Source organism: Phaenicophaeus curvirostris, chromosome 1 (genome assembly GCF_032191515.1).
Source record: "Phaenicophaeus curvirostris isolate KB17595 chromosome 1, BPBGC_Pcur_1.0, whole genome shotgun sequence".
NCBI lineage: Eukaryota > Metazoa > Chordata > Aves > Cuculiformes > Cuculidae > Phaenicophaeus > Phaenicophaeus curvirostris.
In genome coordinates this window covers 49,845,788-49,917,876 of record NC_091392.1, presented here as the reverse complement: position 1 = coordinate 49,917,876, position 72,089 = coordinate 49,845,788, and the positions used below count along the sequence as shown (strand labels likewise).

The 72,089-nt window shown below is 38.4% G+C and overlaps 1 protein-coding gene across 8 annotated transcripts; it reads left to right on the top strand.

Moving 5' to 3' along the window:
* The first annotated feature begins 12,060 nt into the window (after positions 1-12,060).
* On the top strand, positions 12,061-70,809 carry OSBPL8 (oxysterol binding protein like 8). Of its 8 annotated transcripts, none has more exons than XM_069857794.1 (24): positions 12,061-12,079; positions 13,972-14,077; positions 19,436-19,469; positions 24,023-24,157; positions 42,898-42,968; positions 47,002-47,082; positions 47,946-48,047; positions 49,266-49,469; positions 54,016-54,100; positions 55,225-55,396; positions 58,647-58,881; positions 60,257-60,441; positions 61,196-61,277; positions 61,856-61,954; positions 62,379-62,475; positions 62,826-62,924; positions 63,231-63,328; positions 64,588-64,677; positions 65,221-65,357; positions 65,978-66,163; positions 67,846-67,933; positions 68,328-68,430; positions 69,045-69,150; positions 69,407-70,809. In XM_069857794.1, exons 2-24 carry the CDS (start codon positions 14,036-14,038, stop codon positions 69,540-69,542), a joined length of 2,667 nt encoding a protein of 888 aa, XP_069713895.1. In that variant the 5' UTR covers positions 12,061-12,079; positions 13,972-14,035; the 3' UTR covers positions 69,543-70,809. The 8 variants fall into 8 exon arrangements, with proteins under 8 accessions (XP_069713895.1, XP_069713876.1, XP_069713885.1 ...); XM_069857775.1 differs by having other exon boundaries at positions 24,020-24,157; XM_069857784.1 differs by having other exon boundaries at positions 12,063-12,079; positions 19,433-19,469.
* Positions 70,810-72,089: the final 1,280 nt, after the last annotated feature.

Genomic DNA, 72,089 nt, shown 5'->3' with positions numbered 1-72,089 from the left:
TAACAGATCTTTGAAGGTGTCTAAGGAGTCAGTTGTGCTTTGTGGAAGGGTTTATTATTTTTTTTTAATTGGATGCAGTCTGCCATTCTCCAGTCCCAAAGTGGATAGACTGCTTAACATTTTAATTGGTTTTCAAACATTATTCAGCTTTCATGTTCAAGGCCAAAGACAGGGTTATGAAGGTTAATTATACTTATCAACATTTGGAAGCAGTCAGTTCTCATTGTATGTGAAGTGTTCGCACAGTGCTTTTCTTCTAGGGAAGGAGGAGGATGGGAACTGGCTTATTACTTCATTATGTAACTAGAAAGCTGAATTTTATGAAGTTAATAGCATTCCTGGAGTTACTAGGTCTTAATTTCATATTTCATGCCTGTTGCAGACAATTTGGTTGTGGAAAAACTTAAGTTAGGAATGTCACATACTTTCTAGAAGCTATTATAGGAGCGTAAAACATGACATTGCATTAAGAACTATTGGCTTACAGTATTTTTTTCCTCAGGTTGTGATCATTAGAAGGAGAGGACAGCTCATCCTTCTCTGAATTCTGTTGAGGGCTGCAAAATGATTACTTAATAGAAAGATTATGCATGCCTACATGTTTTTGACTTAAAGAGGCTCCGCACACTCGTGTTCATTGAAATCAGTATTGCATGTGTGTTTGCTTGATAATTTTGGGAAAAAAAGCCCCAAACCAACAAACTTCTATGTTCATTACAAGACTTCTTGGAAAAAAACAGAGTTTTTAAAAGTTAAAGCCCGTAGTTGCAAGTACGGCACACCTGCTAAAGTTTGGTGAGTTTGTATCTGTGACCACTGGTTTTGGACACTGGGTCTGGGCACTCGGTTAATAATGGATTGAAAACACAGGACACAGGATTTCTTCAGTTGCCCCTTTTAGCATAGCACACGGTAGTGCTAGTTATTCCTGCAGCTACTCCTGCAGGAAATCTAAGTGGGTACATTCAGTTTTCTTCCTGCTGACATCTCGTTGTAGTGTGTGAAAATGAGTGTCAGAGATGGGATGTGCCCCAGGAAGCAGACTCTTGGCTATGAGTACTTTGGAACATGCATTTCTGTTCAGTTATAGCTCTGAGGCCTGAGCTATTGCTGCCTAGCTTTGTTTACACTGTGAAGCATGGAAATGAGTGTTGTGTTATTTTCCCAAATGCTAGACTTCGAAATATATGCGTAAGCTGCCTTCAAGGGAATAAATTGTGTAACATGATACTTGGAGGTGTAGTTAACTACCATGGCAGAGATACAGGGTATTGAATTGCTTTATGCTAATATTATCTTGGTAGTTAAGCTAATGTTATCTTGGTATTGTGTGTGATTTTAAATTTGAAAGTAAATGATAAAATGCTATTAAACTGATAACTCTTGTCAGTTTTGGCGATAATATTGGAATAAGGTAATGCTGTGAATGGAATGATGTAGGGTTGTGACATGTAGTTTTTGTCTCTTCAAAAACAAATATTTTCTGTCTCAGAAGTATTATTTCCCTTATTTATTGTAAAACACTAACTGTATTTGCTGGAGCTCAGAAGCATTACATCCTTCTTGCTGGGCATTTGTTTCTATCTTCAGTCTGTTCCTGGGCTCCCAAACTGTCTCTCACAACCTGTAGCTATTCTGACTTCCCTTAACTAACTGAGTATTGAGGGGATGGATAGAGGATGGTGGGGAAGCAGGATTTGGAACTTCATATCACGCAGTCCTAGGGGACTGCACAGCCAAGAGGATGGTGTTCACCTTAAATCACATGCTCCACTATCTGATGGCACCGTTAACCAAATTTATGGGAAAGAGAATTCTCAGTACTTGAGTAGGCAGGGTGCAAGGGCAGGAGGAGGGGCTTTGTTCATTCAATATTCATTTGGCCCTGAATGGAATAATTTGTTGCCCAGGATGCTAAGATTTTTTTTTTCCTCTTTCTTTTCTGAGGCATTTCAGAGAACTTCAAGAAAGTGTCAAAAGTTTATTTTCCTGGCTGTGCTGTATGAAGTGACCTTAAACCACTCCCTCGTTGTCAAGTGACAGAACCCTGCTGTCCCAACTGTGACACTCTTTTTCATTTCTGCTTGAATGAATTTAGTATCATCTGTATTGGTCCCTGAAGCAGAACATTAAATGTACCCTGATAATGTGTGATTCTTGCTACAGAGGATCTTAGTGTTACCTCCTAGCACTGGGAGCAAAAAGCCTTCTTCTTTTCAGAAATGGGATAGCTTTGTGTACAAGTACGTTTAACTCTTGCGCCTTAGGGCTGGCCTCTTACCTGTGAAAGGCTGGGCTTCTATTTTCAGCCCTGGCAAATTTTTTTTTTTTATATTAATTGCTTGTTTATTGTTGCAAATAGTGTGAGCAGCTGCCTAACTTGTGTTAGGCAGCGATATTGAGCTGATTTCTGAGGACTGAATTTGCAGGTAAGTTGTCACTTGATGATGCTTGTATCTTTTCCATTGCTGAAAAATGTTGTGGCAGGGTAGGTGTTTCTCATCACCCGAGGAAGTGTCACTGCGAGCACATAATTTGTTGGATGGAAATGGGTGGGGAAATGATGTCTACTGCTAGGTCACTTGACAAGTCTGCAGTGTGACAATATTTCACAGTTATTGTGGATCAGGTTATATTATCTCAATGCTGTTGGGTCATCCTCTTAAACTAAAAGCTGCGTGAGATTCTTGCAGCAGTTCCAAGTCGAAGTTGATCTGCAATTGCATTTGCTGTTAAGAGCACTAGTCCTTATTAAACCTGTACAAAGGCTATTTGAAATATTTGTTGGTGACTTATAAAACTCCACAAAATAATAATAATAACAACAAAAAAACGCCATAAAAGTCCACTTGTTCCCTCAGTATCCTCAAAAACCTCATGAACAAAAACGAAGCAAACCCAAACACCCCCTCCCCAAACTCTATGAAAGACCCTGAACTGCAAACACGCATAATAACACTGACACCTGAAACCTCAGAAGTTGGGTCCCTCAGGTCGTTTTTGTTACACAAGCAGTAAAGTGAAAAAAACCCCTAAACTTGGCATAAACAATGGAAATCTAAATTAGACTTTCTAAATCTTTTTAATAAACCATGATGTGTAAGCTAGATACTATCACTGCCCGTTTGAACCTGCTGCTACTTTAAGTTAGAATTTCTAGGGTTTTTCCTATTGCAGTAGGCTTCTCTGACCTTTTGTTCTTAAATTCTCATACAGATATCCTGTATCTTGAAATTGTGGAAACTACCTTCTAGTGCTAGCCAAAAGAAATCCAAATAGAGGCCATCTCTTTTGTCATCAATTCTATTTTAATATGAAGAAAAGACACTGCTGCCAAGATAAGAAAATGAAATTGTATGTGAGAATAAACATTAGGTTCCTGTTGAAATATCCACCATGCTTAACCCTGCAGAAAGGCCATTTAATAAAAACCTCTCAAACACAGTCAACTGTGGTGCAGCTAAGCACAGCTCGACTGAGACCTGCTTGTCTGTGTTAAGTCTTCTTTCATGCTTTTAATGTTGGAATTGCGTTGATTTTTCAATTTTATTTGTCTTGGGTTAGGGTAGAAATTGGGATAGTTACTTTCTTAGCTGTGTCTCTGTGAAATGAGTTCATGGTTTTCGCTGGCAGAACCCTGAGGGGTAGTCTTAGCTCTTACTTTGGTGAGGCTAAGCTACTGGCATATAGAAAATGTTTCTATACTGGTAGGTCTTTGGGAGCTCTGGGTGAGGAAGGATGGTCTGTTTTATTCAATTTGCATAAGTGCTATTCCTCAACAGTGCTTGAAAACTGTTAGGCCTTTAGAAGCTTGTTAGCTCAGTACTATTTTTAAATGAATGCGGTTAGATGGCATCATGCTTGGAATTTGAATCATTTTGTTCTTCTTGGGCAGGTCCTAGTGAGTCACCTGTCATATTTTGAGATTGGTTTTTTCCAATGTACGGAACCACCTGCCCTTGCTCTTATGAAACTTAAGGTGCCCTTTCAACAGGAAAATTGGAAAGAGCTTCTAGGGGTGTTTCACCTCTTTAAAATGTGTTAGCCTTCCTTTTCAGTTCTGGGCAGTAGCAAAATGCACAGTACAAAGATAGTTGCACAGTACAAAGATAGTTGCTTTCATGGTGTTCAGATTAAAATTGCAAATTTTTTTGTCAATTCTTAGTAAGCTAGATGTTTTATAATGACTTTCCGACCAGCTACTATTCTGGAATTGTGATGAGCTGGAATCTTGCTTGTGTTTGCTTAAGTTAGCTCAGAGAGAAGTGGTATAGGAAATGGCAATGAACTGTCTGCATGGTAATGCCAATCTGTCTGAGCAGAGTCACTACAGCTTTTGAGATACAGCAACTTTACAGTAGTTTGAGCTAACTTTTCACTTTTATTTGCAGTAGGTAAAGAGTACTCATCTAGTCACATACAGTTCATCTAGCGGTTGGTAATTAATTGATCTGCAACAGTATGATTACTTGTGATCATTGATATATAATCTCAAAATAGCTCTCTGAAACTTTATTACTTGTGAATTCAATTGTATTCTTTACCTCCAGTGATGTAATCCTCTAAACGTCTTTGTTATAAAGCAATCACAGATACAGAAGTATTTTAAGTCTCGCGTGCCGGTAGTTTTCTGCATAATTTGAATTATTAAAGTAGACTTTTATCATCCCCTTATTGAAGCTTTTTCAGTGCATTGAATTAGTTCTTACATGTTGAAAGTGTTTCTCATAGGCTTTAAATAGTAAGTGTGCTTTTTTTTTTTCCTTTTTAATGCTTTGACTATGTATTTGACGCTAATTTCTATCAAGGGGAAAAGAGAAAAATTTTCCTTTTAGGAAAAGAAAGGTTGAATTTTGTTTTGGAAAATTCCATGCAGAGAAAATTCAGATCTATCTTGTGTCTCAGGGAAGCAGGTGATTCCTCTTTGACATTAGAAACGGAAGGACTTGTTCTGCCACCTATCCATCTTGTCTGTGGAAATACCTCTGCTGACTTGCCTTACTTTTTTTCATTTCAGGAAAAACCTTTAACAACATTGCATTTCCTTTTGCCTTGGCTTGACTCCTTTTGCTTCCTGCAGTAGTTTCCAGTCAGTGTTGGGTGAGTCTGTATCTAGACACATTCCATGCTTACGCAGGCTGCTACAGTTGGAACAAAGGTGGATTATGAGGTGATCCTCAGCTGTTCTTTACCACGGCAGAAAGGCAAGTGCAAAGTCCCACGGCCTAGCTTGGTTTAAATGATCTATGTTTTCAGAGGGTGTAAAATAACTTGTAGCAGTGAGATTTCCCTTTGAAGGAAGAGAGTTAGGGAGCACCCCTGCAGACAGTCTTGCGGACAGGTCTAAAAGGCAGCCGCTGCAGCCAGGGGAAGAGGAGACAAGGACCAGGTGTGGAGGACTAGTAATCTCTTAAACTGTTTCAGTTGTGCCTGGGGGAGCCATGTGGCACTGCAACTTCACACAGCTGCCAAAAGGAGAGATAAGAAACTACAGGGAGCACCAGCTGGCCTTTCATCACAGGGCAGAACAACAATTATGGTTTGTTTTTTTTTTTTTACTCTGAGATATTAATAGAAGCATCTGGGCTTCTCTAGAGCAGACCTCTGGATGAACATGAATTGACTACATATATGGGGGAAGTGCGTGTACGTGAGGCTGTTAGTAGTACCTTTACAGTTGTGAAAGAAAACTTCTAATGCTGTTAGAAGAAAGGCAAAATTCCCTGACCTGAGATTATTAAAATTGTCATGCTGCTTTCTTAAAAGTGTTTTTAGCTCATCCTCTTTGGGCAGGAAAAATGCAAGGCCAAGGAAGCAGCAAATGTGCCCTTAAGTCACAGGGTGGAGTTTTGAAAGGAAAACAGCGGGCAGTGTGTCCAATCACTTAGTTTGAGTGCATCTTTTTTTCTCTTCATACAAAGGCTGTCACTGACCAATTTAACCTTGGTTTGGCATCCACGTGGTTATTTTGCTGGTTGGTACTGCAGCATCTTGAAACGTAAAAATAAAATGCTACATTTGGTGGTGTGAGGTTTGATTGATTCCTCTTTCCCTACTTCATGACAACAAAGCAAAAAAGAAAAAACTCTTCTGAATGTTTTATGGAGTTTCATAGGATCTCTCTGGTTCAAGCTTAAATGAAAAAAAAAATTAATTAATGATTTATTGCCTCTCTTGTTCTGATGTTCAAAAGTTAGCCTGAACGCTAGGTAAAATTGGCTTGTGGAAGCAAAGCAGATAAAGCTTCAGGTAACTAGACACATAGAAAATAGAGGAATTTTTATCATTAAGACTCCCTTGAATCACAGGAGCAGTCTACATATTTTTATATGTATCATGGAGACTAGTAAAGTTTCAGAAGTTTTGAAGTGCATTTCAGTGGCCAGAGGCCTCCAGAACACTTGAAAATTGAGGTTTTTGAGAGGATGTTGTGCTTTAGTACCTGGAGGTTACTTTTACAACTTCTATATTCCTTCATTTTTATCAGGACAAGTTTGCCTGTGGGACACCCGTTTAAAGAAGAAATTATTAAAGTTGCAGTGGATATTCAGAAGTTTGCTGCCCTTTTCTTGGCCTTCATTGCCATCTATCACTCTCAAGATAGCCAAGCCACCCGAGCTTCTAGTTTCCAAGCTTTTTCTAGATGAGAGATGTTTTCAGGTCTTGTTCTTTGGTGCTTCAACTTTTCTGGTTTTTTGGTTTTTTTTTTCTTTGGTGGGGGGGGAATGGTTTTGTTTGTTCTTGGTTTTTCCTCTTCTGCAAACAGCAATACAGAAACAGAGGAAACAGCTTTCTTTGCACATGGGCTGTTTATTCAGGAAATGAGAAGGCAGGTGATGAAACTCAGGGTGGAGGAAAGTGTTTCGTAAGGGTGTATTTGGTGGCTGATAGCATTAAGTGACCATGGGATACTTAGGGGATGTACACAAGGCAGTTGTGAAGTCTGTTGTGGTTGTAGCTGTAGCAGACTTTTGAGCATTCAAACACTGCAATTCAGGGTTAACATAACCATGCTGTTTGTCATCTGTGACTTGCCCTATATTATTACTGGGTCTGCCAAGGTCTCCGGTTTGGCCTGACTTCACAGAAGAAGGAATTGAACCTAGAGATTTACTCTGCTCTCTAATTTCTTTTCTAGAACTGCAGAACAAAACCTCTTCCTAGTTGTTCAAAGTTGTTGTTAGTGTGTTTAAGATGCTTGGTTTGAGAGTTAATGAGTATTTGTGATTTTGTTGTTTACCAGAACTTTTGCTGCATTGTTTGTCCCTGTTAGTGTCACTCCATTTTTACAAATAACTCGGCTTCAATTCCTGCTTTCTTGGAACACGGTCCTTGGCATGCAGTGACATTGTCATGTGCAAAAAGCTGGCCTGATCTGTAACTTCTTAATGAAATGTACTTGGTGTGTGGACTCATGGCTGAGAGATACAGTTTGTGGCCTCAGACTACAACTGCGGAGCTGTGCTTCCTCTGGTGCACTGGATTTGGAGAGCCTTGAAAGTCAGGCATGTACCTTGATTACTTTCTGTGCTACTGCGGTTCCTCTGCTGCATGGAGCAAAATGAAAGTGCCTTCACCCAGTCATACAATTGCTGAATGACATTTAGATTATTTGAGAGCCTTGGTTTGATCATCTAGTTAGAGTTAGGGTTTAGATTTCCTTTAATCTGTTAAAACCGATCCTATTACTGTTGGCTCTCAATTTGTATGAAACCCGATCCTTACTTTTTTTAGCACTTAGCTTTCTCAAGAGTATTATCTTAAACTTCCTTATGGACTCCACTGAACACTGAACACACTGATAACCTCACCTGAGAACTGCTTGTCTAGAGGTCACCTGGTGATCCTGGCAGACAGCAAGTTGAACATGAGCTAGCAACGTGCCCTTTCCACAAAGAAGGTGAATGGTATCCTTGAATGCATTAGACAAAGCATTGCCAGCAGGTCGAGGGTAGTGATCCTTCCCCTCTGCTCAACACTGGAGAGACTGCACCTTGAGTGCTGAGTCCAGCTCGGGGCTCCCTAGTGCACGACAGATGTGGACATACTGGAAAGAACCCAGTGCAGGGCCACTAAGATCATTAAGAGGCTGGGTCATCTCTTATATGAGGAGAGGCTGAAAGAACTAAGGCTGTTCAACCTGGAGAAGAGAAGGCTCAGAGGGATTTCATTAATGTGTGTTAATAGCTCAAAGCGGGGTGTAAAGGTGTTGGAGCCAGACTCATTCCAGTGGTGCCCAGTGAGAGGACAAGAGGCTGTGGGCAGAAACTGCAACACGGGGTATTCCCTCTCAACATCAGGTAACACTTTTTTTACTGTGAGTGTGACCAAACACTGGCAGAGGTTGCCCAGAGAGGTTGTGTAGTCTTCACCCTTGGCAATACTCCAAAGCTGCCTACATGTCCTCCCATAAAAATGGGGGGACTGACAAGGGGACCTCCAGAGGTCCCTTCCTACCTCAACTGTTCTGTGATTTCCTGTGGAACAGCATTTGTCTGGTATTGTTTTGACTGCTTTGCAGCAAGGACCTAGGTGAATTTTTGCCCTTCTGGATTCCAATATCAACAACTAGATTTTCTTTCTCCTAGTGTACCTCACCTGTGTGTGTTGCCATTTGATCTTTGAAGTCAATGTATTATGCCTGAGCCATCTTAAAAGTAGTTTACAACATACTCTTTATCTGTTACCCATCTTGGGCAATTCAAGTGCGCTAACTTACTTTAGGGCTTAAGGAAAGAAGGCTGGCATCCAGCAGAGCTTAGCAGGTCAGTTTGGGAGGACAGGGACCTGGAGAATGTTTCCCCTTCGGGAAGGTCGGATCAGCATTCAGTAACTAACCATTTCACCATGCACTCAGTGCAGCCTGTTAGCAGTTCACAGGTGAGGCTGCATCATGCCTGTAAAGTATGATGCTGGAGTATAAGAGGGTACTCTGGTGCTATAACAGATCACAAAACAGTATCACAATGCAAATGCCATATCTAATGACCACAGGTGATAGTACTTACAGAGAAAGCTAAAACCTGCCTATATAATACAGTATGCAGGTGTTCAAGTAACTTGGTCCATCTACTAAACCGAAAATGTGTTGGATTCAGTGGTCATCTCTCTCACTTTTGCTTTGTAGCTGCGCCTTGGCTGAAATTCAGGAACTTGTCATGGGAGGAGCAGTTTTTCTTAATGTTAGAAACTTACTTCCAATAAGTTATTACTACCATCAAGCCACGTTTAAACTCTCTAATATGTCTGGAACAAATTACATATTTGAGGAGCCTTGCTTATACTGGAGGATAAAAGGGCTTGCCTTTCCAAATAACCCCCTTTTTTCAATTAAATGAACATATCCATCCAGTAAACACTCATAAAAACTGATTACCGTATGGAATTCATAAGGCAGTATGGAACATGGCCAAATCCACTTGTCTATAAAGGTGTGCTGCCACGGACTTCTACCACAGCCAAAGCATCTGGCTTTTGCTACTTTTGCTCTGTGACCCCATGCAGCTGTACCTCAGAGAATATCATGTAACATTATAGAATCACAGAATCATTTAGGTTGGAAAAGACCTCTAAGATCAAGTTCAACCATAAACCTACACTGCCAAGTCCACCACTGAACCATATCCCTAAATGCCACACCTAGAGGTCATTTAAATACCTCCAGGGATGGTGATTCAAGCTGCAGGTCCTTTAACTACTTCCAGGGATGGTGACTCAACCTCTTCCCCAGTCAAACTGTTCCAATGCTTGACAGCCCCTTTTGTTGAATAATTTTTTTCCAGTCTCAGCCTCCCCAGACAACTTGAAGGTGTTTCCTCTTGTCCTATTGCTTGTTACTTGAGAAGTGACCAGCACTTACCTTGCTACAACCTCCTTTTGGATAGTTGGAGACAGCAATAAGGTCTCCACTCAGCCGCCTTTTCTCCAGACTAAACAACCCCAGTTCCCTCAGCCCCTCCTCATAAATTTCTTCTCTAGACCTGACACTAGCTTTTTTGCCCTTCTCTGGGTGCACTCCAGCAGCTTCATGCACTTGCAGTGAGGGGCCCCAAAACACAGTATCTGAGGAGCGGTCTCACCAGTGCTGAGTACAGAGGGACAATCACATCCCTTGTCCTGCTGGCCACACTGCTTGTGATACAAGCCAGGGTTCTGATGGCCGCCTTGGCCACCTGGGCATATTGCTGGCTGTTGACCAACGCTCTCGGGTCCTTTTCCAACAGGTAGCTTTCCAGCTACTCTTCCCCAAGCCTGGATGTTTGCATGGGGTTGTTGTGACCCAAATGCGGGACCCAAGGCAGATTCTTACAGCTTTTGAGATTTTTTTTTTTTTAAACAGTGGAAGTCATGTAAAACATTTGAGTATGCATATGTATCGATAGTTGGATAAAATCCTGTTCACAAAGCGTAGGAGCTTTCGTTAATGCTTGCTGTCCGTTCTTTGTATCAGAGAACCATGCAGGATTCTCCTGTTCTTAAGGTGCAGCTAACTGAAAACCAGACTTACAAATACTACCAATGGCTGAAGCAATCTGCTAAAATAAATTAAGATGAAATACAGGTATTAACAGGATGGGTTGTCCATCATGTGACAAGTAGAACACATTTTCCTTTTGCTTTAAATACATGCTTCTGAACTAATCACCCTTGATCCTCTTTGCAGCTGGAGAGAAATACATTATTTTATGGCATGATTTTTCTGATTGGTACAGCTGCTTCAAAATGAGCAATACCTTTGTCCATGAAAGAAATATAGGTGATTAGCTGGGATGCCATAATACAATTAATTTCAAATAACTTCAGTTTGTGTGTACCCTTTTTGAAATTAAAACTCTTGAGAGTTGTGATTGGCAAGTAGGAACATCTGTAAATTAAAGCCCCAAACCAACCAACTGTATAGGACCAACAAATTGGAAACACTTGTGAATGTGGAGAAAGCAGCAAAGGCATGTCATAAATGACATCCAGAAACTAAAAAGATGGTTTAAATTTGGGGTTGTGTGTTCAAATCTGATGGTTGGGTTAGCTGAAGTAGCAAAGAGCTCATTTACTTGTGGAAGTATCCCTCATAATAACTTGGCTGCATTTACAAATAAATAAATGCCCCTTCCCTACATTGATTGATAAGTTGTTTCAAAGCCTTAGAGCTCAGTTGTTTGGAAGCATTCTGTAATTTTCAAAATAAATATTTTCTCCAAGTTCATACTTGTTTGCCTTTTTGGCATTATTGTTTCACTGAGAGATCCCCTTTCCCTCCTTGGTATTTATTTTGGCTTATTTCAGAAACAGTGTTGTTCACTTTCAGCCTTCCTTTTGCCAAGAAAAATAAGCCAGGCTGGCTGGCTGCTCACAAGCCAAACAATGTGGGGGAAGGTAGCTTTTAACCATTTCTGCGCTTGCCTTGCTCTGCAAATCTCTTCAAATGTGAGCAGGCAGAATTTTCTCCCTGCCTTTCTTAGATGACTTCTCTGCAGTCTTCAGGACCCAGCTGGATTATGAGCTTCCCTGAGGACCATGGACAACTATGACTGATAAGGGATGTTAGGATACCTATCTGATGACACTGCTCTTGAGACTGAGATAATGCAGGAAGGAGTGGCTGTGGTCACATGAACAGAGGAGCAGAATACACCGAGAGTGTTGACAATAAAAATTATGAGTTGAAAAATGCCTGTTAAAAATAGAGATGGGCCAAAAACTGGTTTAGGGTGAACGTTCCTGTGTCAGGAAGGGTCTGTTTATTTGGATAACTGAGCATAGTTGCAAGTTTGTGTAACTAAAAAAGTTGACTAACTGCTTTATATATCAGTGCATACATCTGTTTGCTATGACACTCTTTCTTCATCCTGTTTAAAAGAGTTTAGTGTTTCCGTAAATTGAATATGTATGCAGCCTGGTGTTGCTGAATTGCTTGCTAATAATAGAACCTAAAATGGGTGTGTGTGGGAGAGGTGATGAGGAGCAGCCTCCAAGAGATGTTACCCAGTTCTGCATCCCCGCACCAGTGTGTGGAAGTTGTGCATTGCCGTACCTGCTGCCTTAGGAAACAGAGCTTCTGGGGTGAATTCCTCTTTCTGTGGTAATGCCAACGTTCATTTTATTAACGCTAATTAATCACTTGTAGTCATCTCCCTTTAGATGTCTGCTGTTTCTAATATGCATGAAAGCATCTAGCTGTATGCTTCCCAGTTACATGCCACCTCAGTAATTATGTGGGTACATAAGCGAGGTCCTTCCCTATGCTTTGAACTGAGTCATGGGGAACTGAAAACTTCGCAGTTTCTTCAGTGCGTAGTCTTTTTGTTAAGCTTATAATTAATGCTTCCTTTTGTGTTTTAGTGTCATACATTAAGGTAACTTGCTGTTATGTGTTAATACTCTGTTATTCCTAAGAGATTTTTAATTCTGATGTGCTTTACATAGCACAAAAAAAAAAGATAATAAAAAAATTGAAAACAGTAGAATGAATGATTGGTCTTCATAGTGAGTTTTGTTTTAATATGTATATTTTCTGAGGCAGGCTTTGTACCACAAGATCTTGTTGTATGCTCTCCTAGTCCTCTCCTTGCTCTTCTCTGCTTCTCCTTCACCCAGGATGCTCCTCAGTCTCCCTGAAGAGTCTTCGTGATGCCTCCTCCCACCTCACCCTTCTGCTCTCAGTTTCTTGAGCTGAATCCATCTATTCCCCAGGCACAGTAAGCCAACACTGTAGCTTAAATGAAGCCACCATTTCCATGCTACCCCTGCTCTTACACAAGTGTTGGTTTAGCAATCTGGCTTGTAACTCAATTTCTTCCTGCTCCTTCACCCCACCCAAGACAGAAAGAGAGAAATAAAATGTCCGTGGGCTAATTCTCTGGTCAAGCACTTGCCCTGGCTGAAAGGAAGGGCAGTGTGAGCATGGCTTTGTGGAGGGTGACACCCCAGGGCTTTCTCCCTGTGGGGTACTGGCTTTACTGTTTTAAATAGGCCAACTTATTGCGCTTGAGTCTCCTTGTATCTTTTGCCGATGAGACCCTTGCAGAGAGAAGCGGAGCCATGGGCTGTAGATGGGCATCTCTGCAGGCATCCTGACCTGATCTGCTTCCCTCCTCAAATCAATGAAATGAATTACTGGTTAAGGCATGGTTTTTCCACTAAGTTTTACCTGTTTCCAGACCATTTCCTTGTCTCACCACTGACTTGAAATGCGTGAATACTAAGGTTTCATAGAATCATAGAATGATTTGGGTCGGAAGGGACCTTAAAGATCATCTAGTTCCAACTCCTCTGCTGCAGGCAGGGATACCTTCTGCTAGACCAGGTTTCTCAAAGCCTTGTCCAGCCTTATCTTGAACACGTCCAGAGATGGGGCAGCCATGACTTCTCTGGACAACCTCTTCCATTGCCTCATCAGGTTTATTGTAGCTTTTGTTCTCTAGCAAAAGAAGCAAATAGGGAACGTGTAGAGAACAAGGTGTTGTTTTCTGGCTGTGTGTGGCGATGCCTGAGTGCCTGCTCTGTCACAGAAGGGTGCTGGCTTGCACAAATGGTATAATTTCTGTCTCTTCCACAAAGCAAAATGTGGCTGTTTCTGGAGTTACGTTGGCAAGCCCTAAACTCTTTCTGCTCTAGAACAGCTTTTACATAGCCAAACAGCTTATGTATATGTTCCTGTGGGGCAGGAGCAGTGTGCTGCTGAGGACTCTCGCACAAAGGGAAACAAAGGATGAATCCTGTGAATTTCTTCCTGGTTAAAAGTAGACGGTTGCCTCTGAGTAGCTTTTGCTTTAACAATTTTATCTGAAGCCGTTCTCTCCCTTCATTCCTAAAAAGCTGATTTTTATGGATTGTGTGTTTTGCAAGGAACCATAATATACGCTGTTTACAATAGGTGGCTATTTACCTTTTTAAATCAGAGGGGAGAGTGTGGCGCTCTTACAATTTTCAGCCATTAGAAGTGAATTGTTGTGGTTTTGTTTCCCCATGCAGGATCTGCAGTAACAGGATGGAAGAGCTGTAACTGACAGAGACACGGACGACACGCCCTTTCAGCATGGAGACCGTTCTGGTTGATGGGGAAGTTGATCGAAATTCAGTGAGTAACTTAAATGTGGCTTTGTGTAATCATTTGAATGGGAAAATACTTCTGTATGGAGTGAGGATTAAACAGCTTGAATCTATTCTGGTTTAGTTTGAATTGATACTTTTCTGGGGAGCGCATCTGGAATATCATGTAGTATCACTCATCATTTGCTAGATACCCACGGCAGGATGGCTGGATGTCAAGAAACATTTGGTTCTTGGCTTTGATCCTTGATGTCTCTGAGTCCCAAATGAAAAAGATGTTCCTCTCAGTCTTACTAGTTGGCACTTTACTAGTTAGTGACTATGAACAGAAGAAAAGAATAATATATTTATTGATGGAATCAGGAGCACAAAAGGCAGGGGGAGTGATAATTATATGTTGAGTGATTTCAGGTGTTAAGAGTTAACAATCTGTGCTAAATATAAATTTTCTGAAGTAGTGAAAATACCAGCTCTTTCTTTCTAAGCACAGTTTAAAACCAAGAAGGGCTAGTGGCTACTATGATATGTAATCATCATCATGACATTGAAATTATTTAAGAATCTAATTTTTCCAATAACTATGTTATATGGAAATGCTCTGATAGCTGAAGCAAGAGATGTTTTTAGTTTCCAAAGCTTCTTTCTAATAGGAGGCACTGCTTCCTAGAGTAAAAAATCGGATATTTTTCCTATAACTGAAGTGAAGCTCAAGCTTAATGCTTCATTAATGACAAACTTTTTGTGACGGAGCTATTAATCTAATCAAGTGGTTTATTGCTGTTTTGAGTGATGAATTTGGAGACAAGCTATTTTACAGTGCATTAAATAAGTTCTTGGCTTATTTCTGTAATAAACATATTCATTGATTTGTGGTAGGGCCAATGCATCTGTGTCCCAGGCATAACATACTATGAGTATCATCTCTCAGCTGTGTGATAGGAGATGTATGTGTGTATATATATATATGTATATATATATTTATTTAAATCCTGTCAGTTCAGTTGCTGTGCTTCTTGTTTCCCAAAATAATAATAAAAAGTCAGCATTTTACAAAAAGCTTGAAAGTAACTTGAAAAGTGCCAATTTTCTTTATCACATGCTTTCACAACAGCATGGTTTTGATAAGGTATCTTGAAATGAGGCTCTATGTGTTTTACTAAGTCTGCTTCAGAAGAGTGTAAGAATAGATTTGCCTTTTATCTTGTGTGCTTAAGCACCTCAAGTGTCATCTCCGAACTTTTTTTGACTGGTGGTATACCTGGTTTTTTGATATGTTATATGTGTTGGCTACTCTTAGCACGTCTTACCAGTGTATCATTTAGGGGTGTAATTTTCTATCTTGATTGCAGTTACAGTGTGAAGTTTTATGTGTTGCACTAGGATGGTTAAAAACATTTTTGAAAGCTTATTTAGGAGCCTAATAGTGTGCCGTAATAAAAATTGAAACTGACATATTAAACAGAAAAAGCACATATTTTAAGTGAGATTATGCACAATAATTTTTAAGACCTTGAATGTATACAAATCAGACACTTCCCGGAATTTTAAGCTTTTTGAAGGGTCATGTTTGAGATTGTTCAATGTTTCAGAACTTTAGCTGCAATTTGATTTCTTTTTTTTTTTGCTTTTTTCACGTTCCTTTTGTCTGATTTAAAATTTGTGAAACACGTTATTTGCAAATATGCATGAAGAACACTGATCAGTGTTTTGCTATCAGAGTTCAAATCGTTTGGGGGGTTTCTAGGAGGTACCTGAAAAAGCTCTTTTTAGAATTGCTAGCTTGCTAATGCAGTTTTGGTTGCATGTAAAAGAAAAACAGAGGAGGAGATCACAGAACTTAATATTGTGGGCTTTCCTTCCCAGAACTGGTCTAGAGAGAAAAGTCTTACATGAAATGCTTTTCCTGTCCAATAATTAGGTTTATATTCACTGTTTCTGAACACAAATTTTATGACAGCTCAGCAAAACTTTTGGGGTTTGGCACCATTAGAGCAGGGCAAAATACCAGGCACTTTGGTTTAAGTTCTTGTTTGAAAACACTTTTTTGCCTTTCAGTGAGATAATAATTTAAGGAAACTTCACTGGCCCAGAACTCAGAACATTAATGGGAACATTTAGCGTAAAACATTCTTTTCCTAAATAATTTTTTTTAGAAAACTTTCTAGATGCTCCTGTATTTTTAACGAAAACGTGTTTCACAAATGTATTTCCTTCGATATAACTTTTATAGTCAGTCCATGCTATTTAAATACATCAGCAGCCTTAAAAGTACCTTTTTTCCTTGAAGCATAGAATAGAGGTCCTTTTTACTGATTACCTTTTCAGGGTGGGTTAGGGGTTCTGAATTTAAATGTCACATGGTTAATCTTGGTGATTTACGCATATTAGTGACTGCTTACAGGAAAAGTTGATCTTCAGTAGGGTAAGAAGTCCTTAACTTGGCTTTAAAAGGTGCATTTAAACTCTATTAAGAATTTAGCTGTAGGTTTAGATTGTAAATCTAGTACCTATTTTTAACACACTCATCCTTCGTAGTATCCAGCTAGCTTGACGTGTTTTTGCTTTTGTCCTGATCTTCAGCAGGAAAAGGATTTTGTTTTATAGGACAAGGTGGCAGATAAAATTTTAGGTTTAGTAGCAGTTGTTGTAAGCTTTACTTCTGAGAAGTGAATGTCTAAAAATAGTATTTTTCTGAAGCACAGAGCTGCTTTTGTATGAAAATAGAGTTATGGCTGCTGTCTCGTGGAGTATTTTATTGCTAGTTTTATTCCTTAGTCTTAATCTAATACTTTACTGGAAGGAGGGCCATGTTTTTTATGTTTTGATACAAATATTTTTAACTAAATGTGTCTCAGCAGAAGCTGAATTAGTTGTGTAGTGTTGAGGGCCTCCCTTCTCAAAGGACTTGTTCTGTAATCAAATTCATCAGTTAAATAAATGACAGTTTCTCTGGAAGTAAGTGCATGTATGTCTTCATTTTGTATATTTAGAATAAAATCTGGTAGACGATGGGCAGGAATGCCGTGAGGGCATTCTTTTCAGAGGAAACATTGAAGTAGTGCAACTGTCATATTTTGTTCCCTTAGGGGTTTGAATCCCTGATCTGCAGTAATATGAATTGCAGATTACAGAGGTGCAATAGGCTGTTGTAGCATGATGAGGTCTTCTTGGCTGTAGTAGTCTCATTTCAGTATCTTAACATCTTGCATCAGTATTTAGAAAACTGTATTCTACAGGTTTTAGGGAAAGACACAGGCCCAAATAGTTCTAATGAAGAGAGCACGTTGACCAGCAACAGAGGCCGTTCGGTTTGTAAACAGAATTTCTGTTGGAGAAGATCAGGGACAGAGTTAGACAGGCTTGTGTTTCAGCATCTGCTGTAGGAGCTGTTTGTACCAGTTCACGGGATTAACCATGCAATGCTAAAATATTTACATAAAAAGCCCCTGCATCGTCTCAGGTGACAGGTTGCCTTGTGCTGTGGTGTCATGTTGTATCTTGGTCAAGGCTGTTTGAGAGGCAGGCAGTGAGACAGGAGACCTGCTGCCGTGCTTTTTCATTCTGTTTCTTCAATGAGTAAGTATTCACTGTGCGTGAACGTGCTGAGTCTCAGAAACATCTGATCCTGTATGCCTGTTAGCAATTTATTTTTCCAGTTCTCTTCTCTTGCTTTCCAACTTCTAGTGTGAAATAAAGCAGACTGGTGCTGAATGGTGTTGTTCCCAGTCCTTTAGTTGACTGCTGGGTCTCTGTACAGTTACTGCAGACTCCTTTACCTTGCTCCCTCATTAGTAGTCAATGTTCTCTTGAATCTAAAACCAGCATAGGGTAATACAGTTACAGTCTGAAGATAAATTGTTTCCTAGTCTGCAGTATGTTACCTGTGCGGTAAAAATAGACACTTTGCCTTGAAAACCATTGAATTCTTGAATGTCTTTCATGTACTAGTACCTAAACCTGTCTGACAAGTTCATGGGTTCCCTTAGCAGTGTTTTACTCTTTGACCTAAATTTAATCTCTGACAGCGATAGAAGGTTCATTACCAAATACACATTTTCAGCTTCTCATGTTTAATCAAGTCATTTTCCAGAACGTGCAAAATTATAAAGGAAGGGTTCCCTCACATATCCTATGTGTACTGCAATTTCTTCATTCTCATTGCAGTACCTTACATTTGCAAGTTGAGGTGTCAATTTAAAACCCCTTGGCAGCTGTAAGGAGTAAAAATCTGTGTTTTGAGATCAGGAGTGCAAGACAAGACTCCTGCTTGCTAAGATTTTTCTTTTTCTTTTTCTTTTTTTTTTTTTTTTAATGTTTCCTGCTGTTTAGACCTGATAACAGAGAGGAAAGATTGGATTGCTTTTTAAAGCAGGGCAAGGATTTCTCTCCTTTATGGAGCAAAAGGGTTTAGTATATAGAAGATAGAGCAGATTTGGATTTATTTTATTTTGAAGGAGCAGATGTTCATGATGATCAGTAGGCTTGCTTTCTCCTCCTTTTCTGGTATTTGTGGGTTTCAGAGGTTGTAGATGCTTTAAAATGAAGGTAGAGCTTACCTTACATCGGTACATGACTGAGTACAGTCAGATCTTGGCTCCAGCTGTGGCTTTGGTTTGCAATGATTTTATAAAAGATTCCAGATAAAATGTTAGAGAGAAGTACAGACTGTTACCCTATAATTGCTGTGCTTTAGTGCCTATATTTGATGCATTCCATGGGACAGAGATGATTTGTTTTGTACAATTTGATACTTTGCAAATACTTTGATATAAAATATCCTCCTAAATTTAAAACTCTGCTGCTTGTCCTGCATCCTGAGCAGTTTGAAATGTTACCTGTTTTTGTAGGTGAACTGGATCTGTGGCTTCTAATTTCTTGTTTGTGTGCAAAAGCAGTTAGGCTTGGATCTGTTGTTGGTGCACATTACTGATGGCTTAAAAGTATTTGTCCTTCCAAACACCTGTCTTAAAGTGGAGCAGATTTGGAAACAGATTTTGTTATTGCGGCTTTCTTCAGAGCTTTAGTCTTCTGAAAGCATTCCAGCTAAAAATGTTTTAAAATATATTGTCATTTGAGCACTAAATATCTGATGGAGAGGTTCCACTCAGAATTAGAAATTCAGGCAGTTGCTGTTTACTAACCGTATATGATAGCTTCTCTGTAGGCATATTTGTCAGTTTTGTTGCTTCGGCTTTTCTGAACTGCTAAGTCTCTTGAGGTCTTGCCTTTGGTTTTGATGTGCATGATGTATTTTAGTTATGAACTAACACTATTTTCATTGTCCTTCTTCTTTCCCGCTGCTGCTGCTTTTGTGCACTTGCTTCTTCCTGGCCTGGACTCTTTTGTTTGCTGTTCTTCGTTCTTCAATTGTATGTGTACACAGCAGCATGGGGATAACAGAGACCCTCATGGACCATCAAGTAAGTGATTTCCCTCTTCTATACTATGTTTGCACTTACATTCATAATTGCTAGTCTGTATCTTGGCACATAGGCTGTTGGGCTAAATATTAGGGTTTCCTCTTTATTTTAATAGAGAAGCTGAAGTACAATGGAAATTTACTGTTGGAAAAGTATTATACCTGGCAGACTACCCATCTAAAAGTTTCCCTACATTAACGTTTTTTGGGTTTTTTTTCAGTGGGAAAAGTTTATTCTTCACTTCTCCTAGTCATGGTTATCAAAAATTAAATCTTTTAAATTGCTTACCTGGAAGAGAAAAATATATATTTATCAGTTTGAAGTGAAACCTTCAGATAGTATTGTAGTATAGATAATAAAGTCATGGGAATAATGGTTCAGAAACTGTTTATTTTTGAGCTTGGCTGTTTACAGTGCCGTATGGTTCACTGATTTCAATAAATTTACATCTTCAGAAATGAGCAGGTGTATATACTGTAATACTCAAATAAAGACTGAGTCTGGTGGGGTGATAGGGAAAACTTCAGTGTGTGCACCTATGTGTGTGCAGGCAGCCCAAGACCTACTATTGCCATTGATTTATGAGTGTCAGCATGATCTGATTGTGTGATTGGCAGTATAATTTTGCCTGTGATTAAGAGTTTACGTATGTGGGGAAGGGAAAGATGCAGACAAATTCTTTCTTTTTGGTGAGAAATATGCGCAGAAGCCATGGTCTTGGATGATGTCACTTATTATAGACATTCAAAAATAATGCAGAGTTGATATATAGTAAACTTTTTCCTATATCTGATGTCCTTGTGTTATTTTCAGGAGTGTAGGCACTTTCACTTGCTCATTATAGAAATGGAAGAACCGTGAAGCTGCCACTTCAGATTTTTTTTTTATAGCTTTATCTGATGAAATAAATTGGCTTTAAAAACCCCAATATTTCTTTCGTCTGATGCATGAATCTGACTGACAAACTATATATTAGTAGTTTAATGGCCAATATGAGGAAATTGAACAAAATGTGTTTTATCAGCTCTAATAGTTTTGTTGGTGTTGAAATATGCCCTCCAAAGAGTCACGAAAAGGCTTTCATATTTACTAAGTGATGTTTCTTGTCTAAAATAACCCTCTGCTCATCTTCAAGGATATAGATGATATAGTTCTAAACTCGCTCAGGTAAAGGAGAGGATCAACAGAGATCATCTGTCTCTTGGGCAGCTGCTCTGAAGCCTGAGTGAAAGTGTAAAAATAAATCACCACTTAAGGGCCATTGAGTGGAAGCAATCGTTGGCACTGCTAATTTATGTCTCGTAGAACATGTTGAGCATATGCTTACCAGATCTGTCTTTCAAGTTGCAGAGATGACATGTGAAACCTAAGAAGAATTAGAATCATAGAGTGGTTTGGGTGGGAAGGAGTCTTTAAAGATAACCTTGGTGTGGAGAAACACCTTCCAGTATATCAGGTTGCAAAGCCCTGCCCAGCCTGCCTTTACACTTCCTGGAATGGGGCACCTACAATTTCTTTGGACAACCTGTTCCAGTGCACCCCCCCCAGCCTCCCTCCCCAAAAAATTTATTTCAAATGTCTAATCTAAGTCTACTCTCTTCCACTTTAAAAATGATTGCCTCTTGTTCTGTAATGACAAGCCTTAGTTAAAAGTCTTTCTCCATCTTTCTTCTAAGCCTCCTTTATGTACTGAAGGCTGCAGTAAGATCTCCCCATAGCCTTCTCAAATGACTTAGCTCTAATTAATTAGCTGTAAGACCGTCAAACATTGTCACTAAACAGATGACTTAAGTATCCACCATACATTTTTATAATGTTTCCAAAATCAATCCATCAGAAGCTATAAACAGCAGTCGAGGAGCCTCTACAAACTGCTGTGTTATCTGTTAATATGTAATCATTAAATCTACTCCCTTAAAAAAAATCTGCTTCCCAGTTGTAGGTGTTTAATGGCATCTTGAAAACTGTTGAAATAACGTAGATTTATTGCTAGCATAAATAGTAACAACCCCTTCTTCTCTCCTTTTTCCTTTTCTTTGTAATAGCTATATTTGTTTCCATCTTTGTCTTCTAATGTTCCAAAGCTCCTGCCGTGAGATGCTTAAGGCATATCTTTACTGAGCTCTTTAACTGCCCGAGGTCCTCCTAATTTAAAATTGTAATTACACAGGCACCTGTAAAAATCAGGTCATTAGTGAACTTTTTAGGGAAAACAGATGGAAGCCTCTTACTGATCTTATTCAGTATGCTCTGCTCAAAGCAGCAGGTGTCTTCTGCCTTTCTCTACCTTTCTCTTCACCCCAAAGCAAATGTGTGAGCATCAGGATGGGGCATTTTGGAGGAGACAGACTTCTTCCTAGTAGCTGCTACAGTGTGGATGGACATTTATGTTCTTAACTGATTTATTCCCATTTGTTTGGTACTTTTATAGTGCTTTGTACAAAAAGGAGATTTTAAAGCTCCTCCTACTAATCATCCTTCAGTTTTATAGACTGAACTTCTCAAAGGCCCACGGGATTTAAGAAATTCATCTTGAATCGCCAGGCATGGAAAGTACTTTATCACAAGATATTCTGTGTTAGGTGATACATAAACTGTTTTGTAGGAAAGGAGCCTTTCTGGCACGGCTAGCAGTCTCTGCAGGACCCAAATTGATTCTGCAGACTGACAAAAGAGTATGAATTTAATAGTTAACTTGAAGCATGGAGCTCTGTGGGTGTTACTGATTTAACATCTCTGAGTTCAGTTCGTGCTTTGGTGAAACTTGTGTGCAGGGCTTGCTTAAGAAATACTCCAAATTACTGGCAAGTACCATGTCTTGACAGCTCAAAAAGACTTCTGAATTTCCAAAGCTTAAAAATAAAATAATAAAAAAAAAATAGCGGTGCTGCACATAGCCTGTTCAGAAGTGTGCCTTCTGCACTGGCCACTCGAGGGAGAGTTGTTAGTGTAATTCCTGCTGCAGAGCGTGTTTCCCAACATGAGTGACAGCGCAGCAGACAAGGTGCCCACCCTTGCAGTGCCCACCCACATGCCTGAGCTGCCCACAGTGGGGTGCAGGCCGAGGGCACCTGCGGGAAAGGCTGTGAAATCCCATTCCTGTGAAGCTAGATGACCAGTGGCTGTTTGAAAGCAACTTTCAACTAGATGATGGAAACTTGGTGCCGCTGCACTGCACCTTAAACATCTTTAAAACAAGTGGGTGTAGCTCATTCCCCTCAAAGGGACCTGTTTTGTGCAAGCCTGTGAAGCATCTGCTTTCTGGCCTTCCTTTCATTTTTCAGTTCAAATACTAGACCTTTTGTGGTTCAGTCCCTTCCCAAGACTTCAGCAATTTCCTCATTCTCCCTCCTTTCCCTTGTCTTGGAGCTGCAGGATAATAAAACGCTATTTGGTGGTCCTACAAGAAGAACAAAGTCTGTCACTGCATTAAAGTCTTGGCTTTCTGGCACTGACAGACTTCAAATGAGCTTTTTGCCTCCTTTGTCCATTTCCTCACATTCTTTTCCTTAGCAGCAGTCTGTATAGGATGTATTTTTCTCTCGAGCAGAGATTTAGGTGTTTTATCTGATGTAGAAAAATGGAACAGATGGGTATCCTGACATCCTTGCATTCTTCATAATGCTTTGTGTTTATGCTAGACTTTGCTGAAAAAATGTTTTTGTTACTGTAATAATAGTGGAAATAAAGCTAAGAGGAGGGACCTCTGTACTTTGCGGATTCTATCCAGAAAATGGAACATATTTCTTTAGTCTAGATCTTCTGCTGAACTTGACAGCTTTTTGAAGAGAGCTTGGCAGCTCTTTAACATGAGCTGCATTATAACTTCCAGTCTTTCAGACAGGCTCTTCTTTAGTAGCTGTGTTTTACTCCCTCCTCTGAGAACTTTTTGTCAGTGTATCTCCTTCCACAGGACAGCTGTTATTGAGTCTGTCATTCTTCCACTAACAAAAAAAAAGTTTTGTTGTGTGCAGCTTAAGGAAACGTACAGACACTGTGAATTGGAAGACTGGCCAGATAGTCTCACAAAGAGCTAGAAGACATCAAACAAGTCTTTCAGACATGTCTTTTTAGCTTTCCCTTGATGGACCCTGTGCATGATCTTCACTAACAAGACTTGTTTCTTGTGAGGTACATACTTAACTTCATCTTGGCTTTCTGGGATAGTGGCATAGGTTGATCTGGGAAGCTGTTTCCTGAGTCAGTTGCATTGTGGCTGGTTAAACCAAGAACTGTCACAAAAGTGGTAAAGAAAAAGCATTTCAGAAGGTAAATAACAGCTCAGTGCTGTATCTGCAGTCAATAGTAGCCTTTCCTACCTCCTAGTTCTTGTTTTCATCTTCTGCTTGATGTCTTAGGCCAGTTTTAACAGCTCCTTTCTACCATCTCCTCCAAAGCAAATCTCTGGTTTGAAATCCTCCTTTTCTAGAAAGAAAAATGTTGCAAGGCAGCATTTGATTACTAGTTTCATAAATAGCAGTGAAGTTGTTAATAGAAATGTATACACAAGCACATAGTATCACTGAATGAGCATCTATTTTGTATTTCAGCAGTGGTAACAAACAGCGATGAATCACAGCTTTTAACTCCAGGAAAAATGAGCCAGCGCCAAGGAAAAGAAGCCTATTTTACTCCAACCAAAGAGTTACTCCAACCATCTCTCAGCCCAGGAACTGCCCACAGCCATGGTAAGACAAAGGTTTTCTATTTTACAAAGATCTTAAAGAGCTTATATTCTGACGTTAATTGTCTTTCCAAATGTTGGCTCAAAAACACTCCCGTTCACAGAGAAGAGGTAAGTAAGAAAGGATATATGAATATCATGTGTAATTTTTGCATCCTTATGCATTAATCTGAAAAGGAGACAAACACATTACGTGATGCACTAGTTTATTAAAGCATGCTATGATTTGTGGAAAATCGGTCCCTGCAATGGTAAATCATGTTCTGTGCATGATCCTGTAACTGATAGTCATTTTAATGTCTCGGGTATTTACATTTTGTCTTATGACAGAAGTGTTACCATACAGCACCTAACCCTGGAACCTTTTGTAAAGATCTTTTAACAATTACTTCTACTGAAAGATCCTCTTTAGGAAAGGGGGGAAAAAGTCTCAGCACCACTTTTTGCCAGCTTTCAAACAGTCCCTCTGCTTTGCAGAACTTTGAAAACAAACTGCTAGTGGATCCATGTGAACAGACTGAATGCAAAGTGAAACTCGCCAGTAGACCCTGACATGTTGGTAGTCTGTTTAAAAAACTAAACCAGAAAGCAAGCCTTAGTTGCTTCCTTGTGTTTATTTGAATTTGAAACTGTCGGTGTTGTCCTTTGCCTAGGATATAATTAGATGTGTTTGTGGAGTCCTTAGTGAAAACTTCAGACTTTTCTACTAATATTCTCTCTCCTTTTACTCTCAGCAGCCATGCCAGTCATCTTTGCCTCCTTTAGTTCTCGCCATGATTAGTGTTTCTGAGGTTGATTTTTTTTGGTATGAGTGTCTGTAATTCTCATAGTTTGCTTTGTCAAAGTAGTGATACTTGTCTGTCAGAGTTATAGAAGCCGTTCCTCGGGTAACTTTGCGTCATTTTCCTGTTTTTGTGTTTATTACCATTCAGATAAAAGGGAAAAACTTTGAAATCAAAGATAGTTGTTGCCATGTTGAATTTTATAGTCTTTTAGTGTATTGTAAGAATTACTATGGTAGTATTCAGTGCTATTTACAGGTAGATCTGATATATTTTCTAAAAGCTGTTGTTATCTCTCTGAAACAGCACTTGATATTTCTGCCTTGCGTTGTGCTTAGTCTGGAATGATTTTTTTTTTTTTGGAGAGTATACATATAACTTCTTTGTAATTTTTATTATGCTTAAAGATATTTTTGATTATTCTCTCTGTGCACTGTGGTGTATCCATTATACAACAAATGTTGTAGTTATGTAAGTATTTGAGTATTGTCATGAAGCCTTCATTTTAATGTCACTGTTCCCACCAATTTATAAAGGCAAATTGTTGTAATTTTTTAAGGACTTCCACTCATAGGGAGATGATTAAAATGGGCTTGAAAGGCACCAAGACTTGATTTGTACTACATCAAACTCCATGGAGATATTAAGTCTTCTCTTTTGATTTTTTTTTTCCTCTGCTTATTTCAGGGCTCATATAAGTGATTAAAAGATGGCTAAATATATCTGTGCCTTTTTTAGCATCAGTCATCACTGACATAGTCTTCCAGGAGCGCTACTAGAAATGAAGCTATAGTTTCATGAAACGAAGAACTTGGCTTACAGTCATTTTCAGTAGTAAATAGGTATGATGTGAGATGGGCTTCAGCAACCTTTAATTGCCAAATTGTAGCCTATCTGCAACTCAGGAGGTGTAGGCTTTACTTTTGTGGAGGTGGTTGACCCACATTTAGAAGTTGGGTGGTTATTCTATGGTAATCATTCCTACAGGGAAGTTACAGTGCTGTTCAAACTGTGAGCTTATTACATAAGGGAAAAGAGATGCTGTGCAAGCCTGAAAAATATAAACTAGAACAGAGTTTCAAGTGATAGAGTACTTGAGGCTGACTGTAACTGAAATGTAATTAGCAAAGGTCTTTACGATATACCTGTAGTATTTTGTAATGAGAATATGCGGAAATATGAAAGGTATAGCATTTAAAGGCATTTACTATCAACTAAATGGAGATACTTTTAGTCACTGGCACCTGAGAGCATCCTTAGGAGATGGGTAATGTAAACAAATGATTCAAAAGCATGCTAGGCACAGGATGAAAAAAATGGAAACAGAAAAATGTATGATACAGTCTACAAAGAACTGATTACTGATGGAATATATATAAAGGGGAGCTGTGATGTGGATACTTGGCTTTTGCTGCTGGACAGTTGGATGTTGTTGGATGGTGTTTGGCCACCATTACCTAGGTTATGTTTTCTGCTGCCTGAATAATAGAGCTTATGTGATAAAGCCAGTTCTGTACAGGGCTTGTGGTTAAAAATACGTGAATCGGAATAACAGGAAAGCAGTGAAAAGGCAGCCTTCACAGCAACCAGCACTTTGGTATTAGTGGGGAAACACCACCATATGTACTATATTCTTTGGCCAGCCAGCAGCATGCTCAGTGCCTGTCACTTGGAAGATCTACTGGAACCAGCTTAATTTGTGTCTTCTGCTTGTGTTTTATGTAAGATCCTAATTAGAAGTATTATGAATATGATTAAGAGTCAATAAGAACTTGGGTCTCAAAATGAGGAAGTGGAGGTAAATATTTGACATCTGTTTGGGCAGTTGGCTTTTGATTTGGAATCAAGCGTGAACCATGAAATGTGTCATTATGAAGTTGTAAGCGATACGTATTTCATGACTTTAGGTGCTTCTATGTATAAATACTGGGTTTTAATTTATGTGACCATAGCTCTGAATTTCAGAAAGCTTCAGTTTTCTTGTACTTGGTTTCTTGATTTAAAACACAACGAGTTCCTTGCCTGCTTCTTTCAGTCTTATGAGATGGAACATATTATGTCACCTGAGCCAGAAGTGGAGGTTGTCTTTTTGGAGTCCAGTGCAGATCTGGTTTATGAATGTGGAGTACAGCTTGATTGGCAGCATTGTCTGGCGATTGTTCAGCAAAACTCTGTGTGTATTGTCATTGTTTTGCATAATGTTTGCAGGAAGAAGTTGCACCTTCTTATTTGACGTAATGTTTTTAAGATTCTTGAAGATATACTGTCCTTTATTCTGAGGCTGAAGACTAGGTTATCTTCTAGGCTAAGACTGACCTTTAAAACTGTGCAGGTCAGACTCACATCCATAGAAAGCTTCAGCAAGGTTGTTTGACAGAAATCTATTAGAAAGACTGATGGTGGAAATTACGCTTATTCATTACACTCACTTAGCTTACATAGCCAGTTCATAATTTCAGTGTTGAAGGCTAACTCAGCTGTATGTACTATTGGTCCTGAGATGGACTTGTAATTTTAAGTATCGTGAATTTAATTTATTTCTGCTTTGCCCATCATTAGTTAATTAGACTATCAAAATAAGCCAATCTTGATCCTAGTACTGCAATTAAAATTTATTCTATTAAATTTTTTTTTGAGTCTCCAAACAACAGTGGCTTTAAGTTGTAGAGTAGCAAAATCCAAGTGCCATCTACTGCAAAAGCTGATAACGCTCAGGTATGCTGAGGTTCAAGAGACATCAAAACAAACCTAAAACCTAGTATTTTGAATCTACAGTGTGCAAGAAAGGATTTAATAAAGGCACAAAGTTGGCTAAACTCTACAACCTTTCATTTTCTGTGACATACCGTCATTTCTAGAAAGGCAGTGATGCAACTTTTGTTTGAGAGCTCTAAGCTGTACTACAAAAAGGAAAGTTTTCAAATTATGGAACTTCTCAGGGTCAGAGCTCAGGAATTCCTTGTGAAAGTGGCCTTGAACAGCTTCACACTGAGTTGATATGGAAAACTTTTACAGATTTTTCTCTCTTCATTGTATATGTTTAAGAAAGCAGTTTCTTGACTCTTACCCTCAACAGCTCACTAAATAGAAGACTTTGCTTCTCAAATCAGGATGGGAAGTGAGCAAACAGTGGTAAAGATCTGGCAAGAATTTGCAAGGTCAAACTTTCTGAAGGAAATCTGTCTTTTTTTTCCGTGTGTGCAGTCTTGAATTTTGACTTCTGAAGCCTCTAATGGTCCTTTCATAACACTGGCCAAGTTAGTTCTGTCTCTGACTTGTCAGTGCTATATATTGTATGTGAATGTTGCCATGTGATATGTTTTATGTTCAGATCATTGTTGTATTTCTTCTGCCTTATCTGCAAGGCAGTGAAACCTTCCCACTTCTCCATGCCTTGACCATACCAAATGATCATACAGTATTTTTTCCTAAATATTTTATTTAGAATTGTCAGACTTGGAATTGGATCTAAATAATTCAGTAGCCTTTTGATGGAGACTTTCATGTGCTTGGGGAGTTAGCTATTGCTGTAAAGCTTTGCTTGTGTTTGTGGGATGGTGTGTTTTTAGGCTCTAGTGAGGTAGAGTGGCCTTGCCAGCTCACCAGTTTTTCTAAGGGTACTGCATGTAGATGTTAGGACTGCTAAAACCTTTTTCAGTTCTAGCAGTTGACACGTAGATTGAAGAATGTTAATTTATCTCATTTTCTCTATTTGCATTCTATGGTTGAAAATGTTATTAATGGTTAATGGGCAAACAACTAAACTCTTATCAGGCTTATTTGGTTTTTTTTTTGTTTTTTTGTTTTTTTTTTAACCTACTAAAATGAATCATGGACAAAACTATTTTATTCCAGTTAAAAAGTGAGCAGGAAAAATACCAAATCCAAGACTGTGTTTTCAAAAGCTGTAGAGCAGAACTCTGCTTGCTGTGATGTAAGCTGTTCAAGTTGTTACACAAATTATCCCTGGTAAATTGGATTCCTGTAAATCTCGTTAATTCAGACTTACATAGGGATACCTCTCTATTAGTTTGATAAAATAGATTAATGTAGAAATGGTGATCACTTAAAATTTATGAAAAAAATCGGACGTCTCCTAAGAGATTTTTAAATTTTTCTAACTTATAAATATGCTGTTAAGATATTTCAAACTTTGAATGAAAACAGCATGGATGCTTAAATAATAATAAGCTGTACTTGTGGTAAAGAGAGAAATCTAGCTAAGATAGAAATACAAAAAAAAATCTGTAATTGCATGTTTAAAAATGTCTGATTTATTTTTCTTATTTCTCAAAAGCTGTTCTTTACCTTTGATTGTATGTTACAAAGTATACATAGTGAAATGCTTTTATAGTTTTTCATTTGCTGGTAATTTACGTGTGTGTTTATTTACTCAGGAGATAATCTCTGGTCTTATTTTTTAAGAGTGTAAGGAGATGAAAATCCATATGAAGAAAAACGTAAAATTCACAACATTCATTATAGACAAGATTTTCCATTTTAAGTTTTTGTGGCTTTGAATGAGGGCTTTATTTGCAGGTTGCTCTGATGGAAGCATGATCCATACTTAAAAAGGAACAAAGAGCAGCCATACTTGTGTTGACAGTATTTTTTTTGGTACTTTAAGGGCTGGCAACTCAGTAAATAGCACCTTAAGATTTTGGAGCTCTTGTTTCTGTTTCATGTAGAGAGCAGTGACCTGTGCCAACAAGCTTACTGGCTCCTGAATGTTCCTGTATCACTGCTCATTTTTTTTTCTGTCTTTAGCCACAGCATTGATAAGATGTAGGTGGGGTGAAAATGTGTGAACTGTCTGGTAAAAGTGCGTTAGTGGGGTAAAGATTAAGGAGGAGTTATTTTACAATTATGTAAATGTTTGAGCTAAATTATGAGCGTCTTGCTGTTGTCTGTTCCATTTTGCTTTGTTTTAAGTCAGCTGGTCAAGTAAAAGTAAACTGTGAAAGTGCGTGCCCAGCAGGAGCTTGAGATAAGAAACAGGATCAGCCCCTCCTTTCCAGTAGGGTAGTAGTAGCTGTTAATTCAATTTGCAATATGATGAAAATGTGTTCTGGGTTACACAACTGAGAAACAGAACTGGCTTAGGTGCAGGGAGGTGGACTGACAGTGGAAGCAGAATTATAGTTCTGCCAATGATGATGATGAGCACAATGAATAGAGAAGATATCTAAAGAGAAGATATCTAAAGGACAGGCTATGATTTTAATTTGTAGGATGCTGCATTTGGGGAGAAAATACAGATTTGGCTATTTTTGTGTGTGAAAGAAGGTGGCGAGTGAAAGATGGATCTTTTCAGGCACTAAGTCCTAAAGAACATTTCATAATTGCTGATACCTTCAGCATGGTGGGATAATAGTGACCAAGAACATGAAAGACTTGGACATTGTTATTTACCTGAGGCAGCTAACAAGTAAAGGTTGTTTGTTGTTAACCTGTGCAACTTGGCATCCTTTAAAAAAGCATTCGTTTCAAGCATTTGGCACAGTGGACAGCAACAGCAACATATTTTGTCTGGGTGGCAAGGAATATCTGGAGCTCCTGACTTCTCATGCCTGTCCTGGTTTTCTGGTGGTCAGTATGCAAGAAGTTCTGGAGATGTAGCACAAATCTTTTAGCAGCTGTTAGAAGAAAGAGGGATTACTGTGGACGAGTGGAAGGAAAGATACAGCCCTGTGTCAGAGAACTTGAAGCCTTGTCCAAATATTAGCAGCTCTTCCTGAGGTGAGCACCTGGCTTTAGTGCTTTGGCCAAATTTCTGCCAGGAGGTTGTGAAAGCCTGTTGGTTCATGTGGGTGCATGGGGCTGAAGCCACGTTGGAGCTGGAGAGAGAAATTCTGCATGCCTGTGGGTATAGCAGATGCTGTAATTGCACTGGTAGAGCAGTGATCGTTGTTTAAATGCCAGCTCTCACTTCTCTTTCAGATAATGCTTTCAGTGTGTTAATATTTCTTTTTGATAATGGTATTTTGCTTGCAGATGGCAAAATCTTGCCAATCTATCTGACTGCAAATCAAGCTGTTTCCTGGATAGATGGGTTATATCTAATCTTTGATAAGGATTTTTGTTTCTCTTCTCAAGTTTCCTTTGACTTTACTCTCTACACCTAGACAGACTTAGTCATGAAAGTAACTTTGTGAAATCTCGTGTTTCCATCCACTATATCTGTGCCTTGAACAGAGAAACTGAAGAACCACAAAATAATTCATTATCTTGACAAAGTAAGAACAACTTATTACTCAGCATGCCATGCTTGTTTACCTAACTTAATCTTCCCCTAAGTTTGTCTCACTATCTCAGCACTAGAGAGGAAGGGCCTATTAGAGGGCCTGCTGAGGCTCTCCAACAAGCTTATTTTTTAACACTTCCATCCACATTAACAGTAAATATTACTTCTGAAGTCAGGGGCCTTCTCTGTAGAGCAAGCTCATCTTATGTCTTAAAAAAATGTTAATACTTGTACTTTCTCCTGTTGCATGAAAAATTTGTCTAAAACCATGAAAGCCCTTGCTCTTGGAAAGTCTTGATCCTCTCTTGCTGTTTTCTTGAGAGGTGTTTAATTTGTCTTGCCTTGTCTTTTGATACTGAGGAAGTATTTTGGAGTCAGCGGTGTAGAGGATCCACGTGGATTGGTTGTTCTTATGGTAGGTCTGGATTAGTATCTTGTACTGCTGCAGGGAGCTGGCCCCAGTGACATGGGTGGTCACTTCTCAATTTTATGACCTCTTAGAGGTGAAGCCCCAGTTTGGCAGCATTGCACGACTTATTTGGAATAGGTTTAGTGTTACTTGTCTCAAATGGGATGTGAGTGCGGTTCTAGTCACAGTGATCAAGGAAGGAGTTTGACCACTGAATGAGCTGATTTTAGCTTGTGTTGCCAGACTGAATTTCTTGTGAAATGTTTTAAGTTCTGCTGTGTGTGGTTCATCTCCTGAATCTATTATCTTGACCTCCTGCTGCCTTACTGTAATGCATACTCTGGCACATTCCTCTCTGCAAGTCATTGTGTGTTTATTAAAACTTGCCTTTTCTGAAATGCTGCTCCACCCAGCATTTGTGGCTTGAGTAAATTGCCAGTGTGCCTTTCTGCATGTGTTATGGCTTTATGAAAGCGTTGTGCTCAGTTTGAAAGGCACAGCCAGGCTGATTACTGTGAAACTTCTCAAGCAGTTTCTCCATGGCAGTCTCTACAGAGCTGGCCTCTGTGAAACTGAGCTGTGATCTTGAGAATTTCATAAAGGCTGGGGTGTTGGGACCTGCACAGTGAGCAAGCCTATTTACTCTGGGTGGGAGAAGCTGTTAGCAAGCAGCGAGGTGCAGCCACGTACGGTTGCCAGCAGAGCACTGGTAGCCTTGGTGCTCATTCATAACCTGTCTTAGGCTTGCCTCTGGAATTGCTCCTCAGCTAAACTGCACTCCACTTGGAAATCCTAGAGAACAGAAGAATATTTGGTGAAAGATGCTTGCCGCTGCCTAACTTCTGGCATCATGGTTCAAATGTCTTTTTTTCTGAATCAAATATTGGTGTTTGAAGGCAAGTATATATTTAATATCCTTTCTGTTAAATAGGAGAAAACCACTTTCACTTAAAGTCCGTGTGAAAACTCAGGTGTTGGATAAAACTCATCTAGCAGTTTCTTTTTGCTGTTTTATGCATGCTGCAATGAGTGTGTGCACACTACATGTACAGAATTATTTATGACCTTTTCTTTTGTCAGACTGGGGGGAGAATTCTGGAAAACCTAGTGTTGTGAAGGTGTCAGGGCAAGTTATTGTCAGACTTGAAGAGGGAGTCTAAAAAACTTCTGTCTTCTCTGCTACACTATCAATTTTCCTTCCTCCTTCTTCTCCCTTCAGCTTTTTCTGGTTTTAAGAAGATTTGGGGGTTTGCTTCTATACCTCAAAAGGGAAAAGGAATTTTTTTTGCTTTGCATCACCGGATACACTCATAGTTGTATTATTGCATCAGTATCAGCTTGTATAATGTGTTCATTATTTTAAACTTCTAAAATCTACATAAAAGGAATTTATTTAAAATATTATATTAAAGAATATATTAAATTTAAAAATTATATAAAATATTAAATAGTTATTTAATTTAAACTTTAATATATTTAAATAAATATGTTTAAGATTCCTCAGTTGGATCATTCAGAATATATTTGATTTCTGTTCCATTTCTGTGCTTGGAATTCATGCCTGTACAACTCAGAGAGGTGATTTTTTTGATAAGCCTATATTTTTTTCAGCTGTAAATATTTTTCCATTGGAGAAGTATTTTAAAACTAAACCCGGGCTTTGTCACCAGTATTCATAGGCTGATGGAACGGCACCTGTCTTCTATCTGCCTTTGTTTTGTATACTGAGATTGAAGTTTTGCCCCAGGTGGTACAATGGAAGAATGTTTTAAGCATGGGTTTATGATTTTTTCAGCCAGCATTTTCTACTGAGGAAGACCTGACTGAGTAGCTAATATGAGAAATGTATTCTGTCCTTTAGAAAAATGTATGCAATAGGTAAGTTTTCTTCCTCATTGACTGAGAATGGATTCCTTGACCCCCACCCTCCCTGTGATAGAGGAACTAAATATTTCAGCCATGGCTTTTTTTGTCTTCCTACTGATTTAGGTATTATCTAAAAGAGAAACCAATAGACTTTTTCTCCCTTTCAGTGGCATAGTCTAGTGCCTACTTTCAAGAAGTACATGATTTTGTTATGAGGAATCTTATTTTTTCATGTACAGATACTGTCACACACCTGATGCATTAAGGCTGGAGTGCAGCTACTTCCCCGTTTCTGCAGGCTGTTCAGCTATGTCTGACTTTTGCAGTTGAACTTGATTGTAGGTCAATTTGTGAGTATTTTGAAACTGTATAAACTTCCAAGCTGTGTATGTTAGTGAATTTTCTAAGAATATCAGTTATTAAGGCACTGGGAACTGCTGTTAAAAGGAAAGAAAGTTTTCTGGGCCATTAGTCTGAGATCATCTGATGAATGATGTTAATTGTGATTTTATCAGTAAATTGACCTATTCTGTCTGAATTTATTTTTAGGGAGGGGAAAAAAGGAAAAATGATTTTTTAATTTTTTTGTTGTGTCTAATGCGTGTGGCTAATGAAGCGACCGTTCCCTTGTCATGTACAGAACATACGTGTAAAAGCACTTCCAACTACCTTAAAGTACACTTGTGTCCTTTCAGAAATCAAATTTATTGCAAGGAATTAAAAGGGGTTTTGAGAGCTTCAAGTGTATGGAGAGTAGGAAACCCTTTTACCATTGCAGGCTGATACTCAAGAGTCGTAATAAACTTCAGCCTAGAGTCACATCATGGAGAAGAACACTCATTTTTATTAAATGTTGCCGATTCCTTTTGATCTAAACCTTTCAGTTGCATGTCAGCTTCTCTGGCAACGTATACTGCTTTGAAGTAGTTGAAGCAAGTGAGCAAGTGTATACAGGTATTAGTAGGCATAATAAATCCACAGTGTTGAAAAGTTGGGGAACTAGTGGATTTTTACAACCAAATAATGTAATTAATTGTTTTGCCACTACAAGATTAAGCTATACATGAAGATGACTTGGTGGAGGGGAGGTAGATGAAGGAGGATTCTCAGATTTTTTAAATTTCCCCTCCCACTCCCCCTTCCTTTGTGGTGATGAGACAGTGATACTTTGGGAAAAAGCACAGACTCTGCCTCTCCCTTATAGCTATTGAGTTAAAGCAGAAGGTATTTAGTCAGAATTCCCAGATAACAGCTTCTGTGCTTGAGAGATGGCTTCAGGGAGGGAAAATTTATCATTGCCCACATTGAAATTTCTAATTTCATCCATGCAAGATTTCAGTGTCACTTCTAAATGGAGAAAAGGGCATAGGAAGGTGAAAGATGTTTCTAATCTGTTCTCATATACAGTTTGGCTACATGAACTGTGTCAAGGGATCAGAGGGGGCATGGAGAGAAATAAAGGGAAAACCTTTAGGATTACAGTTTTTCCTCAAACCTCTGGATACACAGCCACTTTTAGTAACCTGAACATGAGGTGGTAGAGAAGTCTACACCCTGTGGTGCGGATGGCTGATGGAACCGCCTTTTAGTCTGTGCAACTCTTCTGTTCCGGTACAAGACATGGAAGTGTCCTGATACTGGTGTCAGCAGGGTGTTCCCGGGCAGGGTCATAGCCCTGACTCTGAAAGATGAGCTAACAGACCCATTAACTGGGCAAGATAGGTCTGTAATGAGAGGATACAATTCCTTCAGTGTGTAAGGGGAGTTTTGCTACTGCAGCTTTCAAAAAAAACCCAACAAAACAAACAAAAAAACCCCCTGTTGTTCTCCTTCTTGGCATTTCCTCCTCATTGCCCCACCGTTCCACTCCTTTAGATTTTTGGCTGCTCTTTCTCTTCCTTCTGGAATGTCTGGACAAGGACTGCTTCAGCTGAGACAAGTATGAGATACAATAATGAATACATGGAGACAGGCCTGCATACATGACATGCTCATCCAATTTCTCCCCCCTTCCTGTGCCCAAATGAATAGTTTTCCACTTCTTGTACAGAAGAAGGGAAGGTTACATATCAACATATAATGGTTTCTATTAGTGCCTCATATTTTGTTCTTTTTCACTTATGTCTTTTTTCTCCTTGGCATGTATTGAGGCATTGGTCTGTTAAGAGACATGAAGAAATTCTAGTGATTAATAGGATCCTGGAAGCTACTGTGTTTCATAATCAGAAAAAATATTTTCAGTGTTTTCTGTAAGTGTCTTAGTGTATGTATTTATGTTTACTAATGTACATACACTCTACACAGTTGAAACCTTTCATAGACTTCAGTCTGTTGTATTATCCTCGAGCCAGTGTGAACTGAAATTACTTGAGCTGCAAATAGTAAGTGTAGTCTTTTGTATAAGCAACTGGAGTAAATGGTATTATTCGAGGATTAATCGAACTCACGGTACCATTGATCTCATTTGTGGAATGTATTTCACTTTGTGGCGAAGATGACCTCTAGCATGGAGTAGGGGAGAATGCAAGTTCTTAGTTTCAAGCCAATTATCAGTATCTTATTTTTCTTCTTATCAGCAAATGGAGTAAGTTTCAGAATGTATTTTGTCAGAAATTAGGTGTGGTGGGGAAAATGGGGTCAGTACAAGAGAACCAGATGGAAAGAAAATTCCACATATGGAAGAGAGTGGCCATGAATGCTTGAGCAAAGAAGCAGTCGATATAATGAGCAGTAGAGGAAGGAGGTTAAGGAGTGCTTGTTTGACTTTATTCTTGTAGCTATGAGGAAGAGCAGTTTGGATCAGCTGATTTTAGTCTTGAGGCACCATTTACTGGGACTTCTATATGTTTAAAATTTCAGTTGATTCATTTAAGTGTGTTATTCATTGCATAAAATATTTGGGGCATTAATAATAAAAAACCCTTTTTTTTTGATGGGGCTTACTTTGTGCAACTTTTCCAGGAGTCAGGCAGGTTTGTGTATGTAAAACAGACAGAGTCTTAGAGAAGAAAAAACTATTACCTCACCTTTTAAATAAAAATAAGAAATGAACATGCAAAAACCATGGAAATCGGTTGGTGAAAACTGGCTAGGTAAGTGCCTTAACAGGAAATTTTAGCATGGCTATGTAATGCAAAATATCTCCCTTGTCAGGTTCCAGTACTGTACCACAATATCAAATAGGGAGGCCACACAGCTCTTGAGTTGTTCCTTGTGCAGTATAAATTAGGGACTTGAAAAACTAACAGGAAAAATAATTGATTTAATGAATCCTTGAAACCTAATTACTCACCATTTTTTTGTGTGCTTAGAAAGCAGAGGTGAGTAAGACCGAAATTGAGGTGTAAGAAACAGGATGTGGTGTATTTGTGGAAAAGAAAAGCCATTCTGCTTTAAGCGTCCTAATGGGTTTGACGAGAGTAGTATAGTGTTGCTTGGCTCGCTGCTGATTTGGCAGCTCCTGTCTCTTCACTGCATTTTTCATGTGTGCCCTTCGTTTGTTTCTTTTTTTTCCTTTTGTATCTTACTCATCAGAATGTGAGGTAAAAGGCTGTTACTGCAACAGTCTTGATCCAACCAGCTAATGCTAACCAGCTTTCTCAGAGAACATAATAGTTACACAAACACCTTAACTCATGAAGGAAGAAGGTCCAGTACGACGTAGGTTTTATTCATGTGCTGGGATTTCATCTGTGTTTTCTCCAAGAACTGATGGCCGAAAGCTTGTCCGGAATGCTTCATTTGGAGGATATAATGAACTCTCTCCTGCTTTACCAGGTTTGTTTTGTTCTTGCATTTCTTAAAATGTATGGAAGAGACTATAGTTTCACCTTCAGATTTTTCAGCTTGAATGAAAGTAATGTATTGAGATGTTGGTAAAAAACCACAAAGAATATGGCTTGTATGCATTCAGATAACAGCCCTTTTTAGTGGCAAGATTTCCAGATAGACAGGTAAGCAAGTTATGTTGCAGGCATTTGTGTGTTTGGTACTGACAGGAATATTTATTTTAGTTGTTTGGGCGTTTTATGACTCAAATCCTGTGATATGGTTTATAAACAGCTTCCTCTGCTCTCTGTGCACACAATGGCCTTGCTTTAAATAGTAAGGTACAGCAGAAGGTTTTAATTTAGCTGTAACTGCTGAAGAATATGCATGCTTGTCATCGGTGGTTTGACATAAAATGACAAGATAGAATGAGTTGGGCTAAAAGCATAGCCTTGCTGAACTCTGCAGTGCAAGATTTTTAAGACAGAAAGGGCTCAAATCTCCTTTTGCTCAGATTTGTTGTTTCCTAAAAATCAGTGATGGAATATTGTAATTGATTTCTAGAGTTTCATTGTCCATAATGCGCACTTCTGTTATGAGTACCTGAATTTCAGCAGTATGCTTCAGGAAACTTTGATGCTTGAAAATGTATTCCAAGGTCACCATTCCTGAAAGGGGACATTGTAGAAATTGTGCATTCTTACCAGATTTACTCTGTGTGTGTGATTTGTCTCGTGCATGCGCACTCAGTTGCCAGAGTGCTGGGGACATGGGGGGAGAATGAAATCATTTTCACTTTTTATCGTATGTTTTCTGCGGAATGACTCACTGAGTTTGTAAGCCCTGGCTTTGAAGCAATGGAAAAGACTTAGGGCTGGAGATTAGGGAGCTCTGCATTGCTGGCCAGTGCTGGCTTGCAGAATCCCTGGAGCAGTGTGTTCAACTGCAGGCAGGTGGGTGGCAGTTGCTTTGGACTCCATCTTCTGTTACACCTCCTGTTTTACCCCATAATGTTTCCTTCCAGTCTGCTTCAGGAAATAATTAGCCTTCTACCAAGAATCTGTACATCGAGTTTATTTGAGCTGCTCGGGAAATAAAGATCTCAAAGCTTGCAAGCATGGAGTTGGCAGCTGGGCAGATCCGCCCCACCTCTAAAATAAATGCATGTGGTCTAGTAATTACTGAAACAAAAATGGATTCATCATCTATTTCCTTCCTTCCTAAGTGGGATTCTGCATTAAAGCTGATAGCTCTTTGTAAGTGGATAGTGAATGACTTCTGAAAATGCGAATGGAAAAATTCAAGTGTAATCATATTACTAAAAATGATTTATCTTTTGGAATCCTCCATACACCTGAAGAATTTAAACAATATTAATACACTGCAAGGTATACTCTTTTTGGTTTGGTTTAAGCAGGGACTAGTTATTGCCTAAGAGATACTCGTGTAGTTACAGTGAGGACATTCTGTGATTATTATTGTTTATTTTATATGGTGTTTGCAAATGAAAACATGACCGTGAGAAAATACATAATAGGACTTTGAATGCTTTTCTGAGTATTTAAGGTTCAAAACCCATGGAGGAATCTGAATTGGTTAATATGGGATTGTATTCTTAAAACTGATTTTCAGTAAGCTTTTGAAAATTAGTCAGTTACAAAGGTTGTTATCTCCTGTGTTCAACTCTCTTAAAAGACTTTTCCTTTTTTTTTCCTGTCATGCTTATTATATAGCACCAGTATCAGTATCTCCCCCAAAGCATAGCTCATAGCTCTTCCACAAGCATATGATCTTTCAGCTCAATTATTCGTTCTTCACATCTGCATGTGCACAGTAGTCAAATCAGTCTGTTCCTTACTTTTCATTTTAGGTATTGATAATATTGTTGCTTGGCTTGCGCTTTGTGATCTTTTCATGCATTGCGTTGCTTTTTTTACTGGTTCTTCTGCTTGTTGGGAAGAAGTCTCCAGTGGATAATAACTCCTTCTTTCTTTTTGGATTTAAAAAAAAATCTGACTTTAGAAAGTAACATTTTTTTTCCGCTGTATTTTTTCTCAAGTATCCTTGAGATATGATATTTGGAGTTTTGAGATATAGCAGGTGGTATTTGTTGAGAGGTATGAAATGGTATTTGAGATAGAGGACATATCATATGATTTGGTTTGTTTTTTCCCTTCCCTCAAGACTTATTGAAGGGACAGATTGCGGGTGCAACTTTAAAGAATGATAGTTGTTTTATGCTTCAGAATTGAAATCCCTTAACTAAACAGTTTTGTTTTACAATGTACCCTACTACAAACGTTATCTTAAAGATTCTTTAACACTAATCTTACAATGTATACGCTCCTTATTTTTTGTCCATGACTGTATTATGGAGGATTTCTTTTTCTTTTGGTATTGACAGTGTTTTCCAGCTCAGTCTCTATAAGAGCATCATTTGATTTTGTTCCATTGGTGTCTTGCATGTATAGAGTTCTGGATGTTCCAGTAACATACCATTGTGGGGCTCTTGCATCTCTTGGTTTTTGTGTAGATTTCCACCTGCAAGCTTTGGAATGACCTGCAAAGAGCTTACAGTAGGAATGTGCTAATGGGCAGTTTACCTTGTCTCCTAAGGTCATACCACAAGCTGCAGCTAACTGCACTTGGGGTTGGGATCAGCTTTCACAGCCCATGGGGACTGTGGTGTTAAAACAAGGAAGGTCACACCTTCTATGGCAAAGTATATATTGTCCTCCATTTGGGCTCATATATAGCTTTTTGTGATGTTTCAATACAAATTTCACTGCAAGTATTAGAATCAAATTGTTCTTGGTAGAAGTGATGAGACTGCATATGGTATTGAGATCTATCCATCTTAACAGAGACTCCCTGGAAAACATATCCTTACAGTGCATGAGGCAGTGCCTCGATCAGCAACTGCATTACGATTTATTTTTTTTAACACATTTTAGCACATGGGGAGAACAACCTTCTGTCTATACTCTGAGTGAGCTTATCTTTTGCAGGGAGGGATATTACAAGTAGGATGGTGTGGGATGATGGTGAAGTGACTGGTTGGGTTTCATCACAGACCAAGATGGGTCTGTGCAAGGTGTTCCATGATGTGCAGCACCCTGGCTTGGGTTCACTAGCAAGCCTCTCAGACAGCCCTTTTCTGTGCACATGAGTAAGGAAGGGAACAGCACGTAGGGTGGTGTTTATGAACCAGCAAGCACTCATGCCTCTTGGGATTGAGATACTGGAAGCAGGGAGGTGAAATTCAGGGATACACCACAGACCTTTGGGCTTTGTATCTGGTCTTCTGGAATGCACTCTGTGCATTCTGTTTTCATTGGTGGTACAAATGAAAAACTTGTTTATAAAAATAAGGAAATATATATATGTTGGATAAGGATGTGTGAAGCCCTTAAAGCTGCTGTGCTTTAGAAGGCAAGCTGTGAATTATAGCTCCCTTTTCTGTAAGAACAATCCTGACTTAGCACTTTCTTGTTGGCTCCATAATTAAGTCTTTTGTATGCGCATATACATAAGCGAGTGAAGACTGGAAAGCCGTTAAAAAATGCCTGAATTGCATTTTCAGTGAAACTTGGTTCCTAATTGGGAATTTCTTTTGGGTGTGAGGATGAAGCCATAACCTCATTACTGTGGTTCTGGTGTGTCATTGACTGCCTAAGACTGGCATCCCATCTAGTAACTTCTCAGTGAATTAAGGCAGATCTGTTCTCTAACATTTGAAGCAACCTATACCTCTAATGTTTTGTTTCAGCACATGATGACTGGTGCTGTAGGAAATACGCTTTTGTATTTGGGATTATATAGGAAATGTGGGTTCTGGCCTCTGGGTTGTGAGAGACCTTTTTTTTTAATTTTTTTTTTTTTTCCCAGATTCTCTAGTACTAGAAATCTGCGTCTAGGTGCTTCTTCCCTGTGGTCAAGCGGACTTATGCATTACAGGTTTTCATTAGCCAAACAAACCTATCATGGATGTGTTGGAAAGAATTTCAAAACGATGGGTTTGATGGACTGTGCACAGAGGGTCTTCTATAAAGACATGTAAAGGTTTCTTTCTGTAAAGGCATGTAAGGTTCTTTTGTGTAAACATATGAAATATCGTTGTATTGCAGTATATAATTTTTTAAAATCTGGTTGTAAAACTGAATCTCTGAAATAGGTAGTAGATATAAACAAGAAAATCCAAGACCGATTACCAGACTAAAACCTAAAGTAATCTCAGAATCTTCATGTAATCGCAAGACCTACCTAATGCCTGTGTAAGTTAGTGAAACTTCTCAAGATGTGCGGTTGTGATAGAATATCCAAAAATTCTGTGACAGGACTGATATATCTGAATTTGTGGAAGGGTGAATAATAAAAAAATTACCAAAGAAAACAAACCAAAAGAAAACACTTAATCCTACACTGACCAAACTACTCAACACTGCTACAGACAGTTAATAAAAATTCTTTTAAAGTTCAGTAAGTTTCCCTTCACATACACACACTCCCCTGAAGAATATGAAGTGGAACTGTTTCTCTGATAAATCTTGATACTTTAGATATTTGAGTACCAAGTTCAGAAGATGTTCAAAGGAAAGCTCAAAGCTTTTGATGTCTGTTTATGCAATTTTATCCGCTGATGCGGTGCCCTCTGGTGGGCTAAAGCTCTAGGGTTCCAATTCTCAGAGCCATGCAAGGCTTTTCAGCTGCACGGATTATTCCTGAAATTCATGTATGACTTCATATTTATCTGCCTTCTATCTGAAAGGCATGTAAATGATGGCATTTTTACTTACTCAGAGCAATGCATTGTGCAATTTGTTGTTTATAAAAGCTTTATGCTACCACCAAACCTGTTCAAAGAAAATGGATAACTGAGTTGTTGTATTTCATAACCAGAGTAGTTTATTTTTCCTTAAGAGGATACTAGGTTCCCAGTATGCATTCTGTGGAGTGCAGCAGTGCACAGCAGCACTAATGACAACTGTGATCCCCCCACCTTTCCATTGTCACACATATAATGACTACAGCCATTGTCTCACTTTGCATTTTGGATAGTGGGAAAGTAAAGCATGGGGTTTGTACCGTGAGTCACTCACAGAAGGTAAATGTGGGATTTTGATGACTGTTTTAATACAAAACCTTGTAGTTACACTTCTACAGCGTGAAGTTAAAAGTACAAATTCAAGACTAACGTAAGCAGCCTTTTTCCATTTTCTTGCAAAAAAGTGACTGGAAAACTTAATCAGTGTTTTAGATTTGCTTTCATGTGGGTAGCATTTTAACAATTATTTCTAGCTACAGAAATGAACCAAAAAAAGGCTTTATTTAGTATTCTGTTCTGTGTTTGCCTGGATGCAGATGGGGGAAAATGAGACGATGAAAGGACAAAAGTTTGCACACGATATTTTCAGTTTGTTATGTTATTGGATCAGGTGCAGCAGCACCCACATACAGAGGACTATTCTCACCTCTTAGTGGATATTAAATTAATTTATATTGTAGTAGCTGGTGTGTTTTCAAATGATGTGGTGGACTGGTGCGTATATGTTGTTTGAAAACTTGTTTGCACTTTCCTATGCTAAACATAATTTTCAGATTTATTTCAAAGGCTAGATCGCATAAAGTGCTATGTCTTTAAAATCATTTGTAACAATGATTTTCTTTTCTTTAAGGTTTTGACAAAGGGAAGGATGATGTGTCGCAAAGCAAAGAGGATGCAGCACATTCTATGTCAAAAAGCAAGGTAAGGAAAACAGCCTCCTTTGCATGCTGGCATTTTTAAAGTAGATTGGGAGTTTTGCATTTTTAATTAAATGCACGTGTATTAACTTGTTGTGGATGGTATTGAAGATAGCTCTTCAGATTCAGCAATAGCTAGAGATGAAAGGGGATTTCTTAATATAGTTCTCAGAATGACGTCAGTGAAAACTTACAGGTCAAATTAGTGAAAATGAGATATGGAGTCTTCTCACTGTGATCTTGGGGTGGGATATTTTCTCAACAAATGTAATGATGGATGGAGGCCAGCTCTTTGTATGGAATGGGATTTAAAACCTTTTTAAACTGCACATAAAGATGCTGTTTGCTGAGCTTTAGCAAATCTTCTCATAATAATGTTAAGGAAACTAGAAAAGGTTTACTTTAATGGTTTAAATTGCCAGAGTAAAACATAGTTAAGTGCAATCTGTTGTCTTGTCTGCTGTAAGGGCTTCTGTACCTCAGAATTCAAATATAAAGGTCCATTGTGTTGACACAATGAGATTGCAAAGGCAATTATGTTCAGTAGAATATTAAACCAGATATAATTGTTATTCATGTTTATGCATTCTGATTGTCTTGGTAATAGAAATGGAAAAGGCATGAGCCAGGCAAATGCAGTATCATAATTGTGTAGTCCCAAAATAGAAAAGGCTCTCTGAAATGCAGTGAAAACTGAGAATGTTCAAAGTGGAGTTGGGAGATGGACACAGCAATCACCAAACCCATAGTGTCTTGGCATGGCAAAACTTTAAAAATGAAGGAAACATGAACTAATTAAGCAAAAAAAAAATTTTTTTTTCTTATGTAGTGATCCAGGTTTTCTGTCTCCAGAGCTGTATATTTTTCTGATCACAATAATGTACACAAAGGGGTTGCAAAAGCATTCTTATTCAGAACAAAATATTCTTTTCTGATAGTATTGAAATAGTATGCACGTAAAAGAGATTTGTGTAAAAAGACATTAGAGTAGTGTAGAGGAAAAAAACTACTGAGGGTATCTTTTTCTTTCCCAAATGCTTCTCAGTGCGTAGGTTACACTTAAAGAAGCTGTCAGCTTTAGGGCATTGCATATGTAATTGGAGGCGGTGGAGGGGGAGGGCTTGCACTCAAGGTCTTGACACAAACTTTTCTGTGATCCCTTCATGTGTCAGAGCCTTAAAGAGAAATGTTAAAGAGATATCAAAAGAAATCAAAGTGACCTGAAGATTCTAGTAGTATTTCCTTGCTTGAATGTTGTCATCAGAATTGTGCTGGGGTGAGCAGATTAGTTTCTGCAGCTGATGCTGCAGTGCTCTGGTGTGTAGCTAAGCATTTCAAGCTGTTGATGTCTTACATCTGACTTGGAATCACAAAACTCAGCATCTTTCAGCATTACTGCATCCTAGAGCCTCACTTGTCAGGGGAACCAAGGACGCATACTTAACCATCCGTCTTGCTGCTGAACAAAATATTTAAGTTGGTCCAGAAACCTCCAAAACATTTTTGGCATGGAAATCAAGTTAATGCTGTCTCTTTTAATTTGAATTTATTTCAGACTGTAATAATAATTTATCTTTGACGGTTCAATTGTTTTTTCTCTTCCTTATATTTATAATTTTGGTGGTTCTTGCCTTTCTAGGTTCCTACATCTTGGTGTGCTGCTTTGCAATTACTTTTCTTTATGCCTTTCTGCTACCAGAGATGAGACTAATATTCCTACTTCTCCTAAAGCATATTTTAAGCATATTTTTCTTTATTCTTTGGGTTTTGCTTGTTTGGGTTTTTTTGTTTTGGTTTGGTTTTGGTTTTGTTTTGCAATTACTGCATGTGGGGTTTGCTAAGAGTATTGATTCCTTTATAAACCACAAATAAAATTCAGGCTAACGGAAGATGGTACCTGTCTATCACAGCTGTGGAGGTGACGTAACAGCCCTTTTTCCTAAATACGGAGGCAAAAGCAAGAATATAATGCGAGCTGCCTTGAATCTGGTACTCAGTGTACCTCATTGGCAGTTGCAGTAGATGATCTTAAAATATTTCCTTCTTTTCAATTTTGATCTCATCTACTTTGTGTGGATATAACACTGAGAATGTTACTTCCTTAAAAATGTATGAATCGCTGATCTGTCTCATAGTCTCTTGGACGGGTAAACACAGACCTTTACTCAGTGTCATATTAGCAAGCTTTAAAACTGAGATACTGAGGAAATGAGTTTTTGTAACCTGTGATACTTAGCTTGGGTTTTATATGCATGACCTTTAGATTGCATTAGCTTTCTGTTAGTGAGCAACTAGAATATTTATGAATGTTTTACTTACTTTGCTCCATTATAGCTTGCATAGCGAGTTCGTTACCTCTTCTTATGTGACAGTCATAAGCATTTTTCCCTCTTCTGTTATTGGATTTGAAGTACTGTATTTCCTTTAACTTCTATACAGAGGAATTAAATTTCAAGTTGTATGCTTGTCTGAAAGCTAAGTTTTGAGTGTTGAGAACGTATCTTTAATACAAAATGAAGAGATTTTCTTCATTTTTCCAAGATGTATGTGGAAGTTAGAGAACTTGTCATTGAAGTGATTTCAAGATGAAATTGCTTTTTGCCGTTTATTGCTTGTATCTTTCTGACACTAGCAACGTAGACTTCTGTAAAGTCCTGAATTAAAAGCATCAAAGCAGGATCAAGGTTAAATTGCTTTGTTCCATTTGTAAATTTTAAATGTTTATTTTTGTGGTTTGAGCAACTCGTGTTAAGAGGAGGAGTGCTCAAGTATACTCTTTTTTGTTATTGCAGTAGTTTTCCTTAAAACTTGCATATTTTTGACTGTCATTTTATAGTATTCCAAAGTAGGAATTTGGTGAATAGACTTTGCCCTGCAGTCTGAGATTTGAAATCACTACTCAGAAACGTTGAACAACTTGAGAAGCGTTTCTCATAAACTGTCCTTGAATTTACACAGTTTGGAAGTTTACATTGATTTTTCTTTCTTTTTTTTTTTTTTTTTTTTTTTTGACTAGGCAGGAGCTTTGTGTCCCTTAGGCTTATAAAATGCAACTCTTGGTAATTTATCTCAAGCTTAAATATAGTTACTCAGTATTATCCGAGTTGCAGTGGGAATAACATAACTCTATGATAAGATTCCCCTTTTTTTATTATTACTTTTAAGAGCTCTGTATCCCAAGATGGATCTTTGGTGGCTCTTGTTCCCTTTCAACTAGTAGGCAACAGATGGCAAAGAATAAACTTTGAACCTTGCAAGATGAGGGGAGAGGCAGGAGGGAGAAATCATGTGATGCTGAGGCAGCATATTTTCCTGCCATGAACAAGGTCTTGGATTTCATGAATAAACCTGAGTCTCATTCTCCTGTCTGTTACCACTGTGAGCTTCTTGAAGATGGCTTGCAAAAAGTAGTCAGAGTGCGGGATTAGGGAAGAAGGAGCAGAGCAAGTGCCATTAGAGGTCATTTGTACTTTGATGATTCACAGAGCACTGAATCCTATATTGAAGAGGCTGTATTTTCCTTCATGGGTCATGGGGTAAGTGCCTCCTTAGGAAACCATTCGGAGGAGCTGTCAGTTTATGAATGAAGGTGTTGGGATTCTTAGGTCACAGGAACATAGGGATGACTGCTGTGTTTACAGGATCTCCTAAAACCTTCTCTCTCTGCTAAAATAATACCTAATGACTCAAGACTGATATGTCAAGTAACAGGCTACATGGGCTAAACATTTAGTGTATTTAGCGCAGCACCTTCTGGAGGAATCTCAGACTTCTTTCCCATAAAACCCTTATGAAAAAAAGCGTCCGTAAATGAGTGGTGAGCAGCTTGCATTACACTTTGTTTTCTATCTTTGGTTTTTTTGTTGTTTGGTTTGTTTGTGTTTTTTTAAGTAGGAGAAACAGTAAAGAAGTGAGTGGGAATGGGAACCTTACAAACATGACCATGCACTTCAAACACTTTCTAAAGTATCTGCAACAGTAATATATCCTTGTATCTGTCTTTGTCACTTCTTCATTATGCGTTTTGTGAATTTCAGTCTGAATCCAAGCTTTTCAATGGCTCTGAGAAAGACATCTCTTTGTCTTCAAGCAAGCTTACAAAAAAAGAATCTCTCAAGGTGAATTAATTTCCAACTAACTTCTCATGGACTATAAATGCATTCACATAGTTCTACTGTATTCTCTAATGAGAAGACAAAAATGCCAAATAGTGGCGAGACCTCTATGAAATATTTAAGTATGGTGAGAAGTATTAAGGTTGATTCTCTTCAAATCTTATTGTACTTGAGTATGGCTTCTGTAATGCAGTGTTTAAGATGGTACAAGTTTATAGGATAACTCAGAAGATTATGGAATAATTCAGGTTGGCAGGAACTTCAAGACACACAATGAATACTTGAATTATCAAGGCTATAATTTGCACACAGTACTCGTGCTTTTTCTACATATTTCTTCCCCTTGTATTGTAACAAGACCCAACTCTGCTGTTTGGCAGATATCATACCAGAAGAAACAAAAAATTATTTGCCTCTGAAAGAGGGAGATACATTGCTGATTTCTGCTGGGGAGGAAAAGTAATTGGTGGGTAAAGACTATGGACCAGATAATGTCCTATAAATCTGAATCTGGCCCAAATTTGTTTTTTTTATTTACACCAGGAAAGTAAGGAGAGGAGGAGAGGAGTATTGCTTGTTTGTTTTTCCCCCTGTGATTCTAGCAGGAGTTTCAAAGTCCTCAGTCTTAAAAGCAAATTCAAGAAGAATCTAAAAATTGTTACATGGTAGCTGCTCTTGAAACAAAGCACGAAATAGTTGTTTGCATCCTGAAGTCAAATGCAGAGTTTTAAAGTTACTTCTCTGTATCTGTATTGCAAATTGAATTTGGCAGTTTGTTTCTCAACTTGTATCAATAGATGGATTTTTGTGGTTAGCTTACTGTTTTATGGCTGTGCCATTGTAAATATTTTTATTATTATTTACAGGTTCAAAAGAAAAATTACAGAGAAGAAAAGAAGAGAGCTACAAAAGAATTACTTAGCACTATCACAGACCCGTCAGTTATTGTTATGGCTGACTGGCTGAAGGTCAGAATCCAAGTGTGAAACCTGAGTTGAAGATGTAGCAGCTGGTTGTTTCTTTCTGACGGGAACAGAAAAGGCTCAATCTTTTACTTGCTGTTAATGTTTTTCTACAAGTACAGCAGCCATTAATTGCATCCCAGGGTCTCTGTGCTCAAACTCTGGGGGAATAATAGAGGGACCTAGCTCCTACTTACTGCAATCACCATAGTCACATGCATCTTGTGCATATAGCCATTAATTTCAGATGGTTTGGCTTTACAATTCTATTTTTGTCCTTTTTATTTTACACTTTGAACTGAAGCTCTGTTACATCCATAGCAATGGTGAAAATGGTTAACTGATTTGATACTTGAATACAGATTTATCCATGTGTTTCTTTCCAGTAATTTTCCTTTGCTCTTTTAAGCTATAACTGTCCTCTAGTACTGGTACAAAATGTGAGGAATTAATTTCTCAAAGATAAGCGTCATCAGCAGTAGTGCAGTTATATATTCATATGTAATTCCTTAAATTTGTAAGTATATTCCTTGGAAGTTGTTCAAGAAAAAAAGATCTGTGACCCGTTTTTATAGTTATCTCCAAGTAATAGCTTATCTGGGAAAAGTTTCTCCTGGTTTTGCAGAAATAAATGTAAACAGGCTAATATGTTGCTCAGGGGTCAAGTTGGCATTCAGTCCAACACACAGAGAAGTAATTAAAATTCAGGGTTGACAAGCAGTCTAATCAGATGTGCAAATTTAGGGAATTGAAATGATCTTATATTTCACATATAAGTTGAAGCTAACAACTGTATAAGAAGTTTCATGTAGGAAATTCAAATGTGTTTGAGCTATTTTGTGAATATCCTATTGTTCTTATTAGACATCTGCCTTGTTTTCAGAGGAGCTCTGTTTCCTAAGATTGTTATGTCTTCGTGCTAGTGATAAAATATGTTCCAGATAGGAAAATTTCTGAAGTTTTCAGATGAATGGCCATACTTCCCATGTCTGGATGTGCATATACCCATTTTATAGAATAAGTATTAATCAAGAAAGAATAGAAGAGTGAGCATTGAAATTATACCTTTGTATTGTCTTTGATAAACCTAGGTAAACTTTTGAAAGACCTGGTAAACTTTGCTTGGAAAAAAACCTGATAAATAACTTACATATTCATTTTGTTAAAGGCAGTGATTTTGTTATGGATTTCACTGAGTTATAACTGTAACTATTTATCTTCTAGATTCGTGGTACTTTGAAAAGCTGGACCAAGCTGTGGTGTGTACTGAAACCAGGAGTGTTGCTTGTTTACAAAACCCCCAAAAATGGCCAGTGGGTAGGAACGGTGCTCCTGAACGCTTGTGAACTCATTGAGAGGCCTTCTAAAAAAGATGGCTTTTGTTTCAAACTTTTTCATCCTTTGGAGCAGTCCATATGGGCTATAAAGGTTAGTGGTGGCGTATATGGTTCTTAATGAACGTCTAGCATTAGCCAGCCAGGAGTAAAGAAAACATTAATGAAAAGCTGAACTTCATGTTCTTTTCCGACTTTAATGATTTGTTTATTGTGAATAAACATCTAGTCGTCTTCATCACAAAAAGCATTTGAATTATGCTGCTCTACATACTTTAATAGCTCCAGAAGTGTGGTGTGCAGAGAGATGCTGTTAAAGAGGTTAATGCTATCACTGGTAGTCATGTAAGTGGAAGGAATGAGTGTATAATGTTGATTTTATGTCAGCTGAATCTGAGAAATTCAGGAGGGAAGTGATTTACCGAAATGAAAGAGTTGAGATGTTGCATAAACATTTCTTGGCTTCCAACGCCATATTCATGTAATGAAATGTCAGCCTAGTTCAATGTGCTTGTAAAGAGAAGAAACTCAAATGACTTCCTTGGGCGTTAATAGCTTATATTGCAGCGTGTTAGACAGTTGTGTTCCTTTTTGACTGTAGTTTTAGGAAGATAAATCTTTTCCTTCAATTCTGATGTCTGTTTGCTTTGTCATACATGGCATAATACTGTAATCAGCTCTTAACTGTAAGTGTTAAAAAGCTCAGTGTGTTCTGCACGGCAAAGGTTTATTTCACATTCTGGCAAGAATCTTTAATGCTTGCTATTAGTCATTGTTTATACTCTAGTAAACACACTCTTGTAGTCCTTGTTTTGTGTTTGCATATGGAGAGGGGGTATGGAAGCACAGCACAAGTGAACATATTTACCTCCTGAAATGGCACCTTACTTTACATGAAATTACTGTACAATATCAGGACCCTTGTCATAATAAATAAATTATGTCCTCTGCAACATACGTCTTAAGATAGCCACTAATTGTGAGATTGTATCTTCTGAATCTTAAATTGCTGTAGATGTACTGTCACATCTGTAGAATACGCTGTGTTGATTTTGTCTTCCTTATCTCAGACTGGGAAGTCTGGTATAGTTCCTGATTGTTGTTTATGGTCTTTCTGAATTGTTACTATTATCAATATTATCTAAATTTACTAAACTTAGATCAAATCTTTTGTAGCTGCTTTTGTATGATGTTATTTTTGTATTGCTTGGAAGGACTTTTCACTAATTAGTGGTGATCTCACATTTGCAGAACACAAACTCCGTGTCCTTTTTTCAAAGCTGTAGGGTTTGGTGTTGATGTGATTTAATTATTTATGGTCACATATACGTGCATTGCAAAGTGGTGGCCTGTCTGCAGAAGAATACAAATCAGTCTTATATTTCTTTATTGCTTGGCAATGAGAAATGGATTTGTTTGTTTTTTTAACTAGATGTTTAGAATTTAGAGGACATGCCCCACCAGATTTTTACTTTTTTAAGGTAGGTCAAATTTTGAACCTGAACAAGTTGATATTGTCCATTCTAAATGTGCTGAGAGCTGCAGTGGCATTTGTTCATTTTGGTTTGGCTGTTTGCAGTTGAGAATTACTGGATTTAACTAGATGAAAGGCCTTGAAGTTTGAAACCTTTTTCTGCTTTGTTTACCTAGTCAATTATAATGTCCTAGTTACAGATTTATTATCATGAGGCAAACTTTCATAAGCATAATAGCAATTGACTGATTTACAGAGTAGATTTACCAGAGCAAGCCTAAAGTCTAAGGCAAAATGACCCTTGTTTGCAGTCACTGCAGGAAGGTGAAACTGTAAGAAACATTTACACAGGTACAAGCACTGCAGGAGATTTTCTCACTTGAACAAAATTTCCATAGTGTGTCCCTGTGGCAGCAGACTGAAAGTTCTCTTCTGCAGTAGTTTGTGGTCAGTCGCTTCACATGTTCCCTTAATCCTCTTGCTGTGGTCTTTGATGTTCCTCCTGCACTCTGAGGTGGCTGTGTACCTTATTTTGTCTTCCTCATGTGCCCAGTCCTGATGCCATTTCAGTTTTCTAAAATTAATAACTGGTTTTTCATGAGTAGCCTTAGTCCTCAGTGCAGCTGCTTACTGATTTTTACTGCTTTCTCTGAATGTTCATGGCATTTGAGTTTTATTGGCATGAATATTCTATAGAAAGTAAACTTCAAATTGTTTTTTAATCTAATGGAATTTTTTAACTTGTCCATTACCTTGTATTTGAATAGTTGTACCATCATTCCATCAGTAATAGAGACAGTTCAAATAAAGTCACCTAATAAATGGAAAGTGTCTCTCTTGTACATGACACTAACATGCTCAAAATTGATTTTGAAACCATAATGAGTGATATCAAAGGAAAAATATCTGGAACTTTTGGAACAGTAATCAGTTAGAGGAAATAAGATCCACAAGCATTTATTCTGAAATAAGTAAAGCTACTTAAATGTTTGCTGCAAATTATTCATCTGATTTTAATAAATATATTGTCAAACCACCTAGGACAGTATAGCTTTCTTGCGTTAAAATAAACCCCAAACACCAAAACCACACTTTATCACAAAATTGTAGTTGTCTGGGATACAGTAAGTAGTGTGCCCTGCATGCCTACAGTATAAAGGAGAGATCTCACTGGTAGAGGTCTGACCTCAGTATGTGTCCTGTGACCAGAGAGCTTTGAGGACTTGTGATTGCTGAGGTCTTTGCTCAGCACTGGTGTGCACCCAGGGTACCATGGTCCCTTCTGTGCACCTCTCCCATGCCTGCCTGGCACTGCACTGTGCTGAGATGCTTTCTCCTCCCTAGGGGCCCTGGTGAGAATAAGATCTCTTCCCTGTTTGCCCTTGGGGTGAGGAGTGCTCATGCATGGGGTCATCCTGGTCCTCACTACCCACTAACTCCTAGTTCCTGTGTTGCTACTTCACAGAACAGTTTTCATAGGCGCACCTTTCTGCTTGCTCAGAAGGGGACTGAGATTTGGAATCATGTTTCTGACACCCAAGTTGCTGATAATTCATGCTGACTGTTCAGGAGTTTCTGGTCATTTACACCAGCACTAGCTTGCCTGCATTGGTTTTTAAGTGCTACCAAGATTCTTTGTTACCCACCTCTCACCCTCAGAAATGTTCTGGCTGTTTCATTTGCTTGCTTCTAAAATATCTGCCTTTATCTGCTTTTGCTCAAAACTTCTGCTGGCTTTCCAGTTCCCTCTTCTGAGCCTTGTACTGGCTTTTCATCAGGCTTCTATCTGGGAGAAATCAACGCAGACCGGAATGTCTTAGCTCGTTAGTTAGGCAGGATTAACCCAGCTTTCAATAATAGCTTCAAGTATGTTTAATACAGCCCTCTTTGCCTATCAGTTGTCTTAAAGTTACCATAGGTAAACTTTTTTTTTTTTTTTGAAGGGGCTTTAAAATGGTTGTTTAGCATTTTATTCCAAAACGAAGCTCAGAAGAGATAGAAAGGTCTTTTGGATTTGTATTTTTTTCTTTTAATTAGTGAAATAATGAAAGTTGAACTTTGGCATTTGACATCCTCTGTGTCTCTTTTGGTTGAACATCATGTCATGGTGTCCTGCTGATACCCTTTATAGAGAGACTTAAGCATCTAAATGTCTTTAATGGACCTAGGCATAATCTGCGGTATTTGTTCTTGTTTTTTCTTATTTAAATGCCAAGCCCACCTAAATATTTTTTGGAATTGACTATTGGATAGGTAGAGAGATTGCAGGGGAAGGAGAGAGGAGGAAAGGATGAGTGGGTTCCTATGGCAGTACACAGTGTTTCAGTGGGAGGAGTGATTTGCACTTTATTTAAGTATTGATTGACTCCTCTGTCCTCTGAAGACAGGCAAAAATCATGCTGTTCTGGAGCACAGGATGTTGCTGAGACACCTAAAACATTGTTGGGTAAAATAAACATGAAGTGGATTACTGAAGAGAGTGTCTCATTCTCTGCAGGAGTTTGGCTTGCCCTCTTGTCTCTATGAACCACAGCATCCTTGTAGGAACTGAGAGAAATCTTTGTTCTCATCAAGAACATGGGACTGGAGGGGGGTATGACCTGTTGCTGTACAAATGTGGGGTCTTCTATTAGGCAGCATTTGTTGTAAATCAACTCTCTTAAACTATCTGACAGACGTGTCTTTTGTTTTGCTTGCTTTCAGCTTTACCTTTTCAGCTGAAATACTGAGCTGAAGAGGAATCCCTTATGGTCTCTCTACACCCATCTGTGGGAATCCCCAGACAGTGAGGGTGACTCCTCCATGGCGTTCCTTTGGATGCTTTTGTCATCTTGCTATAAGCAGCATCAGCAGAGCATTTTCAAGTTACTATGCCAAGTCTCATTTACAAAAAAAAAAAGAAAAAAAAACCCACCAAAAATTATTTGAATCCCAAAGACCGTTCTTCTTAAAGTAGGATTGAATTGGGAGCTGTACATAGAATGAAGACTTTGAAGAAGAAATCCAGTAAAAGAGGGCTGTCCATCTTTCCATTCGTGTCTTCATTAGATGTTGCTGAGTGACAGTAAATAGCCCTGCAGTGTGTCAGCTTGTTATTACATTGAATGATAACCTGTAAAACTGAATTAAAATACCTGATGCTGTTGCTTGTTTTGTTTATTTCAAGGGTCCCAAAGGTGAAGCAGTTGGTTCTATAACTCAGCCATTGCCCAGCAGTTATCTGATCATCCGAGCTGCTTCAGAATCAGATGGTAAAAAAATATTTTGGTGTTTTTCCACAGTCACAGCAGTTGATTATTAGAAAGAGGTGACTTTGGTTGTCTTTCCATGTCTATTACAGCACTGTGACTGCAGTTTCATGGTTGTTAAGGTTCTCCCGTACTTAGTGCATTCAATTGTGTTGGTTCTAGTAATTTTTCATGGTTATTAAAAATTTTGACCCAGTGAGGCTGCCATTGAACTCCTTGCAGTCGCCTTGCATTGGCTGGGTAGAGGAGAGGAAAGGAGTTATTTCAGATATAAATTTATTAATATATATCTGAATACTCAAACTAGTTCCTTTCTGAATTGCTAATGTGGACATACTTTTTTGAATGAAATCATTTTGTATTGTAAAGTGCAGCTGTTGCACAAAGTTCCAGTAGTAAAAATTCCTTGAAAATGTGGTTTTGCAATATATTTCCTCAGTGGGAAGGTGATGGTCAGTTTATCACTGCAAACATCTTCAAAGTTTACAATGTGGAAATAAAATTAAAGTTATTGTATAACCTTTTTAGCATCTGCTTTTCTTCTACTGGTTAATTAAGCATACCCCTGCAGACTTTAAAAATGGGACTGTATTTGCCTTTTGTATTGGAAAATCAATTAGGTACATGGAAATGAAGAATTGAAGTGGAAAGAACACAAAACTTGTTTAGTTCCTTTTTGCCATAAAATGTTAGGGTGTCTGCTATTTCATATCGAAATGACTTTTTTTAATACTATTATTAGAGCAGGAGCAAATTATGCCAACTGGTTACTTAGTCTTCAGACCTAGAGCAGGGCTGCAGGCAACTTTGGAGGAATTCAGTAGTCAGGGCTTGGATGGAACCATACTTGCATTAAGGAAGAAATGCTGGAATACGCTTTAACAGAATCATAATTTACCTTGCTTGTCCTACCCTGAAGCATCCTCTGTGCCAGAGCTGGGTAGTTGAATGTTGTTTTTATGTCCCCACCAGATTATAAAATCCAATACATATAACATGGAGTAACTCTGAAATGTGTTTTCAAACGCAATGTAAGCAGACCTGAAAGTATTGTGAAATTAGGAAATGGAAGTTGTATAGTTCAGTTAAATCCTTAATGTTTAGTCTAATAATAAATTTATCTTTAGGCAGGTGTTGGATGGATGCTTTGGAGCTGGCACTGAAATGTTCAAGTCTGCTGAAACGTACAATGATTAGAGAAGGTAAAGAACATGATTTGAACTCTTCAGCAGACAGTACTCATGTCTCTCTCTATGGTCTGCTTCGTGCTAACAACATGCACAGTGGAGAAAACTTACCGTAAGTGAACTAATTACTAAGCCTGAATGTTCTTTTGGCAGAATTGTGTAGTGATAACTTCTTCACAGGGAGAATCTCTTTCTAAAGTTGCAGTTCTTTTCGCTCCTGAATTCTCTTCATACACCTTATTTACACCTGTATTTACACCTGTATTTTATATTGTGTGTGATAAAATGAAAAAATCTGTTTTCAAGCAAAGTGGATACAGAGGAAGGTTTGCCCCAAAGAACTCAAAGCTTACTAGCGCATCAGTAAGTTTAAGTACTCAGTTAAACTTAAAAGGTTTAAATTTTCATATCTTGAAGTTGGTCTCTTGTTTGCTTCACCTGAAAATGAGAAGTTTAGCACATGTGAGAGAAGTTGGTAGATGTGAAAATCAGTTCTTATTCTTTGGTTAAAGAAATGAATAATCCTATCATTATGGTTTCAGCGTGTCTCAGCTTTGAGTCATCAGATGAATAATGGTTCAGTCAACCTATTATAATAGATGCACAAAAGTTGAAATTATCTGATATCACCTGGTATTTAATCTCTGAGTGCCCATCAGTAGCACCCTGTTTATTCCGATAAATACATTCAGCCAGATTTTTGAGAGTATAAGCTTTTGTGGAAATACATTATTAAGTAAGCATAGTGCATGAATGTTGCTTTCAAACACTTCAGTTGTTGGTACCAAAGTGCATTAGAAAATATAAAAGATTTATTTCTTTATTTGAAATAATTGGGTCTGAAGCTTACGCTATGCACAGTTTCTCTCAGTAATCTTCCACCGATTTGTTGTACTTTCAGGTAGGCATAGATTTATTTCAAACAGCTGCCCATCTGTCTTTTCTTGGGGGCAAGTATTTTGTACTACTGTTGAGAGTGCACTGCTACATTTAGAGACAGATGACCTGGACTGGGAGAAAGGCAGTTTTTTCTGACTTAGGTGGTCTAAGAAAAGCACAGAAAGTGCAAATTTGTGCCCCCAGCCAAGGTTCAAGGTCTGATCCAGATGACCAAGCAGACTCAGCTACAGTTATCTATTATCTCATAGAAACAATAAAACTGTTGTGTACAATTCAGCTGGAGATCTGTACTCGTAAATAGTAGTTTTATATCAGCAGCTGGCCCAGATTACAATCACAGCAATTAGCTACAACTGTTAAGTCTAATTAAGACTAATGGTTTAATTAAGTAGATCTTTGGATATAGCATATTCTAAGAATATTCACTGTGCTTAACTATCTAAGTAACAAACCTGTAGGCCTAGTTTTAATGGAGTTGGCAGGAGGGGGGGAAGAAAGATGAAAGCAATTTTAGCTAGGTTTTTAAAGTATGCTAATAGCAAGAGCTGGTCCAAGGAAAACATTGGACTGATAGCTGTTGAAGATGGTCACCTGAAAAATAGGGATGAAGATAAAGTGGAGACATTCAGTGTTTATTTTTGCTTCGGTCTTTAATAAAACTATTAGACCTGGGGCTGCCAGGTCCTCTGAATTGGAGGGCCATGAGTGCGGGAACAGTGACTTTCTGTTTGTGGAAATCGTAACAAACCAGTTGTATCAGCTAAATGTTCTTAAGTCCAGAGTAATGAAGGAGCTAATATATGTTACGGCAGGACCCTACTTGATCTTCTACCAAAGGTCTTGGTAGCCTGGGAAGGTCTCCTCTGTGTGGAAGCTGGCCAACGTTATTCCAGTTTACAAAGAAGGGCATGAGGGAAGACCTAGGAAACTACAGAACTGTTAGTCTGACCTCAGTACCTGGAAAAAATATGGCTAAGATCATAGTGGATGCTATTGAAAGACATTTAAAGAACAATGCAATCATCAGGCGCAGTCAACATGGGTTCATAAAGACAAAGTCCTGTTTAACTAATTTGATGTCCTATGATAAGGTCAGCTGCTTAGTGGATGAAGGGAAGGCAGTGTATGTCACTTTTCTGGATTTTACTAGGGGCTCTGATACTGTCCTGTCACAGAATCCTGGACAGGTTGTCCAGCTGTGAGATGAGCAGGTTCATAGTGCACTGGGTGAAGAAATGGGTGACCGTCAGGGCTCATAGGGGTGTAGTGAATGGGGCTACATCTGGCTGGTGACTTGTCAGCAGTGCTGTTCCTCAGGGCTCAGTCCTAGGGCCTGTTCTGTTCAATATATTTTATCAATGATCATCTGGATGCAGAATTTGAAGTCTCCAGTAACAAGTTTCCTGACAGTACCAAACTAGGAGATGCTGTTGACCCTATCGAGGGACTGGAACACTTGCAGAGGTATCCAGATAGATTGGAGCATTGGGACATGAAATTTGAAATTGGACATGAAATTGGAGCATAAGTGACATGAAATTTAATGAGAACTTGGGATAGAATAATGCCGGACACAACTATAAATTCGGAGAGGAGTGGTTGGAGAGCAGCCCTGCAGAAAGGGGTCTGGGGGTACTGGTTGACAGTAGTCAGAATGTGTGGTGTCTCCTGGTAACCAAGCGGGTGAATCATATCCTGGTATGCATCAAGCATGGTATAACCAGCTGGTCGGAAGAGGTGGCTGTCCTGCTGTTGTCAGTGTTGGTGTGACCTCACCTTGAATACTGTGTGCAGTTATGGACCCCACAATTTAAGAAGGCTGTGAAGGTCCTTGAGTGCATTCTGAAGAGGGCAAGAGAGCTGGTGAAAGGGCTGCAAGGAGTGTCCTGTGAGGAGCAGCTATGGACTTGGTGTTTGTCTAGTTTGGAGAAAAGGAGACTGAGGGGTGCCCTCATTGCTCTCTACCGCTTCCTGAGGAGGGGATGTAGAGAGGGTGGTGCTCATCCCCCTAGTATCCAGGGACAGGACACATGGGAATGGTTCAAAGCTGTGCCAGGGAATGTTCAGACCTGACATGAGGAGACATTTCTTTACGGAGAGGGTGGTCAAACACTGGAACAGGCTTCCAAGAGAGGTGGTCATCATCCCGATCCTGTTAAGTGTTTAAGAGGCATTTGGACAATGCTGTTAATAACATGCTTTAGGTTTTGTTCAGTGAGGTGGTCAGGCAGTTGGACTAGAAGACTGTTGTAGGACCTTTCAACAATACTATTCCAAACTTGATGCATTTGACAGCTCAGTGAGAAGAGTACATCCTATGTGTTTCCAGTGAAGCTAGTTTGACATTGCTTCCAGATGAGGGTTGATATTGGCAATTTTAGTGTGTATTTTATTAAGACGCTTGTTTGGAAACATTAAATTGTACGAAGTTTAAGATTAATTTAGCCTTTATTTTTTTATAGGTTAAATGACAGTGAAATTGAAAGACATCACTTTAAAGATCAAGATATGTACTCTGACAAATCTGATAAGGAAAATGACCATGACCACGAGGAATCTGATAATGATGGATTGGGAAAAAGCGAAGAAAGCGATAGTGACACATCAGAGCGACAGGATGATTCTTATATTGATCCAGAACCAATTGACATCAAGGAAACTACTTATGTAGAACAGAGTCCTGAAGAACTTGGGGAGGTAAAAGTGCTGTTGATGGTAGTGAACAAACAGTTTCTTCAAATAGAAAGCTGATATTTTAGGCATCAGACTATGCTTGAAAGCTGACTCACAGAACTGGCTTTCATATTTTCAGAAATAATGGGGGGAAAACATTCTGTTCGCCCATGTTCTGCTCTACTCTGCCACTCTTGTGCTTGTGTCTGACATTTTGACAGCGATAATGAGATTATCTGGAATATTGCTCAGACAGAAGGTACTCAGTTTGAAAGGGCCACCTACAGCAGAAGTTGACTATGTCTGCCTGTCCTTTTGTTGTTACTTCTTGGTTTTTAACAACTTACTCATGGTTTTTATTTCAATTAAAAGTCTTCCACTTGAAGATATTAATGCAAGTGGACGTGTCTGTTTTTCTATCCAAGAGAGGAGTTAAGTAGCCATGGGATCTGCAGAATTCAGTGGAAGGCTTGCTGTTTCTGATGTCACCTTGCATACTAATATGATGCCCCAGAGCTGCCATTCCACTTTTGCAGTTGGCCTTGTATATCTACACAGGCAAATATGACAGGGAGTTGCATGTTTGACTTGCTGTAAAGGTACCAGAAACCTTAGTAAAAGAAATTAAGATGGGCTTTTTCACAAGTGTCTCCTTTCTTCTCAAATGCTAACTATGAGATTTTCTTTTTTTCATATGTATGGCATATAAATATTTTATTGCTTTCTTGTATTGTTTCTAGAAGAAATTGTAGTTTAGGTAAAGTTGAGGAGTTTGACCATAAATTCTCGACCGTGTGTTTTAGAACTGTTCTGGAAGGAGGGATGCTACAGACTTTGCTTTTCATTTCGGAAACTGCAAGGAAGAATGTATCCTCTCTTCTTGGTCAGAAAGGAGCATATGGGAGTGTGGCTCCGGGTTTTGCTCACTTATCCCTAAATACTGGTTTTCCTTAAGGGAAACCGATGCTACTATTGACTGATCAAGGCAGTGAAATGCATAAATGTGGAAGCCTTTGTGTTGAGGAAAAGCTGGTAGAATGGGAAGCCCTTTGCTATATTAAGTCTTGCACATGAGAACATGGAGTAATGTACTTGATGCCTAGGAAAGGACTAAGAGGAGACTTCTGAACAACATTCTACCTTGGTTTTTTTCTGCTTTAGGGGTGTTGAAAACAAATGCAGTTTTTAATGCTGAATACTATATCATACTTTACTAAAGGTATATCATAAGTGTATTTAGAGAAACTTGATTTTCCTGCTATTGTTGCTTCAGCTTCTTAGAGTCGTTCATCTTTAGTATCCAATTTCCATTCTCATTGCATCCTTAAAATGTGTTAACGTTTCTTCTGGAGGATTATTTTCTTGCTCCTTTCTGTAAGCAGTTTTTTGTTCGTCCTAGGCTGGGGAGGCCGCTCAGACAGAAGTAGTGTCAGAGGAAAACAAAAGTCTTATCTGGACACTACTGAAACAAGTCCGGCCAGGAATGGACTTGTCCAAGGTTGTACTACCTACATTTATCTTGGAACCTCGTTCTTTCCTGGACAAGCTGTCTGATTACTACTACCATGCAGACTTTCTGTCTGAGTGAGTAAATCTTGTCTCTGGTTGTCATTCTTTTTGTTTTTTTAAAACTAAAATGAGGCAACAGCGTGTACTGAAACATTTGATCCGGTCTGCTTAAACAATGTTGTAGTCTGCTTAGAGTTTGAGTGTTTGTCTCACAGCGCATCGGTCATCAGATATTCTTATTTCCTGAAAGCAAACTGCCTGAGAACTCATATGGTACATCTTGAAGTTTGGCCACTCTTAGTAATAGCAATTGTGTTGCACATAGTTCTAGTTTAGTTTTTGGAGACTGATTAGAAGACTTCTCAAAATGAGGCATTTACAATTTACAATAGTACCAGTTAACCTTTTTAATACATTGTTAAGTTGCATTCACATTTGTAGTTACCTGCACAAATACATGTAATAAATTAAATATTGTGAATTGAAATATTATTCAACAGTAAGTTCTGTATGTGAGTAGGCCAGTTCTCTAAACCATAGTACGTTTAATAAATGGAAGAACTTCAGGGACGTGGAACAGGATTTAATGTTAAAAAGAACAGACTCAGCTATGGAGATAGAATTTCTGATTTTTAGTTTGATTTGCATTTTCAGACAATTATTTGAAAACTTTGAATGTGATACAGTCTGGCTGGAAGCTTTACAGTACTGCAAATCCTAAAACCTTTGTTTTAGTCAACTCCTGGATACAGGACATACCATAACAATTCATGCTGTGTTATGACTGAAACAATATTGGTACTTGATCTGTGTGTTGTTTGTTTCACAGAGCTGCTCTTGAAGAGAATGCGTACAACCGCATGAAAAAAGTAGTGAAGTGGTATTTGTCCGGATTCTACAAAAAGCCAAAGGTGTCCTTTTGCATATTTTTTGTCTTTAGTTATTTGAGGGTGTAAGGATGTGCTGAAGTAAGATTTTGGTTTTAAATTATATTATTATGGTTTTTTAAATGAAAACTTAACCTTGCTTTTATTTTCTCAAATGCATTGTGGACCTTTTTGGTCCCTAGCCATCCTTGAAATACACTGGTTTCTATTGTGGGTTGATTGTTTTTCCCCTTGGAATAAAAGTTGAACTAAACATTTTGTGATAAAGTTGAGCCAGTTCTGTGTTTGCAGTTCTTCAGTGATAGCATGCAGCCATTGGAGGACTAATATTTCCATGGCTTCATTTAGTTTTGTACTTACATTTTTGTAGCCATGTTGGTGGGAAACAGTATTGCAAGAATGAAGTGTTTACTGCCTAACTCCAGACAAAAGCTTTGTAATTATTCTTGTACAAAATGATGAAATCAAGTACAATGTGCTTTGGCATATATATTATTATATTTTTTTCTGTGCATGTCTGTCTTTATCAGTCTATCACTGAAGATATTTTGTAAGTTCCGTGCCTGCATTGTGTGATTACTCTCTGTTGTGTTTTTGTTTAGGGACTAAAAAAGCCATACAATCCTATACTTGGTGAGACTTTCCGCTGCGTTTGGATTCATCCAAGGACGAATAGCAAGACTTTTTACATTGCAGAACAGGTAGCTGCAAAAAACTGCACAAACATTTTAAGTAAAATAAACCACATTTCTATAGCAGTTTCAGAAAATGTGTGTAAGGGTATGAAGATTATTTTACAAGCTCTTTCGATGAGCATAGGTTCCTTTATACATGTTTCTTTTAATGTGTATTCCTAGAGAAACAGAGGGAAAGGTGTTTCCAGCATTTGCAGCATTTGTTTCTTCTCTCTCCAGTGAAAATCAGGTGCTAATTTTCTTAGCTCTTAAAATTCAGTAGGAATGTTTGATCATTTTCTCTAAAGATTACGGTCACATTTGACATCTGTTAACGCTGTTAAGCTGTAGGGCAGCTTAAATTTTGCATGCTGTCATTATTAGCTCAATTTTTATCCTATGTTGCATGTTCTGTTTTTTTTTTTTTTAACATATATGTTTTTTTCAACAGGTATCCCATCACCCTCCAATATCTGCCTTCTATGTTAGCAACCGCAAGGATGGTTTTTGCCTTAGTGGTAGCATTCTGGCCAAATCCAAATTCTATGGTAGGTAATGGGGTTTTCTGTTGTTATTGTACCTTTATTGAGGAGTGTAAATTGGTTCAAATGAACTGTGTTTTGTGGATGAAAGAAGGCTCTTAGAAGAATCAGAAAACTGATCGTGGTATTATCCTTTCCTTACAAATTTTTGCTACAGATCTTTGGAATAGTCATTTCTATTTTTGGAGTATTTTAATTTTTAATTGGAGATGTTGTATATTATAGTGGCTGCACTAAACAGGATAGATTGCAATGCTAGATATGTTGATGTTCTTAATTTTATTGCTTAGCTGTTAGGAAATCTTGACTGTTGTCTTGCAGTGGGAGAAATGTGATTTCCTGTCTTTGAATTTCAGGGAATTCATTATCTGCCATACTAGATGGAGAAGGACGGCTAACATTCCTAAATAGGGGAGAAGATTATGTAATGACAATGCCATATGCTCATTGTAAAGGTAGGGGTTTCTTTCATTCTTTAGAGGGAAGGTTATGAGAACAGAAGTTTTTATTACTCTAAATCGTATAATGCACTGGATTCAAGCTTGTCATCTGAGAAAAGTGTTCTGGACACTGGCAACATTGGTGGCTCTAGGCTTTCATGTATTTTATCAAGAGAAAAATACATCTATTGTTTAAGCAATTGTCTATTCCTCTGGCAGAGACACATTTGCTCTAGGAATTGTGCCCAAAGAACTTAAGGTTTTTTGTCTTGCTCCGTTATAAACATTCATTCTAGCTGTTTTGGTTTTTTTCTCCTGTAGGAATACTTTATGGCACAATGACCTTAGAGCTTGGGGGAACAGTCAACATCACATGTGAGAAAACTGGCTACAGTGCAACAATTGAATTCAAACTCAAGGTTAGTAAATGCTGTGAGTGGGCACAAGAAGGAGAATGAGCATGATAATTAAGAAAAAAAGAATTATCAGGTCACTCTTCAGATACGATCTGATATAATATGGAATTATCTCTCTGGAAAAGGAGGGATTTTCATTTTAAGTACTACATACGGAGCTCTGTGTGTCTAGCAGATAGTGATTACTTTTTAAAGGAAGGAATTACATTGTCATCTCTTTTTTTTTTTAATGCATTCTTCTGGGTCCAAAGGTTTTGACTGAAACTTAAGTGTTTAATTCATCTCTGGGGATGGGGGATACAAACAAATAGCTAGTTGCATGAGTCTTAAGAACATCTCTAGTGGGGAAAAAGCAACAGTCTATCTTGTGTCCACCATTGGCAACATCGTAAGAGCAGGGGAAGTGTTTAGTGATCTGATCAGTGGTTCATGTGTTTTCTGTATTGTAAATATATCTTGGTGATTTTCAATTCTCTAAAAACGTTCAGGGTCTTTTTAAACTCCTGGAGAGCCCTTGAAAGAGACCTCAGACCCAGGTTGCCCCCTTCCATGCTGGGTAAAATTTAAGTTGCTCATAACACCTTACATAAAGATGATGCAAAAGTTTTGGCTAATATACATATCAGCCTAATGCCCAATGCTAAGCAGCGGTTTACATGGACTATTTTTGGCGGATGCGCTTGCTGTAGGAGCACCTCCCCACTCACAAAAGCTAAACAAAGGTTTCTAAACTACTTGGAGGTGGCTTGGCTTGCACTTTTGCCATCTAAGAGGCAGAAAGTGATTCAAAGCTGAACAAACACTTGTTGAGGAGACGTGTTAATTGATATTTTGCCTCATCAGCCCACAGGATACAGTGTCAAAAAAGCCAAAGAAAATCCCTGGCAGTAATTTTTGTTGTTGCTTCTGAAAGAGCTAATCTCTAGTAATATATGTTTTTTGTCAAAGTGGTGAAACTAATGTAGCAAGTGACTATTCAAGATACTGTCTTGCTGTTTCCTGCATTATTTTCCATTTTCTTTCCATGTTTGTTAGAAAATGCTTTTGCCCAGTGAATCTTTTATGAAAATACAGCATGAGAGGACAAATTCCTGTGGGCTTAGACTTGTTTTAGGGATCAAATAGGCAGAAATTGTAATATTAAAAGCCATCAGGACTGTTTATATCACAATTCATAAATGCACATTTTTCCTTAACAGTAAACAAATGCAAAAATAATTTGCTCTTAAAACAAACATGATAGCATTTCTTTTGTTTTGCAGCCTTTTTTAGGTAACAATGACAGTGTTAACCAAATATCAGGGAAAATTAAGCTTGGCAAAGAAGTTTTGGCTATTTTGGAGGGTCACTGGGTAAGTAGTGACTGATGGTATTTTATAAAACTGACCTTAGTTACAAAAAAGTCTGAAGTTTAAAAAAAATTGAGATGAAATACTACTTTTGTGGAAAGTATCTATTTATACTTTCTTGAAAACTGTATCTCTGTAGATTGAATGTAGTGTAATTTGCAACTGTTAAAAGGTGGAAAAGTTCTGTATCTCTGAGTAGTTCATAAAGAAAATACATTTCAGCTTGTGAAGTGTTTTTAGTGTATGTGTTAGTACCATGAAGAATTGTTATGGCACCAACGTGAAATGTTTAAATTACTTTCAGTTCTGGTGACACTGGCTTTGCTGGATTTTGGCCATGGTACCGCTGCATCTCTGTTCAAAGTCAGAATTAGCAGAGAGTGCAGAAGCTGAATTTTAAAGTTAGCATATCTAATTATTCTTAACTACGTGCATGCAAGAGAAAAGAAATTCCCATTAGAAAGAGAATTGCTCATTCCTCCTTTTGTTGTTGTTTTGGCAGTCTGAGATTATTAAATTAAGGTAACTGAATTATATATGTTACAGGACAGTGAAGTTACTATTAGTGACAAGAGGACAGATATTTCAGAGACATTCTGGAACCCAACATCTGATATCAAGCAGCGTAGATTACCTAGATACACAGTGAAGTTTGAAGAGCAAGATGATTTTGAGTCAGAGAAGTAAGTTTACTTTAGAACCCTTTACTTTTTGAAAATAAAACTCATCATCTTCTCCGAATTATAAACAAATTTTGTGGTTTGAACATTGAAGAAAGTGGGAACAAGATGCGGTTTCTTTCCTTCCCACGTTTGCTGATACTGACCTGAAAAACAAGAAAGCAATGTTGTTAAATTCAGAGTTGTTACTTACAGAGCTTGCAATCATGCAGATTCTTGATGGAAATGTGGAAAAAACACGTTACAATGTGGTAATATTGTGTTAGAGGTTGATCTCCCAAGTGGCAGGGGACAGGACAAGAGGGAATGGCCTCAAGCTCCGCCAGGGGAGGTTTAGGCTGGACATAAGGAAAAAATTTTTCACAGAAAGGGTCATTGGGCACTGGAACAGGCTGCCCAGGGAGGTGGTTGATTCACCTTCCCTGGAGGTGTTTAAGGCATGGGTGAACGAGGTGCTAAGGGGCATGGTTTAGTGTTTGATAGGAATGGTTGGACTCGATGATCCTGTGGGTCTCTTCCAGTCTGGTTATTCTGTGATCTCTTTACGTAGTCTATAATTAAAGAAGTGTTTGCAATTATTTCTGTCAACCAGATTGTAATGGTCTATATTGCTCATTTGTCAGGCTCTGGCAACAAGTGACAAGGGCAATAAATAATAAAGACCAAACAGAAGCTACTCAAGAGAAATACGTTCTGGAAGAAGCTCAGAGAAGGCGTGCCAAAGAGAGGAAACTTAAGGGTGAAGAGTGGACATGCAAGCTCTTTGATCAGGATTCAGTCACAGGAGAATGGCACTACAAATACGCCGAGTGAGTCCTGGAGTGCTTGTAACAAAAACTGTTTGTTAAATGCCTGCAGCATCACTGAGCCTCTTGCTATGGTTTCAGCAGCAAAAGAACTCATATATAGCTGAGTTCAAACTCACTTACTAGCAGTGGTTTTCACAGAATACCCTGATGCTCTTACAATATCCAGTATGCTTCTGTATTGCAAGAATTGTAAAAGTAAAATATCCAAAGACTGTGTAGTCTGAGTTTAGTAATTCTGAAGCCATTGGTGCTAAAAGTGTATTCCCATGGTTTCTTCCTAAGTTTGTGCAGACTACCCAAAACATCCTACAGCAGGGAATTCCCCAACTAGACTAAATACTCTGTGAAACACCATCTCTTGGTTTGAACCTTCTAGTGATGCGTCGTCTTGTTGGTAGAGTTGTGAATAGTCCAGCTGAATTGGCTGCCCACATTGTTGTGAACCCTGTGTAAAACCATCAGGAAAAGTACTGCGGTTTAAATCTGTTAGACTATGCCCTGCAGCTTTAAGACCTAGCTTGTTAATCTGTGTTATTTCTTGTCCCCTTGAGACCATGTGGTTCAAGGATGTGCCATGGAAATTATGTGCTAGAAAGCAGCCTGTGCTCTCAACAGTCCCTGGAAGAAACTTCTGTTTCCTTTTATTCATATAATGCAACCGCACCACCTGGTCCACGTAGAGAGCAGTCTTTTACACTTACTGTGAAAGATGAGTTCAGTGAGCTGTGGCATTTGTTAAGGTATCTGGATTGTGGATTTAGGCATCTGGATTACAGATAGAGAAGACCTTTGGGAGAGCAATGCCTTGTCCTTACCCAGTTACCTTAGATGACATTTGATTCAAGTCGGCTTAAGCTAAGATGTAAATGCAGATCTGTGTTCACAACATTTGAAACAGCTACAAACGTTTTAAAAAGCATGCAGGGAGGGATGAAAGGAAATCTGTGCTTAATCTGCTGTCGTTAAAGCTGTGCATCAAAACAACCTTCGTGCAGCTGGCTTGCGGTTTCTGTCCTGAACAGGCTATAATTCAGTGGGTTTTTGCCTGTGCCTGCTTGTTGTTCTCCAGTGAGCTCTGTGACTTTTACTTGATTTTTATTTTTTTTTAATTATTCTATCTCAACTTGTACTTGGAAAAGCACTCTTAAAAAACTACAACAAGGAAAATGTGCGTAGCTCATTAGTGCCTCTTGAAACCAGCCTTGATTACTATTAGCCACTTTGGGATGAAAGCGGGTTTGAGATGACTGATTCGTAACCTCTCCTTCCTAGGCATCTTTTAAAAGAAAAAAACAACAGTCCAAAGTAATAATATTTTTTAAATCCCCTAATTTCCCTCTAGTTCTAAAATAATAACTGTATGTTAAGCAGAAAACCTTTCTGTGTTTGACAAATACACATCTGTAGCCAGATAATTTCATGCTTATATTGTTGGTTAATACAATAGCTTGTACTCTTACCAGCTGGCTGAGGGTTTGACCTGGACATGAAGTTTATTTTTGGCTCTTGGCCCTTCAGTCTAGGACTGGCCTATAGGTGGAATATAGGATCATTTATTCCATGTCTGGTTTCAGTATAGGGAGAGAGAGCGTTAACCTGTTCGTAGTGAATAGTATTGGATCAGAAAAATATTTCTGATTTAAATCATTGTGGTAATAAACAATTATATTTTGTTTGTCTAGTACCAGACCGTGGGACCCTTTGAATGATATGGTCCAATTTGAAAAAGATGGTACCATCCAAACAAAAGTTCGACATCGGACACCAATGGTATGTTCTGTTTCTGTTAGGTGGTGCAATGAGATCCAGGGACTTGTATATAGGGCACTATGCGTATAAAGGTCATCAAAGCATTGGGAGCGATGGGAAACACTGTTGTTGTCCTATGAAAACGTAATTTGCCTAGTCCATAGTCTTTCACTTGTGTCGCATTCTAAGCGGTAGAGATGACTTGATTGAATAGGAATATAAGATACACAAAGTTGAAGTCAACAGTTTGAAGTGTATTTTCTCCTTAAATGGACAAACTTCAGACTGCTTATACATCAAAAATTTGAACTTAGATTTCTATTAGGTCTTGTACTTTTAACTGTTACTGTGAGAATGTGCTGCTTTGCTACAGTTCTGATTCTCTGGAAGTAATTCATAGGTTTATCATTTGTAGGTTAATGTTCCAAAAATCAAACGAAAGCCAGCAGGTCAGAAGAAAGGGGAGTGTGGTTTCTCATCCCCAGAGCCCGATAACCAGGATTCCTCTGGGAGTGAAGGTAGGAAAAGATACATTTGCATACAGAAATAATAATTTTGTTTGACAGTGAAACAGAGTTCTGTAGTCACACATACCCTTCTTATCTCAATATTTGTATTATGACATAATGCATGCTTTAGGTCACGGTTTTATCCAATGTGAAGCATTTTACCCAGTGTTTTGGAAAAGCAAAAGCAGCAGAACAGCTCATAGGTTTAATTACAATCTTTCCTGATCTTTTAAATTTCAGTGTGTAGTGTAGGTAGTTTTTTAAGTGCTGCATACATTTACTATCTGGGGGGAAAAATGTATTTGCAAACTCTTTTCTTTCTTGAAAGAAGACGAGTCATTTTAATTTGTATATCGGTACGTTGCTAGAAGGCCGGTTTTTGTTGTTGATAATGCTTGCAGAAATTAAACAGTACAGTGGGTGCTTTAAGTTACTTCAAGCACTTAAATGCTGTCCTTCTGTGCTATAGGTGACTAAAATAAAGCTTTAGTTTTCAACAAAAACTTAGTTAGAAAACTTTCCTCTCATTTTTGCAACTGATTGAGTTTGTCCTTAGTAAGTTCTTCCTGTTTTGACTTAGCAGTCACTTCTGTGAATTACACTTGGCTTTTGTACCTTTCTAGCGCAACTTCTGAAGCATAATACACGGATAAGGAAGAAAGGAGCAGACCTGGGTGAGCTGCAGAGTGCCATTGAATCTATAAAGGAAACACAGGAAGACATTAAGAGGTAACACTAAAAAATACTTTTAAATAGTTTAGAGAATACTAATTTTCTAGCTTTTTTTCCTTGGAGGTTGGTATGTACCTTTCTGCTTTAGAGCCTTGATGTCTTTAAACTGCTCTTCTTCCCAAATGTTGATTGCTCAGCGATTTTTTTCATAATTTTCCTCAAAAACTGACTTCTGCACGGGGAGTCCTAGCATACTTGAAAATGCTAGATTGTCTAGATTGTAATTTACAGGATACTATTTTCTATCTTACAGAGACATTATGGCACTGCGAAATAGAGTCACTGTTAACTCGCCACCTGTGGACTACCATTTCTTGCAGTTTAAGCACTATGTCTTCATTTTACTCCTGGTTCTACTGCAGCTTACGATTAATTTCTTGTTCAAATAAGAAGTGTGAACAAGGGCCTTTCTGAACTGGAATGATCGAACTGTTACTGGGGACCATATTTTAGGTTGGACTTTCAATGATGCAATATTATCTAAAAGAGCCCTGTAGCAACAACTTACAGAACTTTGCCTCAGCATTCATGGTTCAGAATCATAATCCCGTCTACCCAGTTGAAGTAAGAATTGTGTAAGTGCCAGTACACTCTTGCTCCTGGTGTGTGCCTCTGTCTTGCTGACATACGACATCAAGCCTTGTGTTTTATATTACATCATATGCTGTACTGATAATCTTCACCGTAAAATAGATGAAGTTAAAAATTCAGAGGTCAGACCTTGTAGATAGGATGTGATTCCTGTTGATAGAATGATAAACGAACATGCTTCGTTACATTTAAACTTGCCATTTTTGTAACAAAGGAACTTTTGAAGTAGCCAACAGTTTTTGTAAATGGCATTGGGTGTTTGGAAGAAAACTTTTGTTTAAGGTCAAACAAATACATTGTTATACAAAGAATGAGTGTTAGGAACTGGCAAGTAAAAAGCTGAAGTCTTTGGGAATTCTGCAATGTAATGTCTGTGATTTGTTTTGGAAATATGACAATTTTTATCCTGAATTGCTATAGTGGCTTGTAAGCCAGCTGTTTTATTTTTATAGTTTTAAAACTTTGGATTCTTCGTAAATACATTCCTGCATCTACTGTACAGAGCACGTTTTTAACAGTACAGCACCCAGGAAGGTACTGTGTTGGTCCACTCTCTCACTAATTGCAAATGTCAAAGATTTACAGTGTGTTTATAAGTCTTGATACACCTACAGCTTTGAATTTACATTTGTGTATGGCCATGTCACAGTAAGCAGACAGACTCCTGATGCCAGGACTGTCTTATTTTTGAAACAAAATGTGAACATGCAAAGTATGTAGCTTGAGTGGAATCTTCCAAAAGAATGTAGAATGGAGTTCAGGCACCATGATGAGTTTACTTGCAAATGAAAACATGTGTTTACAAGGGAAAAGTCTTCAGAAATTGTGGGATGGCTGAAAACTCAAATATCGAAACAAATGAGAGTGAAACCCCAAGTCTTTGTCAAATTCCTCCTTACTGCAGTATATCCCACATAACAGAATGCACGGATGCACCTATTTATTGTGCTGTAGCCATACAAATTAATGTGAAGCTTAAGTTTCAGTTTAAAACCAGGCTTTTTAACATTTTTACTTGAAGAAATAGATGCATGTATAGAATATGTAAAATTCCAACAAAAGAAATGTAGTTTATCTGGTGAATTCCTTACGCCTGTCAAGCGTCCCAAGTCAAAAGGGGGTCTGTAGTATTGTACAGGTACTTTCAGTAACCCAGATGAGACAAAAGGAGAATGAACAGCACAGTGCAAAGGGCAGCTGAGTTTTCAGAGGATGGTCTCAGAAATCAAATCCATCCTGGGCAGCGGAACAGTTCAAAAGTCACTTTTGGCTTTTTGCCATGGCCCGGTTATCCCTCTGCCTTGGGCAGCCTCCCTGACTCTCCAGGTGACCTTTCTGTTCTGCATCAGTCTTGCCTAGTGTGGACTGAAAATACTATTTACTTGTTCACCAGTCTAGTCCATATATTCCTGTGCCTGACATCTTCACACACCTCCCCTTCTCTTTTACCCTTTCATCTCTGTTGGGCCTCGGCTACATAAAAATTGATTGCTTAAGCAGCCCACTTCAGCTTCTTTCTTACAGCTTCATATTAGCATAGTTTGGTCTTGAATAAGTTTTGGGAGTGCCGTACCTTAACCAGAGTGATCTTGTATAAGTGGGCAAGGCCAAACTTGATTGGACTTCCATTATATTTACAGCTGATGAAGTAAAATTTGTGAGTATATGAAGTCCCTCGGTGTTTAAAAAAAAAAAAAAATCTCCCTAAGTAAAGTCCCTAAACAGAAACTGAAGTTTTTAGCCATGTATAAAATGGCATAAAGCAAGCATAATATTATAGCATTAAATTAATGTTCTCAGCCTGGAATTTGGCCATTATCACATTCAGATGTCAAAGCTTCACCTGTCTTAAGATCCATTACTAGCCTTTAAGCATACGCTGTACATGAGAGTGATGAAGGAGGAAATCGGTGAGAATTTGGGCAATAACTTCAATCCCATGAAATAATACTCTACTTAATTTGTGGTGCTGAAACTCTTGACTGATAGTTACAAGATTTTATCTCTGCTGTAAATAGAACTGTCCTTTTGCCTTTTGATTTGCCTGTTGATTTTTTTTTAATCACTTCTGTTTTATTTCAGTTAATAACACAGTCTGCATGTGGTTTTACATGGACTTCATGGTAGTAACTGTGGGTTTGGCCCAGCCATCTGGCTAGCAACTCAGTGTTGGACAATATCAGACTAAAACATATCTGAAATTCATGCTCAGCAATAGATGAGTATAAGACTTGAACAGAGTGAAATAAAATTTCCTTTTAAACTGTTTTTTTTAGAGTTTAATTCCATTGTAGAAGTGGTTTTAGTGGTAACCCAAGAAGGTAAAAGATGTATGATGAAACTTT

Bases quoted from the DNA above. Each gene is read 5' to 3' on its own strand.
- OSBPL8 (XM_069857767.1), top strand. From the start codon at position 14,036: ATGGAGACCGTTCTGGTTGATGGGGAAGTTGATCGAAATTCA. The intron at 24,158-42,897 runs GTAAGACAAAGG...CTTTTCTTTAAG, and splicing joins AGGAACTGCCCACAGCCATG to GTTTTGACAAAGGGAAGGAT. The intron at 49,470-54,015 runs GTTAGTGGTGGC...GTTTATTTCAAG, and splicing joins AGTCCATATGGGCTATAAAG to GGTCCCAAAGGTGAAGCAGT.